Below are 72,089 nucleotides of genomic sequence, written 5' to 3'. Positions count from 1 at the left end.
TTCATCAAAGCCCACAAATTTCAAGGCCAATCTTATCTTGGGCATAATACTTCAATGTTGGCATGGGCCATATCCAATTGTAATAAAATAACAATTTAAAAATTAGTTAATAAAAATATCACAAAGAGTTAAATCACTAAAAATAATGAGAGAGGGTGTCTAAGAAAATTCTAAGACATAGGTCCCACCTCTTCCATCATTAAACTATTTTAGGAAATTTCTATAGGCCTCTTCCATTATTAGCCTATTGTATTCCAAAGAGAGAAAGAAAGAAAGAAAGAAAGAAAGATAGATAGATAGATATATATATATATATATATAGAGAGAGAGAGAGAGAGAGAGAGAGAGAAAGAAAGAATTTTACTCTCATCTAAAATTCCATTTTTTTTGTTTCATATTCAAATTTTAATTAATTGGTTAATTATTAGAAAATTGTAATTGGAAACCTAATAACTAGAATTAAAAAAATAATAAACTTAATAAAAATATTAAATTTTAGCAAGTTTTTATCTAGCAACTTTTAAAAATTAAGAAATTAATAAAAATTAGTATTCTATAAAATAAAACATAAATTGCATTTGAATTCTAATTAAAAATAACTAATATTAGTATGATAACTAAAATTAATAATAAAAAGTAAAAAATTATTAAAAGTAATAAAACAAACCATTTGCATTCCATATAAAAATTAATTAAAATAATAAAAATAAAAATAACCCAATTAGAAATGTCATAAAATTCCTTTTACTTGGGGATAATCATTTACAATTTAGGCCATGCTTGGGAATGCTTAAAAATAAGTGTTTATTTGGGCCAGGGCCACACCATTAAGCACTTATTGGTGTTTGAGAAATAAGTTTGAAATAAGTGCTTATTTTTTTAAGCCCAAATTTCTTTTTTAGGGAAAATTCTTGAATAATACCCTGATAAACTTTGGGGGTGTGTCGAGTCAGTATTTAAACTTCAAAATGTGTCTTTGTACCATGAACTTTCAAATTGTGTCAATGGTCCCTACCATTAGGTGACTGTCAATTAACATCGTTATGTGACATTATATGCACACTAAATAATTTCAAATGGCAAAATTACCTTTATGGTATTTTTTTGTTCATTTTACCCATTCATCTGAACAATTACAGTAGCGGGAAGTTCTTGAAAAATAAACCCAAGATCCATTCCCCATGTTGTAATGGCAATATTGTCAGCTCCAAAACTCAATCAGTTTGAAAGCCGAATGTGAAGCCTTCCTCTATGTTGCCCATGTACTCAAAGTTGGCAATATTTACTTTGAGCATGTACTCGAAGTTTTGTGGATCGCAAGTGATCACGTAGTCGAGCTTTGAAAAGTGGCCCTTCAGGGAGAAGGTTTTGGTGCCGAGAGAGAGAGAGAAAAACTTCAGTTAACTAGTCAGGGAGCCTTTGCATGTTCCGAAAACCATCGGGAGAGAGCCCAATAAAGGCCATTTTGGAATGACTTGGATCTTCATTTTCTGCTTGAAGAACAAGTACAATCTCAAGAAGAACACAGATATAACGGCTACCAAGAATTGGTACCCGGATATGGATGTAGCAAATTCATTAAACACCATTTTTTTCAGTACAGTGCTTTTGCAATCGGTAATCTAGCTAGTAATCTATAAGTAGAGACGACCACACCCTCCATGGATCGATGTGTCACCAGTATAAATTATATTGGATAAAGTGAGGTTAATGGCTCAGTTTTATATAGGATTTTGATGTGTATCCGCTGCACCACTCGAGATTTAATGTAGTAGTAATTAAAGAAATTAATGGCATAGTTTTATATAGGCTTTTTGGAAAAGAAAATTGTTGTAGTGATTAAAGGAGATGGAAGAGTCTAGATCTACTGCACTATCATTTTCTTGCACGTCTTGCACAAGTAATCAATTTGTGGTGTTTATGGCTAACCCCTATGTAAAAATATTAATCTTTATACATGTACCCAAGAATAACAAGCAACTAACTCATATCTAGGGCCTTTCATGGATACTTTTACTTATCATGCATGTAATGACAAACTTTTGTTTCATTTCTTTTATAAAAGAAAAACAAAAATTTGGTGGTGTGCATAAGTTCTAGATAGACTTGTTCATGGGTCGGGTAGTCTGATTGGTTGGCCTGGCTCGGACCGTTATAAGTCAAGCTTGGTCATAATTTTATGCTCGCAAGCTTGGGTTCGGGTTTAAAGCACCAGGCCTGACTATTTTTGGGTCAGGCTTAGGCTTTCTCAAAAAAGCTTGGCCCGAGCTCGAGTCCGACTTGATACTATAGCCAGGGAATGTGACCGTGCCTGGGGTTGCCAGGGCCTTCCCGGGGTTGTCAAGGAATCTGAGCGTGCCTAGGGTTGCCAGGTCCATCCTAGGGTTACCAGAGATCATGAGCACATCTGGGATTGCCAAGGCCTTCTTGGGGTAACAGGGAATTCCGAGGGTTGCTAGGGAATATGAACGTGCCTAAGGTTTCCAGGGCTATCCTAGGGTTGCTAGGGAATAAGAGTGCAACCTTGGGGTTTCCAGGAGATATGTGTATATGAGAGACATACCCAAGGGTTAGTACGTAGGTTGTATTGATCAAAACATTCATCGACAGAGAGTTATAAATTTGTTATATTTTCAAAACATATGGATACATCAAGGCTTTATCACTGAAATTGTAAAAGAAATTTTATCGCAAAATGTGAACTGTTAACATATGTATTAAGAATTCATCGCATTTTATTTATACGCAATGTATGATCAATATAATCACATAAGAATGCTCACTATTTTCAAAGAAAAGACTTGGACAGTATCTTTGATACATCCATCTTTAAAGAAAATACATGACACAGTAAAATCATATCTTGTACAGTGTTACTCAAAGTAAGGCTTCAACCAGTAGCCGTTCACTGTTTCATCTTGCTCCCCTGTATCTACAGTTTTTAATGCATAGTAGTCAGATGAATGAGCTTCTTTAATCAGGTATGAACCTTCCCACATTAGAGCAAATTTTCCAGCAGACTTGCCCTGTCTAACATGGAGTGTTGTCTTAAGCACCTTTTCTCCTTCTCTGAACTTCATAGGTTTCAATAGTTTGTTAGTGTTTGTGGCTAGGGCTTGTTTATATTTGGTTTGCCTTTGTAATGCCTTTTCCCTTCCTTTATTGGTACCCTCTAGTTTTTCTGTGAGGTGTTGATCCATGTCTTCTGGCTTGAACTTTTTTCCCATCGCAAGGGCTATGCGAGCGGAGACCGTCTGTATTTTTGCTAGTAACACTGCTTATTGGCCATATACCAGTGAATAAGGTGTTGTCTATGTGCTTTTTCTAATTGTGGTGCGATAATCCCTGAGGTTTTCCAACAACTTTTCTAACCAATCTTTTTGGTTATTAGCCACCGTCTTGCTCAACATCCTCAGTAAGATTTTACTGGTGGCTTCTACTTGGCCATTTCTTTGTGGGTAATACATCGTGGATGTCCCCGATCTTGCACCGTATTGTCCTAAAAGGTCATGGACTTCTTGATTCTTAATGGAAAGGCCATCATCAGTCAAAATCCTCATTGAGACCCCAGACCTATGAACTTCATGTTCCCTCAGGAAGTTTGCTATGCTTTATGCACAAATCCTTCGCAAAGGTACAACCTCTGCCCACTTGGTAAAGTAGCATGTGGTCACTATGATGAAATGGTATCCTCTGGAAGGGGGGTGAATTTTGCTTATGAGATCTATTCCCCATGTGAGGAAAGGCTAGGGCGTGATGATGGGATTGAGGTTGTTAGTAGATTTGTGAATCCTTTCAGCATGTATTTGGCATTTATGACATCTGCGCATGTGTTTTTGAGTGTCTTCCATCATGGTGGGCCAGTAGAAACTTAGGTGCAAGATGTGGTTGTACAGAGCCAATTGTCCTTGGTGTGGAGCAGGCTCTAAGCTATGGGTTGATTCTAGCACTTCCTCTATTTCTTCACTGGCCAAGCATCGCAAGGGCTTTTCAATGTGGGACTTCCTGTATAACATTCCTTCCTGAAGGTAGAACCTCTTGGCTTTGGATAGAAGCTTCCTTTTCTTTGCCATGTCTATTGGCAGTGTGTTATCTTCTAAGTAATTTAAATACGTGCTCCTCCAATTTGCCTCCCCTACCACGAGGCATTTTCTCCCATCGACCTCCAGGATACACTTATCACAACTGTGTTGTACTCTGGTAGCGTCTAACTTCATTGCATGCCAGTATTATCCCAACCTTTGTAGTTTTCTGTACAGGGTGTCGATGATGTTTCCACAATGAATCTTGTGGGTTTCATTCAAGATTGTCTCCGCCTCTCTCGTCCCTAAGCACCTCGTTCTGACCTCATCTGCCAATCGATGGTATAATACCCCATTCTCCAGTTGGAACCTCAAAACTATCTTGTTATCCTGCGTCCCTACTGTCGAGCTGCTTAGTTTCTTAATGATGTTGTGCTTCCAATCGTCTACCGTGATTTCATCTTCCCTTTCCACTCAATCTTTCAACATAATGGTTGATAGTTTACTAAGTGTCTAGATGGTAATTTCAATTGGGTCTTTGTTGGATTGTATTTTTTATCCCTAGGTAGCTAGTGCATTGGCAAACTTGTTTTTGGCTATGTTTTGGTGTTCAAAATCTACTTCCAGGTTGCAGATTAGTCTCTAAATCAAGGTCCTATATGGCAGGATCATCATTTTTTTGATCGTCATGCTTTTGTCGATTTTACCAATTACCAATTTAGAGTCACCAGTCACTCTGATCCTCTTAGCCCTAAAATCTTTTGTCTTGACCAAACCCAAAACCAAGGCTTTGTATTCGGCTATGTTGTGGGAATAGGGGAACTGCAGTTTGAACAAGTAAGCAGAGGTATGACATCAAGCGAAGTCAAGGTGATCCTGGCACCGGCTGAGGTACTGGTACTACTTCCATCAAAAGTCATAACCCATTATTTTCCTTCAGCTATTGCAATGATGGGTAGGTCTCCAAAGATTTCTTCCAATATGGGGAAGTCATCATTGGAGGGAAAAGGCGGCCAGGAGGTCTGCCACTACTTGACACTTGATGGTCCTGTGTTGAGTGCACTCAATCATGTACTCACTTAGTTGCATCATTGACGGGTTGTTGAAGCCCTCAAAATTAATACTAGTCCCACAATAAAATATTTGCAGTAAAAGTGGTTCTAGGTCGAATCCCACAGGGAGCAAATCAATAATCTCTTAGCCGAATGGGTAATGTAATTGAGTGAGATAATTTAAATACTGAAATTAAAAGAAAAGAAAATAAATAGCAACTTAAACAAACAAGAGAAAATCAGTCTTACCGAATTTTGGTTCAAAGGTTCGGGTTGAATCAATTGGCCATCGATCCTAGGTACACTTCAGCATTCTCGCAATTCAAGTATTTAACCTTAGATTTATTAGGATAGCCATAATAAACCTTGTGTTTTCCTAATTCAGTTTACCAAACCCAGCATTCGATCAACACTTATCAGCATTCAACTGGGTACGATAGTGTTCCATGTTAAATAGGGATAGCATTAAGATTTGTGAAAAATAGTTAAACCAAAATAACAATAATTGAGATAGCTGCAATTACTGAATCTTGTTCCACCGATTCTTTTTAGGTTGAACCATGTAAAAACATTGGTCAAAGGCTGTCACAAACAGTTGACCCAAAAATATTTCAACCTAATTGCTACTTGTACCATTATTCGCGACAATTACGGATCACTGAAATCATGGATAGCAGTAGGAAAATCAACATTAATTCAGTTTGTCAAACTAATTAACATTAACATCTACTAAAAATATGCTCAAGAATTAATGAATACTTAAACTAAAAAGCAAGAAAATAAATTAACTACAGAACCTCGCAATGACACAATCGAACCTCCCCCTTGAACCAAAAAAAGAAGCTTAGTTGCTCATGATCTGCACAATCTCCATGCTTTGCTTCTCCATGGTCAAACTGCTTTCTTGAGCTTTCTTTGTCTTCTTGACGATCTCTTAGATCTTGGAATGAGTGATGAGAGCTGGCCGCCCCCCTCTTTATATAGGCAAAGGAGAGGGTTGTTTTCCAACTCCTTGTAGGAGATCATTTTATCTTCAGGGAGTCATGATCTTCTTTGAACGAATCCTATCCTATCTCTTATCTAATGATCTAATCCCAATCTTCTTATCTCTCTAGGATTACATTCAAGACTTTAGATCTAATAAGACTCTCTTTTTGGAGATTATATTCGAGATTTGGACTCTTGACTCTTGAATTCAAATTGGGCTGCTTCAAGGTACTTCTGCGAGTTGGGCTTAAGTTGTGAAATGGGCCTAACTACGAACTTGCTCCGATTTTGGGCTCATTTTCGTACTCAATGTGGGCCGAATCTGTCAAAACCCAAAATATAAAAGTTGTGGGCCTTCCTATCTTCCTTCTAATGCTTCTTGAATTGTCCAATTCGGAGTCCAGAATTGAGAGTTAGGCCCAGATTACTGACTCTTTCTGAAACTATAAAAAATCACCCGATTTGCCCTGCTTTCTTCCAATTGCCTTCTTTATTGCCCTTAATTGAAATACAAGAGTAATGAGTTCATTTAACTACTAAAATAATGTAAAAAGATGAAAATTAGGGGACAAAAATAGGGTTCTTTTCAGTCTCATCAATCATCCACTTGACAAGTCTACCAGAAAGGGGAGGTCTATCCATAAATAACTTGATTGGGTCATTCCGTGTGATGAATCTCACCTTTTGACCTAGGATGTAATGTCTGAACTTTTGTACAACAAACACCAACACAAAACATTGTTATTCCATGTGAGAGTAGTTATTCTCGGCTGGTTTGAGGGTTCTACAAGCATACTATTTTGGACACTCAACTCCTTGAAAGACAGAGGAAGACTAGGGATGAGGAATCAACCGAGAGGCCAGGGCAAGGAGGGTGATGAAACGACTTTAGTAGGAAATCCAATGATGGGGTTGATCAGTGGTTGAATTAATGAATTTCGTTATGAGAGGGATCTATATTTTAGGGAAGATCTCGAGATCCTGAAAGGAAGGAGTCAAAAGTGTTTGTTTTTCTACTACGAAAGGGAATATTGGATTCGTTGTTGGTCATCAAGGAGCATTGTTAGGGTTTCGCAATGTGTTTTTATGGGATCTCTTCGAGGATTGACTTTCCTTTCACCGAAAGATCCTCATAACCCACGTGTGCTACTGCCTTTTGCACCTTACTTAACCGACATGGCATAAGTGTCATCAGTGCTTGGTCTGGTTTGTTTGTTTCAAGATGGGATCTCGCCTACCTTTTTGGTTTCAAATCTAGTCTGATTTGTTTTAAGATTGATCATTGAAAATGCAGTTTTCTAAAATAAGAAATGTGATTCCCACATGGGAGAAGATAATTTTTTTGAAAATTTGCCCAACCTTTCTACAAGGTTCAACCATCCATATGATGGATCTCTCATCCCTTCATTGGTATTATAGCTAGGCTCAAATCTTGAACCAAATTAAACCAGATCTGGATCTGCTCAAATGGGCAAAAGGTGTTCTACCCGATTTGCGTAGTTAACATTTTCAAAGAAATTTGTTCCCAATTTTTTGGGCGATTTATCTGAAATTAAATCTTTATAAATCTGATTTATATTTAGAATTGTTCTATATATTTTTCTTGATTTTTGGGTTGTTCGTATGGTGGAGATCGAATTCTTTAATGTCGCAAGAAATCTGTGCACCTGCTGTTTTATTCATTCTTGGTCTGTAATTAATTTTGTTTTTAATTTTTAGACGGAATGTATAGGAATTTAAATATGATATAATATTAATAGAAAAATAGGTTTTCTATTCTATTTCATTCGATGATGAAGCAAATTGCGTAGAGGAGAATTTTTCGCAAATATGGGTTCAGGCATTTGCAATTTGCAATTTTGGAAACTGCATATTGGGATCTAATCTTTGTTTTGTAGGGTAGTAGTCTTATGAACAACCCTCCTACTGATTATTAATTGTCTTGTATCAGTTATTTATTTTCATATCATCATTCTTGAATTGAATCTTGAATTAAAAATCAAACCCTAGACCCATTTGAACCAGATTGGACCAAATTGGTTGGACCGAATATGTGATTTGACGGGGGTTGTTCTCAGCCCTAAAATTTCATATATGGGTCCAAGAGTTGATAATTAATTGTAAGATGCAATTCAGTCCACATTTGTAAAACCCAGTTTTAATTTGTTAAAACTGCTTCAGCTCAATTCAGCATAAATGCTATGTGGGCCGAACTGCTCTTTGCAATTCAACCCATATACCTAGATAATATTATTTGATAATGTTATGGGTTTTAAATGGGCTTTACATATGAGTTTTATAGTTATTTAATTGATTGGATCAGTTATGGATTTCATGCATGTGATGTATGGATGTGTAATGTGCTACGTTCATCGACCATAAGTACTTGGCCCATGTTGATTCGACAGTGGCTCTTACGCACACCATGGCTGAATGTACATCATTGCCATAGTGTCTTTGAGATCAGTGGATGATGTCCCTTCATGGTGGACCCAACACCAGCCTCCTCCCCAAGAGGAAACGTGCAGAACCCTATCCGTTTAGGGCCCATCTAAATCTAGCTTTATGAAAGCCAATGGGAGCCACTTTGGTTTGACCTAAATTAAATTAGGGCGTAATTATTCATTCCCTCCTGCAAATATAAGTGCATGTGATAGGGAGATTCATATGATGAACTCTCTAAAGGCCTTCCATCATTAATATGAAGGTTGACTATATTGGTGGGTGGGGATGCACCATAAATTTGGGCTATCCATCTGTTAATGATGTTGGTTGGATTGTTTCATGAGATGATAGGGGCGTCATAGACCGATGTGGGAGGGGCTATCATAAAATGGATGACTCTATCACGGTACCTTGGCATTCACGAACATGATGGGTAAGCACTTACTGGACATAAAGGTTTAACCTAAAATGGCTATGAACATTGTCTAACAGAGGCCAAAGGGAAACTCATAAGATGAGTGGATAAGATCCTTTGTAGAAGTTAATGGGGTTATGCAGCTGAAACAGTTGGTTCCATGTACCCTATGTGATTTCCCATATTTCTAGAAACACAACTATCTCCGTTATCAAGATTGGAGGGAATCTCAGATATGTCCAAAATTGATGCCCAAAATGGAAATGGAACATATATTAAAATCCATATCCATGTGATAACATGAATCAATTAGGTTGTGATCTTACAAATCTGCCTTGCCTTTTATCAGAAATGGCAAATGGACAATTCGCCAGACGGTTGGACGACAACAAACTTAAGGACCCAAATTATGCTAACTGGTTCTAAAACCTTATGTTGGTCCTAACGTCCGAGAAATTGGACAAATTTGCTAAAAACCCTGCTCCAGATCGTCCGGGTGACAAGGCTTCTGAGGCCAGACGAAGAGAGTATCAAGAATGGAAGGAGAAAAATTTTGTTGCCCGGTGTTATATTATAGCATCTTTAGATAATTTGATACATTGACAATTCGATAATTTCGAAGTGTCCAAGGACATACTGGATAGTCTAAAGACTATGTATGAGGAGCATAACCGTTCTATTCGTCAGAAGGTCTTAAAATTGTTTATGACTGCACAGATGACCGAGAGCCAACAAGTTCATGACCATTGCCTAAAGATGATGGGTTATATTAATGAACTGGAGGCTCTCGGGTCAAGGCTAGACTATGACACTAAAATTGATGTTGTCCTCAATTCCCTGCCTCCCCCCTTCAATCAGTTTATCATGAACTATAACATGAATAAGTTAAACGTTAGTCTTCAGGAACTCAACAATATGTTGTAGAGGGCTGAATAACTGATCAAGAAGGATAAGCCAATAGCCATGCTTGTTGAAGGTGGCAAATCAGACAAAAGAAAGTAGAAGGCTAAAGGGAAGGCTTTGAAGAAAATTAGCAAGGAAGCAGAAGAAGGATAAGGCATTGGATGCCTGTCACTTCTGCAAACAGGCCACTAGAAGAGGAACTGTCCTCAATTTCCGGAGACTAAGAAGAAAGGTAATTTCGAATCTTTTATCATAGAGACCAATTTATTGGTCACTTCTGCTTCCTGGTGTATTGACTGTGGGGTTTCAACTCATGCTTGTAACTCACTGTAGGGGTTCAAGTTAAGTAGAAGACTTAGTGACGGAGAAGTGACACTCTATTTGGGGACTTCTACAACAGTTGTAGCTACAACCATAAGAACTATAGAATTAGTTTTCAGATAATGAACCATTGTACTAAAAGATTGTCTGTTCGTACCAAATTTAAGAAGAAATTTGATTTTTGTCTCAAAATTGTGCATGGATGGTTATTCTATTTTATTCAGTAATGTGATTACTATTAAACGGAATAACAAATTCCTCGCATATGGAGAACTTGAGAATGGTCTCTATGTTCTCCATCATTCTTTGGAAACAAACCTTACTAAAACTACGTCGGAAATAATCCCCAAGAAGAGGACTCATGATACAGATCCAGGGGTATACTGATGCCGATTTCCAGTCAGATCTAGATGTTAAAAATTCTACATCTGGTTATATCTTTACAATAGGATCGTGTGTTGTTTTGTTGGAAAAGTAGTAAACAGGGGTCCACTGCATATTCCACAATCGAAGCCGAATACGTTGCCGCAAGTGAAGTTGCCAAAGAAGTCGTTTGGATGAAGAAGTTCATTCAGGAATTAGGAAAAGTTCCATCTAGCACATCACCCATTCGATTATTGTGTGACAACACTGGAGCCATTGCTCAGGTTAAGGAGCCATGAGCCCACTCGAAGTCGAAGCACATCGAGAGGAAGTATCATGTACTACTGGAGATAATTGGAAGAGGGGACGTCTTGATTCAAAAGGTAGCATCAACGAAAAATGTAGCAAACCCATTAACTAAGCCAATGACACAGAAAGTGTTTGAGAAACACGTGAAAAGTATGGGACTCCGGCTTGTACCCGTTTGGATCTAAGTGCAAGTGGGAGCTATTAGACAGTTATGCCCTTTAGCTCCAATCAGATTGATGTACCTTATTGACATTTATTGTAAATGAATAAAGTAAATGTCATTGTGGTGTGTTTCTGTGTAATACCCTTAAACTAGACACTTAATGAGACTTGTGTTAGTTTAGAATCTTCATAGTCGTTGGATAGATCTGGGGAAATTTATCCTGCCAAGGCTGACACTAATGTACCGCCAAGTTGGTTGGGGTGGCTTGTCTCAGCTTATAGGGTGAGACCTGAGGTACATGCAGTGTGGGATTTCTTAAAACCCTGAACCAGACCAAAATTCTAGTATTTCCCTGAACCTTGGAGATAAATGGACAAAACTGAAATGTTACACCTAACCCTTAAACTCGATTATGATACTACACTAGGTGTCGGATTGGGCTGTATTTGATATGCCATTCAGTGAGATCTTTAGAGGGGGCCAAAACCTGGGTATGTTGGGACAGTCCGAGAATTCATCTGAGTGGGTGATCATAGTGACAGAATCAACCCATTTGTCGGGCAAAGTGAATGATCGGGGATGCACTCTCTCTGATGGAAACATAAACTGCTGGTAGTTGATTTCAACCGTTGAAATTTGTTTTGCAAAATGGACCCAATGACCATTTAGTGTAAAATTTTGGCTCATTAAGAGCACACGGCGATGGACTTAGGAGTTCACTGTTTCCTACAATGAATTCGGCCAGGCCTTATAACAAAGGCTAGGCTGAACCCATGTGGCTAATGTGTAGATCAATGTTTGGGTCCCACACCATACAAAGAGAGCCAAGCTAGCCAGCATTAAAGTGAAAGTGAGCCTGAGAGCTTAATGGGCCTAAAAGCCCATTTCGAACTGGGTTAATTAGATTAATTAAATAGGGGCGAATCTATTATTTGGATCAGCAGAGAAGATAAGGGATTATCCTTATCCACTTAAAGAGTACAGATCCAAATAAAGATATGCATCAAAGGAACTTCTAATTTGATTAGGAAGGCTGATATTTATCTGCAGATATAATAAGCGGTTATCATTATCACTTAAAGAATCCAGATCCAAATATAAGATTTGGATTAGGAAACACCTAATAGGATAATGAGAACCTCTCTTTAAGGCTATAAATAGGAGAGCAGGATGGACCTCCATAAACATCTCATAGTCTGCTGAATTAAGAAAGAAGACAATATACAGTTCGACTGCTCTTGTTTTCTACTCTTGTTCTTTCCTGCTCTTTCTGCCCTACCCATTTCGATGTCCACCAGTAGGAGTGATCAAGAACGGTTCTTGATATTGCCTTTTGCTGGAAGAGGCAATCTGAAGTCGTGCCCATTAGCCCTCCATCATATTCTTGTTGAAGAATTCGTTTTTTGTTGAAGAATCGTCCTACTGATTATGCTTCACCCCACACCGTGTCATATTCAGTGGAAGTAGTCTTTGGTTTTCTCATTGGGCGTGAACATCTTTATTGGGAGTTATTGTTACTTCGTATCAGGTATATCCATTTCCTACCTTTTTGATTTTAAATATGGTTTGGTTTGTTTCAGTATTGATTATTGAAAATGCAGTTTTTTAAAATAGGGAATGTGATTCCCAGATGGGAGAGAGAGATATTTTTTTTGAAAATTTGCCCAACCTTTCTACAGGGTTCGGCCATCCATATGATGGATCTCTCATCCCTTCAAGTTAATATACTTTTAGTTGATATAGAATGTTTTTTTCAAATTGCCAATTTATTCATCATTTTCTCTTTGATATGAGTAAATGTGTTATTTGTAACTCTTATTATGATAATGGGGGCCCCTAAATAAAATTAGATTTAGCCTCCAAAGGGATTTTGAGCATTTTAGAGAGCATCATTTGGAATCTATGAGGAGTATTCTTTGAAAAACAGATTGCAGATTTGTTAAAATTTGGACATTGGCCCGAGAGATTTGCATAATTTGTAATGATTTCCTTAATTTTCATGCATGCAGGAATATATTTAGCCTCCAAAATGATTTTGAGCATTTTAGAGCATCTTTTGTAATCTAATTCTTATTCTGGAATCTATGAGGAGTATTATTTGAGAAACAAACCACAAATTTGTTAAAATTTGGACATTGGCCGAAGACCTTTGCATAATTTGTAATGATTTTTTTTTTAATTTTTATGCATGAAAGAATAATAGTATTTGCAAAAATTAAGTAATCATCTGCAAATTGTAGGATGAGAATCTTTGAACCCCATCCCGAGATTTTGCAATCAATTTGCTTTTTATTATCCCCTTGCTTCTTTTTTTTTTCATTTCTTTGAGAGTGCTTAAACACATAAAACAAAAATGTAAGGATATAGAGGGTCTCATTGTCTAATAACTTTACAAAATTTAAATTCATCGGCCGGACAATAGTTATAAATGGATTAACATGTCGACTCTGTAAACTCTCAGCTGCAAGGTGACATCCGGTAAGTTCTCAGCTGGTCGTAGCGGATACTTGGCATCGAAGGGTATTTTTGTCTTTTTGGATTTGAAAGTCCCATGTGCGAGTAGCAATCCGTGCGAGCACTGTGGGGAGGGAGTCCCCCTCCGCGTCTGTTCTTCTTTCAAATATAGATCTGGTTGTATCTCTCTCTCGCTGGCTCGCTTGCTCGCTTGCTTTCTCTCGGACCAGCGGCACTACGATCTGCAAGGTACAGTTCTTATTCACTGTGTCTGATCGACATTTAATCGTTTGTTCTATCTCTCCATTTGATTCGAATGATGGATAGGTCAAGGGAGATTGAAAGGTGAAATCTTCGGGTGCTCTTCTTTCATTTCCAGTTGTAGGGTTCGGATCTTAGCCGTTAGTGTCCTAATTAGCCTTCGAGTTTGTTTCTGGACAAAGATCTGATCAATTTAGACATGCTTTTTTTCGGATCTACTGCCGGCATTTGAATTCGTCGGGTTTCAGATCTGGTTATGCCGCTTACGCTTTTCTTCTTAGTTTTCACTCTTGCCCAATTCCTTTTTGAATGCATTTATTTTATGGAATTCTTCTAGTTGATTCCTATTTCCTCAGAAAATTTCTGATTGTTAATTACTTTTGTTGATCTCTATAGACTGGATTTGGTCAGTTCAGAATTTCCTGCTGCGTTGTTACTTTTACGTTTAGAATCGTGCTTAGTTTATAAATCTTTTGACTGAATAGTCAAGTCTCAGTTTTAGGCTTTTATTTTCTTGATTTATTCAATTTCAAATTTATGGAATTGATAATTGGAATTATTCTATTATTGTCCTCTGTATGTCTGGTAATTTGAATGGATACTGAGTTTGTATTGCATTGTGAAATCACAAAAAGGATAGTTAAGGTTTAATTTTGAGATCCAAGTTTTTTTTTTTTTTGTATTTTCTAAGTCTAATGCATTTGGAGGAAATAGGTTTTAAATGAATCCTTGAGTTGAGTGATTAATTGATATAAGGCAAATGAGTTGATTCTTACATGAATCCATGGTCCATTGTTGTGAAGAAACTAAGATCATTGTATGTATTAGTTAGTTTCTTTCTTCTGGCACATGAGTTGGTGATACATGATGGCCTCTGTCACGTGGAACCTGAAATATTACTTGTCATCATAACTTTTGGTTGTCTACTAGTTTTACTTTTCAGTTGGTTATTATCTTTTGTTTTTAATTAATTAATAGTGTTTATTATTTTCTTGACTGGCTTGCTTTTTCCAGGCGTTCAATTGATTGATCACAAGTTTCCCTTACCCATTCAAGTGTGCTGCCTTTGTGTTGGTGATTGTTGGATTTAGAAAGTATCAAAATGGTAAAATCCTCATTCATTTCTGATATACAATTTTTTTCTCCTTCTATGATTCTTGAAGCATGAGTTACGAGGTACATGGTGGATGGATGGAAATGCTTTGCAATTAAAAATGTAGTTGCTCTATTTGAGCAAATAAAGCTGCTGCTTTTAGCATGCTTCAAAAAATGGTGTCTTTATGGTGTTGAATTGATGCACTTGAGTGATTTTTCTTTCTTACCCTTTATCTTCAAATCCCACTTCACGCCACTGTATAAATTAACTGGACTCAACTCCTGCATTCCATGAAACAATGCAGTTTTTTTGGAACCAAGCTCTACTTGTCACCCTAGAACTGTTATTCCTAGGGTTCCATGCAAGTAAAGAAGGAAGAAGAGTTTAGGAGATGTATTTAAATGAATACCCCCACCTCCAATGGGTAACTTTTATTAAGAGGGCAATAGCTATTTACAATTACAAAATTGCCCTTGGGCTTTTCATAACAAGCGAAGCTACAACAGTCCTATCATATTATAATAGGATAAGAGATAATACAACAAACAATAACTACATAGTTTAAAAATCTGTCCATCTTTCCCCTCAATTCGTTTTTTTTTTTTTTTTTTGGTTGACAACTGCAAAATTTTATTGATAGATCATTATATGATTGTACATAGCAAAGACATAAGAGTGTAAATGATAAGTCAATGAGAGACAAGATCAATTACATGCAAAAGAAATTAATGAAGAGAGCAGGTCATGGCTTTGGTGAAGATGTTAGCTAGTTGAAGATTAGAGGAGACATGAAGAAGAGTGATAGTGTCAAGAAACTTTAGATAAAATTACAATCAATCTCTATATGCTTGGAATAATCATGAAAGACTAGATTGGAAGCAATGCATGATGCTCATATTTATCCACATAAAGTGGTGTGGGTCAAAGAGAGTGGAATGTGAAATTCTTTAAGAGGACCCCTCAACCAAATAGTTTCACTACAAGCAGCAGCAATGGCACAATCTTAGCTTAAGTAAAGGATTTGGACATAGTAGGCTGTTTCTTGCATTTCCAGGTCATTAGGTTTAGAGAGAGTGGAATGCGAAGTTTTAAGAGGACCTCTTAGCCAAATAATCTCATTGCAAGTAGTGGACATGACACGATGCTCAGCTTCAGTAAAGGTTTGGAGTTTGGACATAGTGGGTTGTTTCTTGCATTTGCATGAGATTAGGGAGTCACTAAGAAAAACACATCTCTAGTCATAGAGATGTATCAGGATACCCAGTCTAGTGAGCATTAGATAGGCAAGATGAATTGTGGAGGACAAAGGAGAGAATAAAACCTTTTTCAACAGTGCTATGAAGGTAATGGATGATGATGAATCACAAATAAATGATAATGATGTGGACTTGAACTTAAGACAACTAACAATTTGGACAACATAAGCAATGTATAAATGAACCATCATAAGGTAGATAAGACTGCCAACAAGTTGGCAATACAAAAAAGGAATCTTACAATGGTTCTCCTTCATTTTGAGAATACTTCACATTTAATTACATAGTTCTTCTCTGTGATCTCCTTCTTTAATAAGAACAACCACAAACCACACCTCACCAGAATATTTTTTTTAAGCATGAGCTAGGTTCCTTCTGTAGTGTCTTTCCTGTAGGAGAAATGCCTGATGAAGGACAATTTGCTTAGAAGAGGTATGGTGTTGGATGGTCAGGGATGCACTTTCTATTCCTCTCATCAAGAATAAGTAAGCCATTATTTCTTCACTGTGAAGGAGTAAGGTATCCTTGGGCAAGTTGACTTAATATGTTTAGGGTGGAGTTGCGTTTTTCAATAACACATTACTGGAAATTTCTGGTGCTAAAGTAGAGCACACAATGGTGCTAACAGACCTACTGGTTGAGGAGTATATCAACTGTATTGCAATGGTTTAAAGGCCGCTAAAAGGGCAGGGAATCTTAAGTCCCTTTGCCCATACTCCATTAGATTAGAGATACACATGGAAAAACAGAACTGCTTCCTTTGTATTTACAAATTTCCAGCTCACCTGAATATTACATAAGTTTCATTTCTATATATTGATTTGAGTCTTTTATAGAGCATGATTTAAGCTACTGCTGCAGAGAAACTGGGAATCTTATTTGGGAAATACCTCCCTGTTAGCTCAAGTTACAGCTTCAGACCTTCACTCTATGAGCTGATTGTGATACCCACATTTTTAAATAGCTACAATGCCATGTAACAAAAGAAGAGGGCAATAGCTATTTACAATTACAAAAATAACGTTGCTCCATACAATATACATAAACTGCTAAGCTACAATTCTCCTATCCTTGGTGTAAAGTGCAAGGCACAAGGCTAGGTGGATGTGGATATTGAGGATGGAAGTGGAAAAGAAAAGGTTTTTACTGGAAGAAACAGGTGGAGGGTTGATGATCAAAACCAGAGAAAACAAAAGATCCTTGGTGGTTCTAAGCAGGGAGGTGTCAGGTTGGTTGAAAGGCTTTGTTGATGGCACAATCTTTGGAATTAGACTCAGGCTAGAAAGGAGAACTGGGTCTGCAAGGGAAGAAATTCACTGTGGAGAAGAGGTCTAACAGTAGGGTATCTTTGAAGCTAGTGGAGGAAGGCAATCTGGAGAACTGGCAGAAGAGGAAGGGTGGTCAGGTTGGTTAAGAAGGTTGAGGACTGGGATGGAGTAATGCAAGATATTATGGCAGCTTTCTGTTTGTTGAGAAGGCACTATTCATTCCGTTTGAAGAGAATGCAGCCATCCTTGACCTGGTGGATGACATTACTTGATTACTATAGTGAACACCCATGAGGGGAAGGCGTTAGTAGAAAATTGGAATCCATGCTGTAACGAGAAGGATGTTGAGGATGGAACGCTCCATGCTAAGATTTTTGGGTTTCCTTTCAACCTCTGGATGGAGGAGGTCTTCGATGAAGTAGCAGCCATTTGTGCTGGGTTTCTCATGAGTGTGAATATTTAAGACCTTCAGGCGGCGAGAATCAAGATTGGTGGTTCCAAACCAGAGAGTCTCCCTAGATCCATTGAGGTGTTCATCAATGGGAGGTGGAGGAAGGTCTGGCTCGCATCGGAAGCTGAATTGACACTAGTGCTGGTAGGAAGAAAGGAAAGAGAAAGTGCTGATGTGGTGGGGTGGACTCCATGTGGCAGGAGAGAAGAAGGCTTGCTCCCCCGCCAGCGGTGGCGTACCGGTCAAGGGAGGTGGACCGTCGAACAAGGCTCTATCTGGCTCCGATTTGTCATTTAAGGCTATTTTTTTTTTCAAAATTTTTGAATTTAAAAGAACAATTGAGATTGAGGTGCAGGTCCAGCTTCATCCCCTTCAACTTTGGTGAACTTGTATGGGGCAAAGTCTGATCAGTTGCAGTGGGTCATACACCCATCATCTTTCCAAGACAAACCCAATCTGTGGTATACTGGAACTGAAGTGGATTGGAGGGACGATATTGAGGACGTGAGCTGGAGTAGCTGCAACAATTCTGAAGAAGTTAGTTTGTTTGATGATGAGTCAAGTATTGGTAGTGTTGGAGAAGTGGTCCAGGTCTGTTTGGACAAAGAAGATGACCTTTTCTTGGCCTCTCTCTTCTCTTTGGAAAAAGGTCAGCTGTACATTGTTTGGTGATTGGGGAAGTGAATGGGGAAGTGGTGGAAGAGGAAGAGAGAATCAAAACCAGTATAGTTAACTTCTACAAAAAATCTTTACAAAGAAGACTGGAAATACAGGCCCTAGCTTGATGGGTTAAATTTTGATGGGCTGACAAGTGAGCAAGCAAGGGAGCTATAGAGAGAATTCCAGGAAGTGGAGGTGAGAGGCAATTATGAATATGGAAGGGGACAAAGCTCCAGGACCAGATGGTTTTACCATTGGCATTCTACAAAAAGGTGTTGGGATTTTCTGAAGGTAGATATTGTTGAAGTTTTAGAGGAATTCCATACATCAGCAACCTTGGAAAGGAGCCTAAACTCTACTTTTATCACTCTGGTTCCAAAGAAGAAAGGAGCTGAAGACATTAAAGATTACATGCCTATTAGGCTGATAAACAGCATGTATGCAAAAGTGCTAGCAAAAAGGATGAAGTTAGTTATGGGGTGCATTATATTGGAGTGCCAAGGAGCTTTTGCAGAAGGAAGGCTGACGGTGGATGGGTTCTAGTGGTAAATGAGCTGATTGACTCATGGTTGAGAAGTGGAAGGGGGGACTGATCTGCAAAGTAGATTTGGAGAAAGCATATGATCATGTGAACTGGAGCTTCCTGGACTACGTGCTTAGAAGAACGAACTTTGGCTCTAAATGGAGAAATTGGATGAAGGTTTGTGTTGGTACTCCATCATTTTCAGTTCTGGTCAATGGGAAAGCTTCTGGAAACTTAAAAAGTTTGAAGGGGATCAGGAAAGGGGACCCACTATCCCCTTTCTTGTTTTTGTGTGTGTGTGTGTATGTTGGAAGCTCTAAGCAGATTGTTGAGGAGGGCTGGTTCAGGGGTTTTCTAGAAGGTTTTTCGGTAGGTAACGAGAGGGTGGAGATTAGTTTACTGCAGTATGCTTATGACACTTTGATCTTCTGTGATGCATCGCAAGAGCAGCTTTATTTTGTGATGTCTGTGCTGAAATGGTTTGAAGTAGTGCCAGGCTTGAATGTTGACTTAAACAAAAGTGAATTAGTGGCTGTGGGAGAGGTGTAGGAGTTGACCAGTTGGGGCAGATTTGTGGGGATGTAAAGTGGCAAAGTTGCCTCTAAAATATTTGGGCATGCCCCTAGGTGCAAAATGTAATTCCAAGTCAATTTGGGAGCCAATTGTTGAAAGACTTGAAAAGAAGCTAGCCTCCTGGAAAACCAAGTATCTTTCTTATGGAGGCAAGGTTACCCTGGTGAAAAGTGTGCTATCCTCCCTCCCAATGTATCTGCTATCTTTGTACCCAATACCGGCAAGAATGGCTGCTATCATCGAAAAGAAGATGAGGGGTTTCCTTTGGAGAGGCTGGAAAGTGCAGAAGTATTACTTGGTAAACTGGAACAAGGTCTGTTAGCCCAAAAGCTGTAGGGGGTTTGGGGGGTTAGAAGGATGAAAAGTATCATTACTGCTTTGCTAGGGAAGTGGTTTTGGAGATTTGGAGAGAGTCAAGGAGGGCTGTGGAAAAGGGTGATGCAGGCCATGTATGGTGATAGAAATTTTGGATTGTATCCAGGAACTTCAAATCAGTCCTATTGGATGCTCAGTTTGGAAAGGTATCGAAAAGACTTATCATTGGTTTGTAAAAGGTGTGAAGTTCAAAGTAGGAAATGGGTAGAGCGTCAAATTTTGAAGGATGTTTGGTGTGGGAAGAGGCCTTTGAACGAGAGGTTCCCTGCTTTGTTTGAAGTTGCAGCAAACAAAGAATCTAAGATTGCTGAAAGCTTGCAAATTCAGGATGATAGCATAGTTTGGATCCTACAATTCAGGAGGAATCTAAATGATTGGGAAGTGGAGTGGATGGAACTAGTGCAATTTCTTTACAGTACACAGTTGGAGTCAGCAAGGGATGATAGTAGAATCTGGAAGTGGGAGAAGACTGGAAAGTTTACAGTTAAATCTTTTTATAAGGCCTTGGATAGTTCAGAAGGACATTCAGTTCCAACCCACATTGTTTGGTGTAAAAATGTGCCTTCAAAAATTTCTTTTTTTTTTTGTCTGGACGGCATACCCCAACAGAATACTTACAAGGGATAACCTCTCTCGGAAGGGTGCTGTACTGGATTCAACTAGCTGTGTCCTATGCGATGAACAGTTGGAAACAGTGAATATTTCACACTTATTTGAAGTGAAAAGTTGCTGCCCAGGTTCAGTAGAGGATTTTGTAAAAGGTTGGAGGGTGGAGGGCCTGAGTAAAAGAGGAAAATTATTTTGGAATTTAACCCCAACAGTGGTTTTTTGGTGTTTGGCAAGAAAGAGACAATTGGGTCTTCAAAAGCAAGACAAGTTTTGTAGATTCCATTTTTCAAAAAATTGTGGGGAAGATGTTTTCTTGGTTGTCAATGTCTGGTGACAGGCTGTTTAGGTGTGTAGGTTTTGAGTCCTTTTTTGAACATGATAAGCTTTTTGTAAAGCAAGGTGGGGATCAAGTTTAGAGGGAACAGTTTTTTCTTGTTCCCTTAGTACATCATCTTGATGTACATTTTGTTCATATTTAATACAATAATACTTTATTGTCTCTAAAAGAAGACCTTTGCGGATCAGTTTAGATCGATGTTTAGAAGGTCAATTAATGAGAGATGGCTAGTTGAAGGTCTTGATTGGGAGGTGTTGAGTGATAATCAAGTGGAGTTCTTGGAAAGAGGGTTTGAGGAGGAGGAAATTAGGGAAGCAATCTTCTTAATGGACAAACCCAATGCTCTAGGCCTGATGGTTTTACAATGGCTTTTTATCAAGATTGTTGGGATATAATCAAAGTTGACTTGGTCAGAATGTTCAAGGAGTTTCATTAAAGGGGAGTAATTAGTCCAGGAATGAACTCAACTTTCATAGCTTTGGTTCCAAAGAAAATTGGTGCTTGTCATCCTAGGGATTTTAGACCTATTAGTCTAGTATCTAGTATTTACAAGAAGATTGCTAAGGTACTATCCCTTGGGATCAAAAAGGTGCTCCACTTATTTCCCAGTTTCAAGGGGCCTTCATTCAGGATGGGCAAATTGTGGACCAGATTTTAATTACTAATGAGTGTGTGGAGGCCTAGAAAAGATTAAGGAAAAAAGGAATTGCAGTTAAGTTGGACTTTGAGAAAGCCTATAATTTAGTGGATTTGGAGTTCTTAATTTATGTCATGAGAAGTTGTGGATCAGAGGTTGTCTGCAATCTAGTCATTACTTAATACTTGTTAGTGGCTTAGTGTTGATTTCTTTGAGGGGATTTGAGGTCTTAGACAAGGAGATCCACTACCACCCTTTCTTTTTACCTTGGTAGTTGAGGTCCTTAGCAAGTTGATTTCAAGAGCCAATAGCATGCTGTTGATTAAATGTTGGTTTGTAGGGAGAGACATAATTCTCCTATTTGAAGAGTAACTAGACTAAAAGCTTAGTGGTTAGCATCAACATTCAGGGAGGTGATTTCAGGGATATGGCTCTTTGGGATGTGAGAAGGGGGAATGGTCTCTAAGATACTTAGGGTTACCTCTAGGTGACAACCCTAGATCACCTAGGTTTTAGACCCTAATGGTGGAAAGGTTTGAGAAGAGAATCAAGCGATTTTTTTTTTTTGATCAGTAAAAAGACTTTTATTAATAACAGAGAAGTATTGAATTACAATAGATATAGGTTGCAGTAATGCATGAACCCAATCTATAACCCAGTCTACAGACACATACAAAACAGTTATAGTTCAGCCCAGTACAAGGTAGGTCTATTTGCCCCCTGTTTTGCTAGGGTATCTGCCAATCCGTTTGCAGTCCTAACCCAACCAAATTGAGAGTTGAACCTTCTTGCAATTGTGTCAATTTCTTTGTAGATAAATTTGAGCTTCCAAGGTGTTGATGTGATGTTTTTAGCCCAAGAGATGATCGGTAGTGAGTCTCCTATTTCTAAGTCTGTTGTTCCAATCTGCTAAGCCATCTTTAAGCCTTGAAGAAGAGCCAGAGATTCAGCCTGTATTGAGTCACCAATACCTATTGGTCCTGAGAAGAGTGCCACAACTTCACCTAGATGATTTCTTATCACACCCCTTATGCCTGCCCTTCCCAGGTTACCAAGGGAACTCCCATCAAAGTTTAGTTTTAATTTGTTCATTGCAGGTGGCTTCCATTCGGCTCTCACATCTTCTTTGGGTACATCTGACTGTGCTACTTCAGTTCAGTTTCTTAGAATGTCATTCATGGAGAAGTTTTTGAATAGTTCCATGGTCATCACCCAATGTGCAGTTCTGATTTTTATGGTTTCAATGACTTCATCTTTTGTTTTACTTTTTTACGAAAAGAGTCTTTGGTTTCTTTCCTCCCATATAGTCCATACCGCAACAGCTCTTGCTGCCTTCCATAAGCACTTTCCTCTTTTCTTTTGCTGCCTCATGAAGGAGGGGCTGAGTAGACTTACCACATCTTGTGGGGGAGCCCATTTGCATCCAAAGAGAGAACAAACAATTTCCCAAATACAAGAAGCAAAAGAGCAGGATAACAGTAAATGGGGTAGGGTTTCACTACAATCTTTACAAGGACACACATGAGGGGAGAGGCATTTGTTAAGAGAATCAAGAGATTAGTTGGGTGGAAAAGGAATTATACCTCTTAAGGTGGGAGTATAACTTTGATCAAGTCCACCTTAGCTAACCTTCCTATATGCTATATGTTGGTTTTCAAGATGCCCCAAGTTGTTGCAGAAAAATTGAAAATATTATGAGACTTTCTGTAGGAACCCAGGGAAGGGAAGAAAGATCACTTGCTTAGATGGGAAAAGGTGGTAAAATTGAAAGTAGAAGGGGGCTGGGGATTGTTAAAGAATCTTTTACTCATAAAGAAAAGGTTGTGGAGGTTCCTGAAGGAAAGTGAGAGATTGTAGCACAAAGTGGTAAGTATTCATGGGCTGTCAAACAATGGATGGGATGCTAGTTGTCTGCATAGAGCTACTCTGGCTGATCTTTGGAAAGCTATCTGTGATTTTGTTCCCTTTTTTGGATCAATAACTGAATGAGGTTCATTAAATATAAATGAAGAAATTACAAAGAAGGGGAGATAAATTCTCTTAGCTCCACCCAAAAGGTCAAACAAAAAATACAACATAGCCCACAAAAATTGCTTCTTCCTACCCCTTGCTTGGCCAAAACATTAGCTAAACAATTAGCATCTCTCTTGGTCCAATGCAACTGAATTTCCATGCCTTGTTTCAGGTACCTGAACTTCCTTTTTTCATTTATGTAATCCCACCAATCCATCTCCTCCTTTTGAAGCCACCCACTAACAAGCTCGAGCTCCCTTCAATTATTAACTTAGAAATATTTAATTCCTTGGCCTTATGAATTCCTTCCCTCACAGCATAAATTTCAGCTCTCAACGAGTCACCCACTCCAATAGGGCCTGAGTAAAGAGTCCTAATGAAATCATCCTCGTCTCTGAAAACACCTCCAAAAGATATGATACATCAGGTATGTTTTCCTCAGTCACATCAGCTATGACTTGGTCTCAAGTCAGAAAATTAGGTTTTAGGGAGATATTTGGCTTGGGGAGTCACCTTTGAAGGAGGCCTTTCTCTCCTTTTTTTCTCTTTCCAATCTCAAAGGTAGACTAGTGTTTGAGTTTATTTGTCTCGATCTTCTTTTTCTGAGTTAAACCGGAACTTGGGCTTCACTAGAAATCTTAGAGAGTCTGAGTTTCCCCTTGTGTCTGCTTTGCTACCCTTGCTGAACTCTGTGGTCCTGGAGGAAGGTGGTTTGGATAGTAGGGTGTGGATCCTTTATCCAGCAGGAGTTTTCACTTTCAAGTCTTTGTTTATCTCTCTTGTAGCCTCCTCCCCTTCTCCTTATTTCCCAGTTAAAGAAATCTGGTGTTTCCCCATTCCTCAAAATTAAGTGCTTTTTGTTGGAAGTGCTTCATGGTTGTATAAATACTTGTGGTTTGCTTTAAAGGAAAAGACCAAACTGGCACTTGTCCTCGAACTGCTGCTGCTTATGCAAGTTAAATGGTGAGACTGCTTTCATCTCTTAATCTCCTGTCCCTTTGTTGGCTCTATGTGGGATTGGTTTGCTTTGCTTTTTGGTTGCAGTTGGTTCCCTCCTAATATCTTGGAAGGGTTGTTGAGCCGTTGTGTTTGTAGTTGCACTAAGAGGAGGGGCATGTTGAATTGTTGATGTGAAGATATACTAGGGCAGTAGTGTTTGGACAGTTTGAGAAGAAAGAAACTTGAGAAATTTTGGGGATAAGGGAGGAGCAAGGAAGCTTTGATAGAGTTCATAACCTTAAGAGTGGCACATTGGGTCAAGATTTTGAATCTCTTCTCAGACTTTTAAGGTTGAAGATTTCTTCAGGTCTTGGGGGGCTATAGCTGATATCCTCTAGAAGACAAAATGGGGCTGTGGACTGGTCACCTCCAACTAGTGGCTGGCCAAAGCTGAACTTTGATGGGAGTTGTGTGGGCAATCCGGGCTCCTCAGCAATGGGAGGGGTAATCAGGGATGAGGAAGGAAATATATGTGCCTTTTCTTCAGGCCCAATTGAGCAAGCTGATGTGGCCACAGATGAATTCTTGGCAGCAGTTTTTGGAGTTGAGAAAACCAAAGAATTGAGTTTGGAAAGTTAATTATTGAAGGTCAACTGAAAATAGTTGTGGTCTGGCTGAAGAAGGGGGAGGAATTGTCTTGGCACCTAAGGAATGTTCTTAGGTGCTTCAAATGACTCTCTAAGGACATGTTGATTCGAGTTAACTGGGTTAGAAGATCTGCAAACAGTTTGGCGGATGTTCTGGTGCTAAGCAAGTGGTTCAGGGACATTCTATTTTTTCAGCTTAGTTATAATACTTTGGGGTTTAGGGGTTTAGCTTTGAGTCATTGTTTTTTTTTGAAAAGGTACTTTGAGTCTGTTTCTTTCACAGCTTCTTGTTGTTTTGCTCTCTTATATTTTTAATGAAATTATTTTGTGTTGCTGATAAAAAAAATGTTATTGATTCAAATAAAATACATAAACATAACAAATAAAACATATTCAAAGTGAAAATGTAGAAATAAAATCAAACATGGCATAATTAATCTCTCAACAAGTGAAGCACGTGAAAACTTTAAATATCTTTGTTTCCCCAATTACTTAAAGTAGTTAATAAAATACATAAACATTTTGCATTCTTAATTCTAAGAGTTGTTCTATACCAAGCCCCTTGAGGCAAGGCCAAACAAATCCATGCCAACGCTCTAAGAACCCCCTTTTTGCTCGTGTTCCCTCATGTTTCCTAATACAAGATAATTTTCTAAAGATAAGAACTAATTAAAATTACAAAATAATCTTTTTGCATAGAAGAATTTAAGAACATAGATGTATTTGTTTGGGCTTGCCTCAAGGGGCTTGGTTTTGCCCTGACCCAGCCACTATGCTTGAAACAGCGCAAAACTGACTGAGGATGCCTGGGCTGAGGCACAAGGTGCACCAAGCACAAAGAATTAATATATTATTTTTTTTTTAAAAAAGTAGAACAAAGAATTACAATATTATCTGTCTACATCATTCAGTAAATATCCCTTTTCTGACATTCAAGTTTGATTTCAAAGCTTTTCCCCTTAATTTTTGTTTCCAACAGGTGGTTCTTGCAGCTTCCATTATAAGCAAGTCTGGCAAGGGTGAGTCTTTTTTTCTCCCTAAAGAAATCCTGTTGGTGTGATTTTCTGGATTTACTGTTTTTGAATGTTGACTTATCTATCTATTTGCATATTCAATTTGGTTAAATGTAATAACTTTTATATTTATTCTTAGTGTACAATTATAGTTGTTTGGTTTGCCCAACGCATGCTAACTGCTTCTATTTTGGTTTTTAGTTGAGTATTTTCTTTCTTTCAAAATACAATTATAGGAATATTTTTTTTCTATCCTTGGTCCTAATTAATTTATTGTTCAACATATTTTGACCTATTTCTTGGAATTTAATTTTTTCTAGTTGTAGTATGTTGATGTGATGTTTGTTATATTACTTTTACCATCTTTCAATTTGTTTTTGAGCTTAGTACTTAATATATAGGGGTGCAACTCAGGTACTCATGTAAAGGATTTTACACTGCATTGGGCTTGGGCCTTTGTGTTGGGCTCATTCAAAATTTAACAAAATCCCTGTTGATATATTCAGAAGCTTGAAATGGTATTTGTATGATTACCAAAGTGAATTATTCATGTCAATACACTTGTTGAATGATTGGGTTGCATTCTTCTCTGATGGTGGTGGGGATCAATTTCTTTCTATGTAACAGTTTGTACCTCCTGATTTGTGGTCTTGAAACTGGAAAAAGAGAATTATCCAAAATACATAAAAATTGTTTCATACTGTTTCTCTTTCTGTCTTATTTCTAGTTAATTTTAATATTTTATATTTTCTGGGACGATTATAATAAATTGCTCTTTATAGTTACTAATAAAAAGGAAGATTAATCATTGGTTTTATGCTTTCAGTCCTTTAGCCGGTAATTTTAAACATATAATGATTATACTTCTGAGTTTTTTTATAAATGAGAATCTTTATTGGAAAGTGGAGAAAAAAACAGATACAAGTATCCATGGAGAGGTATGAGCTACAACCTCTCCTAGCAATCAAAACCAAGTATGCATGGTAATTTCTGGTCGACTATTCCCTGTTCGCCCCTTGCTTGGATAAAATATCAGCCATAGCATTAGCTGTCTCCCCACCCATTGTTTTCTGACACATTTCTTGTTAGCCATTTGAATTTTTAAGATCATTTTTAAAGCACCAAATCACAGTCTCTGGGTTCTGTAGACACCCCACAACCACCTTGGAGTTGCCCTCTATTAATAGCTGTTCCACTCCTACTGCAAACTGTGCCCCTTGAAGGACAACTAGTAATTCTGCCTTGGTGGAGTCCCCCACACCTAAAGGGCCTGAGCATAAGAGAGTCGCATTACCACTTTCATTCTTTATAACCCCTCCCATCCCAGAGGGACCTGGGTTACCCTGACTACTGCCATCAAAATTTAGTTTCATGAAGCCTTCAGGAGGGGGTGCCCAACGCATTCAGACAGGAGCTGCTTGCCACTGCTGCCCAATGCCTCCATGGATCATTAAAAGAAAGCTGGTGAAATAAGTCCAAAGATTTCCCCTTATTCTTCTCCAGGGTTGATTTTTATGTAGAATAAATTTGTTTACACTAGGCTCTGCTATTGGGTTTGCTTATTATTTTTAACCCATTTGTTGCCTTTTCATTTTCTTATGCACCATAGTAAGATCATAACGGACTTGCGCTAGCAATTGAATAATGTAATGAGACCCCCATACTTGGTATTCATTTTCAATATCTGTTGTACTTGTTTGCAGCTCTTGTTTCAAGGCAGTTTGTGGACATGTCTCGAATAAGGATTGAAGGATTACTTGCAGCTTTTCCCAAATTGGTTGGCATAGGAAAACAACATACATATGTTGAAACTGAAAATGTGCGCTATGTCTACCAGCCAATTGAAGCTTTGTATTTGCTACTAGTGACAAACAAACAAAGCAACATTCTTGAAGATCTGGAGACACTGAGACTTCTCTCTAAGCTTGTATCCTTTTTATGTTTGTCTTTGATTATTTGTACTGTTATGCAGCTGAAGTTTTGCTTTGGTTGATTTCATTGAGATAAATTAAATGGGACAAGAGCACAGTTATAAAAATGTCGAAGGTGAAGCACCGTTTCAAATCAACAGAAAATAAGTCAAAGGTGAAGCTAGGCTATAGAAGAGTGTCTAGACACCTATGTGTTACCTAGGTGACGGATTTTGAAAACAAAAAACCAAAGTCCTATGTTAATTTTTTATTTTTGAATAGTAACCAGCAATCATCCACACTAGCAATTAACAATAATATTCATCAAATAACAACAAATTTTATATCACAATATAGAAATATCATCATATTCATGATAAGATAGACATTTGAATATGTTAGTCTCAATATCTCAAACTATTATTACAATATAATAATAGGAATTGAAAACGTCAACTATATTAAAAAAAACTAATAAAGAAGAAGAATAGACCCTTGTTTGTGTCCCAGAAAAGAAGCAGAAGAAGGGGATTTTGTTCCTATTTATGTCCTAGAATAAGAAGGGAATAAAATTAGGAAAGAAGATTGCGCCCCCATTTCAATCCAAGAAAAGGAAGTAGAAAAAGATGATATGGAACAGCTGCTTCAGTCCAAGAAAAAGAAGTGGAAAAAAATTCAAAAAATTAAGAGTGCAAATTGTTGCCTGTTTCTGCCCAAGAAACGCGAGAGAAAAGGGAGCAGAAGATACCTGCCTTTTCTGTTCAGTTGGTGTAGCAAGATCTATTCTAAGCAAGGTTTAGAACTGTTTTAATTGAAAGGGACTGCCAAGCTGTTATCTCTTGGCTCAATGCTGAAGAGGAACCACTGTGGGGGTTTAGATCTTTGGTTGGGGAAGCCAAATCCTTTGGATGTAGCCTGAACTGCTCGTTCAGGTGGATCCCTAACACACTAGCTGATAGATTAGCTAGAGCTGGATCGATGGCATGATTGTAAATTGTGCCTGGGCCTGGGGTGCAATTGTATAAGTAAATATGGTCAGCTTACGCTGTTTCTTTGTACTTCCCTACAGTTGATCCTGGACATGTTTAGGGGTTTATTTTAAGGCACTTAATATGATTCCATTGTTATTATCAAGAATAAATGGTTTAAAATGTTGGGCTCAGTGGAAATTTTGGTCATCCAAATATAGGAAACATGTCAAAATGTCATATGGAAATATTGTAAAAATTATATTCATTCTTGAAAGATGCATATGTACATCCTTTTAGACTGTTATCTTGGTCCAAACCATCAAATAAAGCTAGGAAACTAAGGTTAATGGATAAAATAATATGCTTTGAAATTGTCCTATGTACTTTAAGAATCAAAATTACATAATAGAGTAAATTCAAACAAAATTTGTAACGTGTATATGATTCTAATAGACCAACCAAATAATCTATTGCACAAACAAAAAAATAGGATTTAATTTCATGTCCAAAATGAATTTCAAGTTGGCTCAAAGTGGTAATCATTACTACTAGACAGGCAATAAAACTGCTATTCCAGACTGAAAAAATAATACCGCTATGATATAAAAAATATTGTTGCCAACTTATGCTATAATACCATCTTGTGTACTCCATATAGGGTTGGTAGTTTTCACTAGAGAATATATCAGTTTCTGTAATGTGTTGGTATCCATTGGAAATAGAAAAATGTCTTTGAAATTTTAGAAATATATTGATATTCTAAACCATGATTCTTATATTATAAGCATGCAAAATAAGAATACAAACAAATTATGAAATGCCAGCCCTGGCTTTAGGTGCCCAACTTGTTGCCTAGGCAAGGGCCTAATTTATTAATCTGTGCCTTATCCAATCCTCTTGGCATTTGAGTGGGTCAATCCCTCCTTGCTAAAATTAGAACTGATGGCTTCCATGGACTTTTATAGACCATTTTGTGATGGTTTGTGAAGTTACAAACAATAGATGGTAAAGATCACACCTTTGCTGTATTTTTTTCCCTTTGTCAAACAATTTGGTGATTTAGGCAATTGACCAGGAAATTAAGTGAAGTACTCCAGATACAAAGTATGGAAAGGTGTCTATAACTTCTCCACCAGGACCTACCCCCCAACCTAAAGTAGCGACATGAGCTTCTCTGGTATGAAATGAGCCACTTCAAATAGGTTCATTGCTCTGGCCCAAAATACAATTAGTCCGGCATGGGCGACGTGAGCCCTAAGTAGTTTACCGGACAAATTGATAAGTCGGGCATTCCCGGCCCACCAAGCGAAACTGGTCGTTTCTTGGTCATGACCAGCTAAAGCTAAAGTTCCATTAAAGAGAATTTCCACGTGGTAGAACTTCCTTAAGTAAAATGACCCAATTAATAAATGATTGCTTTTACTTAAATTTTCTATGTTTTTTCGAAAAAAGAAAGAAAAAGAATAAGGAAAACAGTTTTGTTTTTTGTCATTTCTTCAAACAAGTTCAATTTGATGCTAGTACTCTGGTGCTTCTTCAGGTTTTGAGTCTTAAATTTTATTTTTACCCTTTTCTTTTCAAAATATTTCAAAAGTCCATGAGACGTATTTCATACTTTTAATGTTCCTCCTCCTCATTGAAGCCTTGTCCCAACTATATGGGGACACTTACATGAATCCTGTGTTTTTCCATTCCATTCTGTTTAGTGCCATATCCATTGTTAAATATACCTTCAATGTTCCTATATTACCAAATTTCTCTACCAAAGCAATAATGCACAGATTCATCAAGTTTATTCCTTAAGTATACAAAGGTACCTGAATATTGCTCCAATCTAGATGAAGAGGGCATTTGCAAGACAGCTTTTGAGCTGATTTTTGCATTTGATGAAGTGATCTCCCTTGGACACAAAGAAAATGTGACAGTTGCACAGGTTAAGCAGTACTGTGAGATGGAAAGTCATGAAGAGAAACTGCATAAGCTTGTTTTGCAGAGCAAGATTAATGAAACTAAGGATGTCATGAAGCGTAAAGCAAGTGAGATTGATAAAAGCAAGGTAGTTTATATAAAATTGATGCTTCTATTATTTATATTTTGTTTTGCTTTCACCTTTTTTTTTTTTTCTTTTTTCAACTCTCAAACTATTTCTTATGTAACAATGTGTACACATTTTGCAGATAGAGAAGAACAGAGGAGAGAAAGGAGGGTTTATGTCTCTGACGAGTTCAGGAAGGATAGAGAGTAGCTTTAGTGAGATGAGTATATCTAGTGGTGGAGGTGGTTTTGGAAGTAGTTCTGGATTTGGACTGAGCACTGAAGTGGAATCCTTTTCTAGTAAAAATAAAGGTTTGTGTCAGTTCTGTGTCTTAATTTTTTTGATTAATAACTGCAGATTCATTAAATTAGAAAAATATGTGCACAGAATATAATACGAAGATAGAGATACACTCTCTTATCTCTCCCCAAGCATTATGTTTTTACAGTTGCGCCCAGAACAAATTTTCTCTTCCCACCCCTTGCTTTGCCAACATGTCTGCAAAGGAGTTTGCACTTCTCTTAACCCATTGTACTCTCACTTCCATATTCTTAGTCAACCTTTTGAACCTTTTATTCTCACTGTTGTAGTTCCACAGTTTCATTTATTTCACTTGTTAACCACTCCACTACCAGTTTTGAGTCTCCTTCAATAGTTGATTTCCTAATGTTCACAACTGTCTTGCCCTTTGTACTCTTTCTATTTTTTCCATGGCCTCTGCCCTGAGAGAATCACCCACACCATCCGGGCCTGAGAATAGAGCAACTATCTTCCCCTCCTCATCTCTGAATACCCCTCCAATTCCTGACAAACGAGGATTCCCTATACTGCTGCCATCAAAGTTAAGTTTAATGAACCCTATATCCAGTGGAGACTACAAGGGAATGGTGATGTTCTTTGTGTAGGATGATTCGGTCACTTCCTTCCAATTTCTAAGTAGATCATCCGTTGTGACAGACAAGAAAGTTTTCAAGGACTTCAACCAATGGGCTACTCTAATTGTAATGGACTCAATTAGAGCTTTCCTACGACAGACAAGAAAGTTTTCAAGGACTTCAACCAATGGGCTACTCTAATTGTAATGGACTCAATTAGAGCTTTCCTACTCTCCCTCTAAGAAAATTCTTGAATTTCATGTGCCTTAATCCTATAAAGGCTGTTTTTGTTCTGTTTTGACATGTTAGCGCTTCAAGTTACTGTTACTGATAGAAAATGGGAAAAATTAATTTGTATAAATCTTTGCATTGGAGAATGTGACAGCACCATTAGGAACTGAGCGGATGGTCTTCCACTGCCGAAACTGATGTTTGACAAGGTAGATTCAAACAGTGGTATGGTTATATTCTCTGGACACCAAAAAAGATCAAAGAAAGTTTCTTAATGTCAGGTCAATTGTTCTTTCTTCAATAGGCCGTCGGTAAATTGGAACATGATCTGGGTCTCCAACTGAATTGAATTCATACGTTAAATGGTAGATCCATTTGTTATCAAATTGAAATTATATTCTCTCTGACATATCTGTATGCATGTATATTGTGCATACTTTTCCAGACAAATAAATTCTACTTCTTAAATGCTTAATTTTGACTGATCGATGTAGGATTAATCATGCCACCGAAATTTCACTATGTAGAAAATGTGACCTGATTTTTTATATTTCAGCTGGTGAAAACTTCTTTAAATATTGTTTTTGCTTTTTCAGGTCGTCCATCTGCATCTGCTACTGCTCCTCCTAAAGGTCTTGGTATGAAGCTTGGGAAAACCCAAAGGACTAACCAATTCTTGGAATCTCTGAAAGCTGAAGGTGAAGTGATTGTTGAAGATGTGCCACCAACTACTACACAGTCCAAATCTGCTGTGCCTCCACCAACTGATCCGGTAACATTGACTGTTGAAGAGAAGATTAATGTGACACTCAAGCGAGATGGTGGGGTTAGTAACTTTGATGTGCAAGGCACTCTTTCACTTCAAATTCTTAACCAGGAGGATGGACTTATCCAAGTGCAGGTGCTCTCTCTCTCTCTCTTGTTTGTATAATGCTTTTCTGCTAGCATAATCTATGGCTCTGAAAAGAGGAATTGAGGAGCAAATTGAAGCTGGTGAAGCTAGTGAGAAATGATGAAAAAGGCATGCATATTTATAAAGGGTTTAACATTGGGTAATGGTGGAGAAAGAGTTGTGTACTGGCTCTATATAGTTGGGATAGTTGTTGATGATGATTATGATATCATAGTGATAACTTGGTCTGCAATGCACATTGTAAGTTGGAAATTGAATCAGGATTTGTCTTTCACAAAAAGAAAAGAGGTAATATCCAATTTGAAAGGATGAAAATCTGCCAAAAAATAATTCCATCATGTAGTGCTAGAAACTGGCATTGAGAACAAAATAAAGGTTCTAATTCTGTGTGTTGAATTCACAAGTTCAATTAAGCGCTCCTTTATAGCACAAAACTCAATGGTTATTTTCACATGGAATTTGTATAAGGCCCTTGATGGTATTTCTTGTTTTGCTTTTTTTCTTCACCCCTTGTAAACAATATATTAAAAGTTACAGTTTGAGCTGACCTTTGATAGTCATTCCCCCAAGGCCCCTAGACCCTCAACAGTAGTTTAATATCAATACTTTTTAAGGCAGACAAGAAATAACATCTCATTTTTTTTTCAGTCCTTAAGGTCTCATAGTATGAGCATTTTCTTACAGATTTTGAGAATTAAATGTGTTTATAAAATTTGGTTATACAGATTTAAGGGAACTATATTGGTGACAGATGAGTTTGATGGTTCATCATGAGAAAATTTGAATTATTTGGGGCAGATTTTTGCTCATCTGTGGCGTTGGATCAGAGGAGATAATATTTTTATTTTTGTTGCATTGTAATCTGGAAGTTTCTTATACTTTTGTATTGTGATCTCTCATCACCTCATTGTTTCATGGTTTAATGCCTTCCAGTTGCGCCTTCTTAAATGAAAAGTTTGGGTGCTTATGTCATTATTTGATTATTGTATTGTGTCTCTTTCTCAGATTGAATCTCGGGCAGATTCAGGCATCCTTTTCAAAACCCATCCTAACATCAACAAGGAACTGTTTTCAAATGAAAATATTCTAGGTCTTAAGGATCCTAACAGGCCTTTTCCAACTGGACAAAGTGGAGATGCAGCAGGTGTTGGTCTTTTGAAGTGGAGAATTCAAAATTTGGATGAGTCTCTTGTACCACTGACAAGTAGGTTTTTTATGATTTATTCTGCTACTCTAGTATGCCTTTTCCCTTGTCAATAATTTCTCACTATGTTCATCTATTTGCAGTCAACTGCTGGCCCTCTGTTTCTGGGAATGAAACTTATGTCAGCATTGAGTACGAAGCTTCTTCGATGTTTGACCTGCGGAACGTTGTAATATCAGTACCTCTTCCTGCATTGCGAGATGCACCAAACTTCAGGCAGATAGATGGGGAATGGAGGTGCACACACTAATTTGTCCTTTATTTGCAAACAATGTGGCAGTTAACTTCTATAAAAGTTACATTTCTTTTTTCCATGTATGCTTCCATTGAACTCAAATGGCATGTATATTTATGTCTTGGGGTAGCAAACTAACAATTATGATACTTGAGTTACTATTCTCTATGTTTATAATTTTTTGGTCTTAATTATGAATAATTTAGTCTTGGAGTCCCTGAATATGTTATATTTTATTTATTTATTTTTTGTTTCACATGTAAAAAAATCAATGGTATTATTTAGTTTTTTTTGTTACATTTATAGTTCCATGTGCTTTTTATCCATCTTTTTTTTTTTTTTGATTGGAAACAATAGCTTTATTAGAGATATTTTAAAGTACAACTTTCAAACCCTAGTATAGGGTGTTCATCCAAAATACAATCAAAGTACAGCACTGCCCAAAGTATATTGTTCCTGATAGTCCCTTGTTTGGCTAAGGTATCTGCTAATCCATTAACTGATCTTCTTGTCTACTTGAGGCAAGCACCAACCTCCCTTGTTAAGCTAAAAATTTCCCTCAACAATTGTCTGTCCAGATGCCCAAACAACCTGTCTGCATCCAACCAATTATCAATTTAAAGCCCCTTCTATTTCGATTTGGTATAGCCCCAACTGTTTGGCATATATAACACCTTGAAGCAAAAGCCATGACCTCTGCTCTCAATGAGTCTCCCTCTCCTATTGTTCCAGAATACATAGCAATTGTTCTCTCTATCCATCTAATGCATTTGATTTGTGCAAATTACTTGTCATAGCTGCACTTGTCTTTATTGGATGTAACAAGGTTTTAGAAACCAACCCAGAAACAGAACAGCTTTTTCCTCTGGTTCCTGGGTCAGTGGTTTGACCGTCTAGTCAAATGGGTCAAAATGGTTGAGTTCAATTTACATTGTATATTGCATCCTGACCATTAGATTGGAATATTAGGTTAGGTTAGGAAGATATATAGGTCATATACATATATTATAGAAGAGAGGGTGAGAAGGGAGGCTTAGAAAGAAAGAAGAAAGAAAGAAAGAAAGAAAGAAAGCAAGCAAGAACGAATGAAGAAGAAGAAGGCGGTTGCCTCCTCCCTCAGATCTCTCTCTCTCTCTCTCTCTCCCACAGCCAGTCAATTTCTTTCTCTCTTTTTTTGTTATTTTAATTTTTAAAAAGTAATTTCAGTTTTTGATTATTTAACTGTGAACCTTTGGCCATATCGAATGGTTCAGCAATTAGACCATCCGGGTCAGTGGTTTGTTGACCGATTCAATATTTCTTTACAAAATAATAGGCCAGGTGGTAAACAGAACCAAAATGGCAGCCGGTTGCCGAGACCCAAGTTCTACTCTGGGTTACCAGGTGATTAACTCAAGTCTTTTCTATAAGCATCTTGTTGTGTCACCAACATCGGCCAAATACCAGAGTTGCTGCAACTCTTCCATGAATCTTCAATATGAGGGCATCCAGGAATCCTCTGGACCTATAGAAGGCTTTCTACACACTACTACTGGTTGGGAATGAAAAAGCGAGTGAAGGGTTATGTTGCTGCTTGCAATCTATGTGAACAACATAAATACATTAGCCAGTCTCCAGTAGGTTTGTTACAACTCCTATCTGTTCCCTCTCAGGTATGGGAAGAGATTACCATGTGTTTCATAACCAGACTTCCAACTTCAGGAGGTAAGTTGGTTATTGTAGTTGTGGTGGACAGCTTCACTAATTTCACGCACTTTTCAGTGCTATCTCTTATTTACATGCTTAGGTGGCCAGATATTTGTAAACGACAGCCATGCTTCATGGAACACCCCTGGTCATCATCACTGATAAGGACCCCACATTTGAGCTTACTGGAATAAGTATTTCAAGGCCATGGGGACAGAGCTACACTACTCAACCAGTTACCGTCCTCAGATTGATGGTTAGACCAAGTTGGTAAACCAGTCCTAGGAAACCTACCTAAGGTGTTTCACTATGATCAACCCAATATTGGGCCAAGTGGTTACCCTGGGCCAAATTATGGTACAGTACACCCAACCATGCATTTGCTGGCATCTCCTCCTTCCAAGCTCTATATGGATGTCCGTCGTCTGCAATCTTACCATATGAGAGAGGATCTTCAGCAGTAGCAGAAGTAGATGCCCATTTGATTGAAAGGGATGAAATCCTCAAGGCCTTGAAGGTCCATTTGCATTCAGGCCTAGGAGCAGATGAAGCAGCAATATGACAAGAACCACATGGTGTGAGTATGGTGGTAAGGCTACGTGTGGGGGTCTCCTTGAAGGACAAAGGAAATCCGAGGGCAGGGGGTAGGCTGAAGGCTAGGGTGAACATAGTGATAGGATGATGATCTCGTTATGAGTTGGACCTCTATTTATAGGGAGAGATCCCGAAAGGAAGTAGCACACGTGTATTATAAGAATTCTCAGACGAAAGGAAACCTCGTCCTTGAGATATCTCATAAGACATATGGCGAAGCCCTAGCGGTGTTCCCTGACAACTGACACCGAATCGAAGATTCCCTTTCCTAGTGGGAATCAAACACTTTTAGCTCCTTCCTTTTGGGACCTCGGGATCTCTCCCTATAAATAGAGGTCCAACTCATAACGAGATCATCATCCTATCACTATTCAGTCTAGGTGCAAGAGGCATACGCCTCATACACTTTTTTCATGAGGCGTACGCCTCATGCGCTTCATGCACATCTTAGATAAAAAGACAAAAAAAAAAGAAAAAAACAAAAAAGAAAGGAAAGGAAAGGAAAAGAGAGGGAAGTGAAAGAAAAAGAAAGAGAAAAAAATAGAGAAAAAGGAAAGAAAAGAAAAGAAAAGGAAAGGGAAGGGAAGGGAAGGGAAGGGAAGGGAAGAAAAGATTAGGGGAAAGAAAATGGTTTGCCCCCTTCCCCTTCGCCCCCTAGACCCCCCACCCCCTTTTCAATGCAGTCCAATTTGTTTTTTTTTGAGCTAGGGGGGTCTTGCTCCGCTTCGACAAAACTCCCCCTTTCAACTAATGTTATGCATCTTTATTCTTCTTAATATAAAACATTTTTTATTAAAAATAAAGAAAAAGTGAGATCCTCTTTCCTCCTCCTAACGCCCCCCTAAGGAGGCTTACGCCTCCTTGTGTTCGGGAGGCTTATGCCTCTTGCGTTTTGAACTATGCCTCTAGGTAGTGGAATGCCTCGCGTCACGCCTCCGTGTTTTAAAACATTGCCTGCAGCTACTCCTCCAACGGTCATCTGGGACAGAATGATCCCCTTTCACTCCAGCTGGCCCCTCCACATCCATCCCCACCAGTCACCAATTTGCTAACCCAAATCCTGCCAACCCTGAACAACCTCCTAGAACCAACCCCACCAACTCTATCACTCTATTCACCCTAGCCTTTAGCCTTTGCTAAAAGACCTATCTGAAGCTAGCTCCCTGGTATTATGGATTGTTTAATGTGCTACAACTAGTTAGTGGGATGGCCTATCGTCTTGATCTTCCACCTACATCTAAACTTCACCTGGTGTTTCATGTTTCTATGCTCAAAACATGCTCCGATCTCACAGCTCAAAGAAGTATAGATTTGCCTGAATTCTCTAAAGATGATGAGTTACAAACTAGGCCCATCAGGATGCTTGACTATTGATGGGTCAGGCAAGGCAAGAAGATCACCAGAGAGGTTTTAGTAGCATGGCCTGGGCTGCCAATAGAGGATTCTTCATAGGAAAACTGTAAGAAGCTTAAACAGAAGCACCCCAACTTCAACCTTGAGGACATGGTCCATGATGAAGCCAGACCGAGCAACTGTGTCAGCCTGCAGTCACCCTAGTTCCCCTCATGAGCCATCTGTTACTTCTATACCAGAAAGACACGTCAGCACAATTAGTTAGGGGAGAGATATTTGTCATAAAGTTATACAAGGGGGTGAGGTCGAGTGAAGGGAAGCATGCAAATTGCTTGAAATCTATTATCTTCTCCTCTCTGTCCTTCTCTCCTTCCTGTCCTCTTCAGTTCTGTAGGAGGTGAAAATCCACACATTAATTGGCTCTAAGGCATTGATCTATAATTTGTCTACCCTATATAAACACGCCTTGATAGTGTGTGAGTAAATAGAGGGTAACCTCTTTGAGTCATAGTGACAGTACTTTAACTATTGTAGAGAGACTGGGCCGAATGGGCCCTAGTATCTATCCTTTTATTCTTTGTAATGTGTTATCTATTTGTTTTGTTAATGGGCCTGTTACTTCTTTTTGTAAGCTTACTTTAAGTTCTTGCTTAGCTGGCCGCCCACTTAAGGGCATACTTGTAATTAACCTAGTTAATGAAGATTAACAAAAGGATTAGAGAGGGGAGAGAGGAGATTATCAAACTCTTCTTCTTCCTCTTCTTTTCTCCTTCCTCTTCCCTTGTACTGTTGTCTTCTACCTTTCTTCTACTTTCTCTGTTTTTAACCAAGTTTATATCAGTTTTAGAGGACTGACTTACTTCTACTATAATCATATAGAGGCTCCCCACCAAGCTTATGGGCCTTAAATCTTTTGGGTGGTCCCCACTAGCTTTCTTGGGTATAACAGCTATGAATGTGGCATTCCCTGCATTTATTATTCCACTGTCATGAAGTTACTGAAACACATCCATCAAGATTTGTCTTCAGAGAAATAGACCAATTTGCAAGGAGGTTTAATACTAGCTTTGGTTTGGTAAAGAGGGAAGCAAATGGACTTGCAGATGTCCTAGCCAAACAAGGAGCAGACAGACCTACTTTATTTTGGGCTATATTGTAATCTGGTGTAATCTGGGTCACTACATTGCTGTAACTTAAAACCTGTGATTAATGATTTAATAAAATTTTATTTGCTGATCAAAGAAAAAAGAGATTGGTATGCTGCAGCTTTCTTGATAAAAAAGCACAGGGATCAGGGCTAAGTACTTTGAATGTATCCATGGATCATGCTGATATTCTAAATTTCTAATTTCCTTCAATTTGCAAGGAAGGTTTTGGCAATGTTTGATAGGATACTTTAGGGGAGGTTTATCAAGATAATTCAAGAAAATTGAAAGGTGACTTATCCAGGAGCAGTTCAGTTCTTTGTTTGATGTTGAACGTGCACGGTGGAATTTTCTTTTGGGTCTTAGATGATTGTTAGTTTCTGAACTGAGAAATTTTTAAGAGAAAACAGGAGAAAAGACTTGCTATAAGAAAGGAGAAAAGAGAGAAAATAAAACCCATGAATCATTTGTAGTGTTCCTTAAATTACTCTTGCACTCACCAGACAATACATATAGCAGAAATAATCTCTAAAATTCCTTAACCACGTTTTTTTTCCAACTTTGTGCATATATACTGCCTAGGGTCAGCCAATCTCCTTTCTAAACTAAAAACTCAAAATTATAAATTCTTTAGACCACTTAACCAGAAACTGGTATTTTAAAATCAAGAGCAGTGGCAATGGAAACATCAACATCTATGTTGAGGGAGATTAGATGTTTGACAAGGGTAATAAATACCACCTTTTCTTAGGCCTAGAGAGACAGCAAATTGTATGGATGACACTCTAGCCAAGCATGGCGACTCTTGGCGTATTTATTCTGGATTGCTTGGCGTATTTATACATATTCATTCCTTCATTGTATTTAAAAAATGGTTACCAAGAAAAACATAACTAACTACAACTAAACAAATCAAACTAGTAGGCTGGACCCACATTCAAAGATGAAACTGACCAAAGTATAAAAATACAAAAAATAAATAAAAATTCAGAAAACTATATATATCTGACAACTCCATTACTTTCTCTTTGATGAAAGTTGCAAGTTGCACCATCTCTGAAGGGAAATAATTTTTTTATTATTCGAAGAATTAGAATTGTCTATGACTTTATCCCACAACTGTAGTAATTTCACAGGGATGCAAGTGCTAAATGCAAGTTTGTGGTGACATCTAAGAAACAAGGCTGTGTTTCCACTTTCCTCTAGAAAAACTACAAGCTTGTTCTAGTGCTCCCAACTTAGAAAGTATGGAAGTGAACAATAGCTTGTCCGGTTTCCATAGCATCACAGTAAACATTAACCATTCCACAACTTTACTGATTTCAAGCTCATTTCCTTCCTCACCCCACTTTTTCAAAGTAAGGGGTTGGGTATAATAATTTTTATCAGGCATGTATTTACTTTTTTTTTTATTAATTTGATTTGCAGGTATGATCCAAGAGCTTCCACCTTGGAGTGGTCCATACTTCTCATTGATAGTTCCAACCGCAGGTCAGAGTGCAACTTCGATTTAGTTTCTAATCTTTATGCATACGCAATTTGTTCTTTAAATTCTTCCCCTTGTATTGTATCATATATCTGATTTTCCACTTTTTCATCCTTGGCAGTGGATCAATGGAGTTTGTTGTTCCTCCAGCAGATTCATCAGTTTTCTTTCCCATTTCCGTCAGGTTTACTGCGGCTAAGACATTTAGTGACCTAAAGGTTTGTGAAGTCTGAATTCTTGTTAGGCCCCCTCCTGAATTTATAAGTAGCAGTAGAGTTTCGTTTTGTATCTTTTGAGAATAAAGGGTTAGGTTTTACCTCGGTCTCATCTTTTACTGATAAAAAAAAGAATAAAGGGTTAGGTTACAAGAAAAGGAAAACCTGCATAAATAATGGAGGTTGATGTGTTCTTAACCAGCACTTCCGTGACTTCTATTTGGGTCTCTATATCACTATTCTAAAAGGTGTTCCTAGGCACATAGATATTGTGTTAATGTTTTCTTATGAAATATGGTTATCATATTATGCCATTATGGAGGTTTAGGTGCATTTTATTTGATATAGAACCAAGATTTTTATATTCCTTCATGTCAAATTTTTATTTTATATGTTTTAGGAATGTTGTGCCTCACTAGTTCAAGCGTGCACCTTGTGTTGTGCCTTGCTTCTCAGGTGTATGGAAGCCCTTGCACTTTTGTTGTTCCTCTTTCTTTTAAAACACCGCTCTAGATGTATCCTTATAGTCCAGTCCAAGTTCATTATCACAGCATCTATCACAAGCCCATGCTTACAACAGAATCAAAAGCTCATGACTATTTTCCCAGGAATCATAAAACCACCATTAAATGCGGATGGTTTTTAAAGGAACTTTGAGCATAAAAATTTATTAGGAGTCAGTGAAGTATAAAAGTTTTATAGGTGGTTTGCAGCAAGAGCAAATAATTAGTGTGCAGGGAAGTAAAGGGGTACCTGGGTTTAAAATGGTCTTTCTTTTTGTATTGGAGATAGTTAGGTTGGTTTTCCTAGAATTTAACTGCTTGTTATGATTATTAAGATGCATTAGCTTGTATTATGTACCATGGTAGCTTGTTTTGAGCTTTGAACCTCTAGCACACATTTTTGGCAGTGTGATACTCCAAACCACTTTTAGAGGTAGAACAACTCTATGATTAGTGTTATTCCATTCTTGAGTTTATTGATAAAAAAAATTCCATTCTTGACTTTTTATTTATTTATTTATTTATTTTATTCTATCGATCATCTGTCTTCTGTATAATGACGAAAGGAAAACCCCCCATTGACAACCCCATAGGACATGTTGAAGAGGCATTCAATAGAGAGATAAGTCCAAGAAGTGGTTATACACTTTGGCTGCTATCTAGAAATCTCGAATAATGTGGTTCACTGCCATTTGATCTTTTCTCATAGAATGCATTCATTTGGGGATAGAATCTATTGGTCTTCATTTTAATTATAAAAAAGTCTATTGAATCCTTGTTGATTTTTTTTTTATAAAATCATTTATTTTAATTATCTAAAAAATGTATTCATCTTTCCACATGCTTTGAATTATATTTCATGTATTTCTTTTATTATGAGGCATTTCATGTATGGTTTTGGAGGAGTCATAGATTTCCATATGTAATTTCCTTGTATGGAAAGTAACTTGTGGTAATTAGGTACATCTTTGATTTCATATGAATTGTCAATTTTTTTCCTTTAAATAATTAGTGCACTAAATGCACCTCATTAACTTGTAGCAATTCCCCCATTTCTCTTTTCAGAAACAGAAAACAACTTTTATATCAAATAACTGTCATTTAGTGTATAAATCTTTTAAAAATATAAATATGCACACTTGGGTTTGTTGCTCTAGAGGAGTTAAATGAAGCATACATGAATTCAAGAAAGATATTTGTGGATTGAAGCAGTCTCCCTATGAATGGTTTTGTCCATTCAATGTAGTGGTGAAACTTTTGAATTACAGTGGCATCAAATTTGTTACTTGATGTTCAGATGTCATACAAAGATGGGTATAATTCTGTTGGTCATTTATGTAGATATATTGTGGTTACAAGTCATGGTCTTAAAGAGATAAATATGCTGAATTTATCTCTTCAACATCCTTTGTGCACCAAAAGACCTAGGGAAATTAAAATAGTTTCCTAGATTTTGAAGTTGCCAAGTCAAGGACTGAAATTAATTTGTGAAAAAGGGACTGTGCTATTATGCTGGATCTACTTAATGAAAAGGGTCTATTAGAATCAAAGCCAGCTAGTACTCCAATGAACACCAATGTTAAATTGAATGAAACTAAGTTGTTCTCCAACTTTGGCTGTTTGGCAGATACAAAAAGATTAGTCAGAAAAAAAAAGATGAATTACTTCACTGTTACCAGACTTTGATGTTTCATATGCAGTGGAGAGGTTCATATGGAGTCTTATGTGATAGGAGAATACCAGTGAGGCTAAAATGAAAATTTTATTCAACTGTTTTAAGGCCAGCAATATTATATGGAGAAGAGCATTGGGCGGCCAAGAAATTTCATGTCCAAAAAATGAATGCACAGGAGAAATGCGAATAGTGGGATGGAATAATGGGAAATGATCTCATTCGAAGCAACCTTGGAATAGCTCCAATAGGTGATAAGAATGAGGGCAAGTAGACCAAGATGATTTTGACATGTATAGAGAATACCATCTATTAGTAATGGTAAGAAATGATCTCAATATTGAGGGTGGGGTGACCAAAATGGACATGGGTTGAAGTAGCGAGAAACGGTTTAAGGGGCCATATTTAACAATGGCTTTGGCATTAAATAGAATGAAGTAGCTGACCCCATATAGCTGGAGTAGGCTTGGATGATATTGATGATGATGATGATGTTAGAATTACAAAAACAGCATACTGATGAGATAGACTCTAAGAAATACAATCTGTGATTAACTGGTCAGCCAGCTTTTCCTTCTCTTTTCCTGGCTAAATGGTCAGTAAAGTATTAGCTGATTAGGAAGTCTACCTGAGTGATTTTTTTGAAGTGGCAGACAGAGTCTAAAGCTTCTCTAGTGGTAATTACAATATTATAACCAATTTTACTGATACATAAATATTGATTTTATATTAGATACAAGGTTTACAAGCATGTTTGTTTATCATTGGATCAAATCACATTGTGGTTATATTCACTCCAATTGCTTAATTGGATCAAGATTTTGTACAAGTAGATTATGTTAGCTGCCCAAATTTGTTGGTGGAGATTCAACAAGGACAGAATTCGTATCTTATGACTAAAATTAGAGCATCTCTAAGACCTGTAAGACACTGTAGTAGGTGAGCCTTCCAGATTGAATGGTTCATACAGATTGGTTCTAGGTTCAGTCTGGCAGATAGCTTTGGTACAGTGTGGTAGGGAGCTCCTAATCCTGATTTTTTCATTATTGTATAAGCTGATTAGCATGTTGTTTGATAGTGTTTTCCATTGAACCCTCACGTGAGCTTTGGTACAGTGTAGTAGGGAGCTCCTAATCCTGTTTTTTTTTTTTTATTATTGTATAAGCTGATTAGCATGTTGTTTGATAGTGTTTTCCATTGAACCCTCGCATGAGCTTTTTTCGATAGTGTTGGTAATTAATCTTTTTTTCCTCCTTTTAGAAAATATCTTCTGATCATGTTTCTGATAAAAGAAAATGAATGAAAAAAGGGAAAAAGTAAAGATTGGTTTCATGGTTTGTCTGCAGATAGCTCTATTTTGCAAGGTTTTTAAAAACGAACCGGAAATAGAACTGGTCAGGGGACTGGTTTCTGATTAAGCGGTTCAACAGTCCGGGTCGAATGGTTTGACCAGTGATGTCATAAATAAATTAAAATAAAAAATATATTTATAAATAATAAAAATAGCATAAAATTAAATAAAAAACATAAAAATATAGAAAATACAGAAAAAAACAAAAAAATAAAACTATCTAAATACAAAAATGACAAAATACATAACAAATAGAAAATACAAAAAGGACAGAAACATTGTCCTCTCTGTTTCCTTCTTCACTGTGATAAAGAGTAAAGCTGACAATCTCTGTTCTCTGTAACAAGGATGGAGAAAGTTAAAAAAACAATAAAATGAATAAATTAATAAAATAAAAGCAAGAGTATGAGGGAGAATGAGAATGAGAACAAGAATCAGGTAAAACAAATGGAGAGATGGAAAAGGGGAGGAGCAGCGACACTGTTCTCGCTGCTTGCGAAGCAGAGTAGATGTGCTCATTCGAAAACAAAAGCAATAGATTTTTTGAGAGTTATCTTATGTAAAATCGCCGGCCGCCGCCGCAAAATCGCTGACTGCTGCTGCTCCTTATTGCTCCTTGTTGCTGCTGATTACAAGAGGAAAGAAATCTGCCATTGCAAAATCGCCGGTTGCCGCTGCTCTTGTTGCTCCTTGTTGCTGCTGATTACAATAAAGAAATCTGCCTCTGCTCCTTGTTGCTTACCGCAGTAAGCCCTTCTGAGGAAGGAAATCCGGATGACAGTCGCCGGTCATCGTGATTCACTGTTGGTCGATGTCAGTCATGGATGTTGCAGGTTGTTGGTCGTGGCTTTCACAGGTCGTCGGTCATGCCGTCGGGGTATGAGAATGAAGGCTGGGCCTTGGAAGGGTTAGAACGAAAATGACCTTTGGTTCTAACCCTAACTCGTAAAGGGGAACCGTGGGATATGAATGGATTTTTTTTTTTAAATCGGATGAAAATGAATTTTGCCTACCCACGAACCGCTGCCCAGGTCGAACAGTTTAGCGGTTCGACCGCCCGGGTCAGTGGTTTTTTGACTTTTTCAACGGTTATTTATTGAATAACGGTTTACAGTATAACCGGACCTGGGGGATGAACGGTTACCGGTTTTCTGGTCCGACCGTCCGGTCTGGTTTGGTTTTGAAAACCATGCTATTTAGTTCATTTTCTTTTACAGTGAGTTTCTTTTATGTTTGCAGGAAGGTTGTGATCAATATTTGCTACATTAATTTTGTGAAAATATGTTAATATTTTTAATTATTGAAAAATGTTAAATGCATAACGCTCCAATTTAAATTCCCTTGCAGGTTTTGAATGTATTGCCACTGAGAGGTGGGTCACCTCCAAAATTTTCACAGAGGACACAATTGATTACTGAGAACTACAGAGTGGAGTGATTGCGATAGCTATAATAACAGATGGATGAATGTATGAGATTTGCGTAATGATGTTCTCATTGGAACAACAGCACTAGTTCTTGTTTTCTTTACTCTTCTTATTTTAATATAAATTTTGAGATTGAACATCTAGGATATTTTTATTTACAAAGAAATAAGTTGGTTTTTGTTTCCTCCAAATCATCTTTTATGTGGCATAGATGATTTTACTTGATATTTTCTAGCAAGGAAAATTTTCTGTTTAATGCATATTCAAGCGCATTTTCAACATGGGCCGTGTTGCCATATTGCCATCAACATTGTGGTAGTGTCAACTATCATGCTTGTTACTTGGTCAATAGTTGTCAATTTCGTGTATTTGGCCATCAGTCAAAGATCTAAAATATTGATAGATACGTTTTTAGGGGTGCGGGTCTTCGGTTCCAAGGTCCTGGAACTTTTCTTGTCTAGATCGGTTCCAGGGTTTACCCGTGGAACCTGTTCCAACAATAGTTCAAAATTTATATTTGATTAAATTGAATAATATAATAATTAAATTATCATAATATATTCATATATAGTTCCAAATTAATCATTATAATTTAAAATTTTTTAATATTACCTTTTATGTTATTTATTACACATTCAAATATTAAACTGAGAAAAATGATCAAATCAATTGATTCAATGGTCTTTGTAACAATGAATGTTTGGATTCAAAATTTCACATCCATTTTTTTTGGGATTTATTTCAAAGGAAAGTTTGGTTTCAAGGCCGTTTCCCAAGTTGAGTAAACCCCTAGACCTTGGAATCTGCTTGGATGGGGTGGGTTCCAAGAATTTGGAACTAGATCTTACCCTGAAATAGATCAGCTTGGATTTTTTACCCACGAGAGCTCTATCCACACTTATCCATAAGACATCACAGCTATACATAGGAACATTGTCTGTTTTTGTAAGCTATTATGCATGGGGAGATGTTCTAGGTGCACGGTTGTAGTATATAGTGGGTAGATGCATTAGAGTTCTTGTGGGAGGAGATCTAAAGTTGTAATAGATTTTGTAGGTCAACTCAAGGCCAGTTCAAAGTTGGGTCCACTTGATGCAAGTCTGGTTCCTGGTTGATTCTCCAAATTGGTTTGGAACTTTGGATAGGATAAATTCCTATATCATGGAACCAGCCTAGGTGAGGGTGGGTTTCAAATTACCAGGCTCTACCTAGTAATAGATTGGATAGGGTTGGTTCAAAGCCAATTCAATTCAAAGTCGGTTTCATTTTATTCCAAGTGGGACCTACCCATTTTCTAACCTCTACTATGTTGATAGAGAGCCCCATAATTCATATAATAATTGGTTAGGACTTGTGAGATGCATATGCTTTGTTGAGAGCAATTGAGGAAGGATCTCTATGAAATTTCCAATTATGCAATGGTCATATAAGTCCAATTCAAGTATTATTTTTGGGTTATATTCAAGGTTCTAAGTATCGATACAGGGCGTATCGACCTGTATCAGTGTTTTTTTTTTGTGTTTTATTTATTTATTTTTTCAAAACCGGTTCAGAGGGATCAGTTTAAGTCATGGCTACCCTCTGAACCATGGCCTGACCTGATACACCCCCTATTGGGGCATATTGGGAAGGCCCCAATACAATACGTATCCGCCAATATGGGCCAATATGTAACAATATTTTGAACCTGGTCTAATTTATCCAATCACAATCCAAGTTGTGCTTTAGTGAGAGTGGCCAATTTCCTATGCTCTACCTTGTATTTTGGTACTAACAAAAACATCTATAATTTGAAAAATGTGCAAATTTCTCCTTTCTATTAGCTTTTCAATAATAAAGATGCTGAAATTAACAAAATATCCTTATTGTTGTTACACATTATCATACACAATTTAAATACTCAACTTCACCCTCCACTAATTTATTTTCACTGTCAACTCTAAAAGAGTAATTCTCTCTACACCTCTTGGACGAAGGTTAAAAGGCAAAGTGAAGTAAAAAGCGAGTAAATCTTTTTTTAAGGTATTTCAGTAAATTTACATCTAAATGATGAAGTTCGTTAAGATAAATTTGATAGTTTTAAAAAGTCAATGCATTACATCGGCATTTGATGGAGAGAAATAATTGTGATGGAGTTCTTGTTTCAATTTCTGAAATGGACTCATGACATGGATAAGGGTTGGGGGCTATCTGTTGTTCCCATTTGGACTTCTTTGCCACAGCTCTAGCTTAACCATTATAATCGCAGATAGTGGGACGTGTTCTAAAGGTGGATTAGGCTACTACTATAGTGAAGTTAATGAGAACTATGGCTGCAAGAGTTTGCGTAGAAATCTTATCAAACAAAACCTTTCTAGGATTTGGGTTGGTCTAGGGAAGGAAGGATTTTGGCAGAGAGTCTACCAGAACATTCCCCTATATTGCTCTTTTTGTTATAAACATGGTCATTTTGAGTCCGATTGTAAATAAGAGGGAAGAGAAAAGTGGTTATTGAGGAAAAATAAGAGAAAAAAACCATAATTTCCAAAGAGAAAATCTCCTAGTTGTCAAGCAAGTCTTTTAGACTACAAGTAGGATGGTTAACTTAAAAACCAAAGACGAAGAACATAATGGCATTCCCAGGAGTGAACATGAAAAACCAAAAAACTGAATCAAACCGACAGACCAAACAAAAAATTCCGGTTATCTATATATTATAAATGATCATGTATATGCATTATATATATATATATATATAATATTATTTATTATTTATAATATAATATTATATATTTCTAGTTATTTATTATATCTTTATACATTTATTTGTAATTTATATCATAAAAAAAATTGCTGAACCAAATTGGTGGTTAAACGAATTGATCAACTGATTAACCAATTTACTTCAGTTTAGTTTCAGTTACCGGTTTTCTAAAAATCATTACTTTGAAAAATAGGCCCATGGTAACCAAACCGTGAGCACCCCTAACTCCCAAGCCAGTATTTAAGGGCATGAATCACGAGGTATAACTCTCTTCTTTTCGACTCTTCAAACACATTGGGCCTCTTGCTTTTGCTTTATTTCTATTCAACAATGTCTGGCTAAGACCAACTCGTCCCAAGTAGCTCAGCCTAGCCAACCCCTTTACCTCTTACTAACTTGAGCGTCAGAGTGCCTCTCCTCAGGATCCTCCTTAGGGCCTCTAACCTTGCTTCTTCACAGGTTGCTCGTTATCCATTAGTTTGTCTTGCTCTCCTTTAGCTTGACACACCTCCTCTAGCTTGGCTAATCCAACTCAGCAAGATTAATTTATTGCTCATCCACATCAGTCCTGATAGCATTAGATTGGCATCGTTTGTGGGAACCAGAATAAAAAGCCTTCAATTTCTCCCTCTCTCTCACACACTAATGACCATGCCTCCTAAGAACACTCCTGACTGCTATGGCATTCACTCCCTAACTAGGGTATCTCACTCTAGACAGATCTCACTCTCTTGCACTTCCTATAGTAGTTCTCCGGAACAGGGTGCTCCCTCAAGATGTTCCTCTTGCCAAGGACCCCAAAGGGCACCTAGAAGACCTTGTAGGAGTGCGAGCGATGCCCTTTGCCTCAGAAGTCTGGCTCCAATACTTGGAACTGAGCCTAGAACACTCACTCTAGAACCCACAATCTGGTTAAGGAGCATCTAGGACCCCATGTACAACAATGGCAACTGCATCAACAATGCTCACATGCTGACACAAGCTTGGTGAGAGATTGGAATGCCTCATAGAAGCTAGTTAAGTGGGTTGATATCAACAACCAGATCTAAGACATGTGTGAGTAGTTGAATGAGCTCAAAAGGAGCCACTTTGACCGTCACATATAGTGACAACCTAAATTGATTCATGTTTACTACATAGATATGGCTTTTAATCTATGTTCCATTTTCATTTGTTAATCTTTGAGATTTCCCTCCTATCTTAGTGACAGAGACTGTGAAGTATGTCTCTAGAAATGTGGAAAATCACATAAAGTGCATGGAGCCAACTATTTTAGCTGCATAACCCCACCACCTTCTATGAATGATCATATCCACTCATCTTATAAACTTTCCCTTTGGCCTCTACCAGACAATGTTCATTGCCATTTTAGGTTAAAACTTTTTATCCAGTAAGTGTTTACCCATCATATTCGTGAACGCTAAGGTGCTGTGAGAGAGTCTTCCATTTTACGATAGGCCCCTCCCACATCGGTTTATGACGCCCCTATCATCTTATGAAACAATCCAACAGATCCAACAACAAATGGATAACCCAATTTTATTGTGCATCTCCTCAATATTGAAGGACCCATCTTCATGCTAATGATGGAAGGCCTTTAGAGAGTTCATTATATGAATCTCCCTATCACATGCACTTATATTTTACTGAAGCGAATGAAATATTATGCCCTAGTTCTGATTTAGGTCAAACCAAAGTGGCATCCACTGACTTTTTCAAAGTCAAATTTAGATGGGCCCTAAACGGGTTAGGGTTTCGCACGGTTCCTCTTGGGGAGGAAGCTAATGTGGGGCCCATCAAGCAAGGAGATCATCCAATGATCTTATGGACACCAAGGCAATGATGTGCAATTAGCCATGGTGTGCAAAAGAGCCACTATCGAATTAACATGGGCCAAGTGCTTATGGCCCATGTACATAGCACATCACACATCACACATCATACATCATATGCAAGTAATAAAATCACAATTGATCCAATCAATTTAATCATCTATAAAACCCTAAAATAGTTAGGTTAAATTAGTATCAGCCCATTAGAGCCCATAACATTACCATATAACATTACCTAGGTACATGGGCTGAACTGCAAAAAGCAGTTCGACCCATACAACTGAATCAGGGCTGATGCAGTTTTAACTTAAAATACTGGATTTTACAAGTTGGGCCGAAGTAAAACTAGAAGTGGACCATCAACCCTCTGGCCAAAATCGAATTGGGTCAGAAAAACCAACCCCATCGAACCAATAATTCGGTCCAACCTGTTTGGACCAAATCTGGTACAAATAAGCCCAAGTATTGGTGTCTAGTTCAAGATTTAATTCAATAATAATGATCTAAAAAATAAATTAAATCAAGATAATCATAATCATCAAGAAAATGAAATTAGAGGGCTGCACTGTGATAATCTTAAATATCCTACAAACCTGCAAAGGAAAAATTAATCGTAGATCATAGAATCAAAATATGCCAAATCACAAAAATTTACAAATTATTAACTAATATTTTAATTTACATTAATAAATAATAACAACATATTTATTATTTACAAAGTATTGAAGAATATAATATTAAATTGAATCAATCAAATCCGCTAATCTACTTTTATTTCAAAAAAATGTTTTATCATTTCATAAAAATTATAGAAATAGAATATTAATAATGGAATAATTATTTCAGTAGTTAAGTTAATATTATATTTTTGCAAATTATTAATTCATATTTTAATTTGTACTTGAGAATTTAATATTTTGTTAATGTTAAAAAATTAAAATAGTAAAATAAAAAATATTTGATATAATAATTAAAATATAATAGGTTCACATGTTTAATGTCTTGGACTCTTTATTTCTTTATATATATCATTAAAAAATACATTTTCTATGCATTATATACTATTTGTGACTATTTTGATTTTAAATTTTGTGTCATTAATGTGTTTATTGAACTTGTATGTATTTCCCTAACGTGTCTATGCATTTCCATATTTTTGGACTGCATCCATGTGTTTCCAAAGTATATCCGTATCTGTATCTGTATCCAAATTGTTCGATACAATACTCAATACTGATACTGTAATCCTTGCCTTGATCTCAACGTATCACATGGTGATCAAGTTCTCCACCAACCATAGTACCAACGTAGCCCAAGGAGATAAGAGCATTGCTTGGTAGTGCTATGTTGCAACCCTAAAAGGAAAAGTCGTCTCCTGATAAACTCTTGTTGTTGATGGCTAAGACCGTTTAGCACGACCTCTACACCAAGTGTAGTTAGCCCGTTTAGGGTTTAACTTAGTGAACATGTTAGGAATCAACCCCTAGGTCATAACCCACCAACTTAGCACCGACTCACGCTTTCAACCTGTGTGGTAGAAGAAGAGAAGCTTCACACTGGTGCGGTGGCAAATAATAAATGAGGTCAACAAACTCCTTACCATGGACTTTATCATAGAAGTAGCCTACCCAAATTGGTTAGTGAATGTGGTGATGGTGAAGAAGGCTAACAAGAAGTGGGGAAATCTTCATTGACTTTAACAGCCTCAACAAGGTTTGCCCTAACCATAGCTTCCCTCTTCCAAGGACAGATTAATTTGTTGATGCCACTGTAGTCAATAAACTACTCACCTTCATGAATGCCTTTTCGAGCTAGTACTAGATCCAGATACATCCCAATGACCATGAGAAGACTACCTTAAATCAATGACATGTGGGTGAAAAGTTTGATGGCTAAGCAGCACCTAGCTATCCTTGAGGAGGTTTTTAGTCTTCTCCAATAGTACTGGATGAAACTAAATCTGACCAAGTATGCATCTAACGTTAGCTCAGGTAAATTCTTGGTGTTCATGGTGAAGAGTGATTGAGGCTGACCTAGAAAAATCTGAGTTGTCCTGAATGTGCCTTCACCTTGGATTCATAAGGATGTACAACACCTCATAGGTTGGATTGCCACACTCAACAACTTTATGTTCAAATCTGCGATTAGTGCCTTCCATTTTTTAAGGCATTCAAGAAAGTGAAAGATTTCAAATGGATAGAAGAGTGCATGCAAGCTTTTCGACAATTAAAGCAATACCTAAGCTCATCACCCCTGTTAACAAAGTTGAGTCTTGGAGATTAGTTGTTATTATACCTCTCACCTGGTGATAAAGTGGTCAGTTTGGTCCTTGTAAATGAAGAAGACGATACACAAAGGTTGATTTACAACACCATCAAAGTGCTTATTGATGCATAGACCTGATATCTGAACTTGGAGAAAGTTTTCATGGCCTTAGTGATTGATACCCACGTCCTCCCTAAATCATCTCTTCAAGCAAGTGTTGTAGAAGCCAGAGAAACTTTGGGGTGCTTAATAAGGTGGAGCATTGAGCTCAGCGAATTTGACCTCGAATGTGCACCTTAGCCCACCACAGAGGCTTAGATTTTGGCTGACTTCATTGCGGAGTGTACTTTCTTCGTCTCAAATCCAACTAAGGAATCATCGACTTAGACTCTGCCTAGCTCAAGAAATTGGTGCAAAGCACATAAGATCCTTCAATGACTCCCAACTCGTGGTGAACCAAGTTAGTGGTAAATTTGAAGCTTGAAATCCCACTATGCATAGTTATCTAAAGAAGGTCCAAGAGGTCACTACCCTATTTGAGCACTTCTCTATACAGTAGATACCCTGGACCAAGAACATTCAAGCCAATGCCTTGTCCAATCTAGCCAGCTTGTTGTGAGCCGACCTTGGAGGGATAGTCTAGGTTGACACTCTAGCTCATACAAGCATTGTCGAGGTGACCCTGATGACCTTCCCAAATCAGTCCCAACCATCATGGAAGGATCCCATGTTCTACTACCTCCAAAATGACACTCTTCCAGAAGATCGAGCTGAAGCCAAAAATGTGATACATCAAGCAATTCAGCATTGCTATCATTAGAGGGAATCTATATCAGAGTTCACACATTATTGTACTTGAGTGCCTTGCCCTCGATGAAGCTGATTATGTGCATTGGGAAATACACGAAGGAATATGCGGTAAACACCCCAGAGCCTAGACTCTTGCCTATAAAGCTCTTCAACAAGGATACTTCTGGCTGATGATGAAGAAAGATGTTGCAAATCTAGCAAAAAAATGTAACCGCTATCAACAATACTCCAACTTGCTCCATCTGGTTGCGGTCCCCTTGGCGCTGATTAGTAGTCCTTGGACTTTTGCCTAGTAGGGAATGGACATCCTCAATGCCTTTTCCCTTGTAGTTGGTTAAAAGAAATTTCTCCTCATTGTTATTGGCTGCTTTAAGAAGTGGGTTGAGGTCAAGCCCTTTGCATGAATAACAACCCATAATGCCCAAGGTTTCTTATAAAGATGCATCATCTACCACCATGACATCCCTCAGGTACTGATTATAGATAATGATACCCAATTCACCAATAGAAAGTTCAAAGAGTATTGTACCAAGCTCAACATTGACCATACCACTACAATTCACTATCCATAGAGTAATGGCTAGACCGAGGTTACTAACCACCACAATTTGCTACACGACCTAAAGACACGCTTGGACCAAGCCAAGGGCTGAATTTTAGAGCTATCTAGTATTCTATGGGCATATTGAACCACTCCGAGGACAACAACCGGGGATTATCCTTTCAGCTCAATCTTTAGAGCCAAAGAAATTATTCTAGTAGAGATTGGATCTACCAAGGTCTAGAGAGAGTTCTATAATGAGGCCACCAACAATGAAGACCTTCAAGCCAAACTCGATCTTCTAGAAGAAGCTAGGGACCGAGCCCAAGTTAGAATGGCCACTTGCCACCAAAGGATGGCCAAGTATTATGATGCTTGGGTCCATCGTAAATAATTCAAGAAAGAAACCTCGTCCATTGGAAAGTTATCATACTTGAACTTGGTATCGGCAAGCTCGGATTGAGTTGTGAAGTATCACACACAATCAACAAAGTGTTCAGGTTGAACTCCTACTAATTAGAAGATCTAGATAGCAAGCCTATACCTCAAAGTTGAAACATTGCTTACCTAAGAATGTATTATCAATGAATAATGTTAAGCAAAACGATGACTAAAGCTCAACTAACCTGGTGCAATGGAGAATTGAGCTGGCTGAAAACCATGGCCCACCCATCAAGGAACCTCCCACATGCTCATGTATGACCAAGCTCAATTGAGCTCCCTCATTTGAGACTAAATCTGTGATTAGAGTTTAGAAGTTCTATGGCCATATTAATTTGAATGACATCCAGGCAATAATAGAGACCTTGGCACAATGCCTTAGCTATGTATTAAGTAAAAGGCCTCAGTTTCGTAAAACTCGAGGCCACGCCATGCATAAGTAAATACAATAAGAAATTCAAAGTTATAGATTTATATGAAAAAATTATTTTCATTGTAATGAGTCTTTTACATCGATTTCTACTTGACTGAGTTGAGCTCAACAACTTCAAAAAAAGGGGGAAGAAAAAAACAGAGAACAAGAAGAAGAAAAATGAGATGCGATCTATGGTTCGCTGAAGGATTGTTAGTGTCTGCCCTCTTTCCCTCCCTAGCCTGCCTAGTAATTTCTCCCTCCTTGACCTTACTGTGATTGGTTAAGGGGTAGAAAGTTCATAACCACCTCGGCCACGTCTAGGAACATCTTGTTCACCTTCTTCTAGCAACGCTTGAGGCCGAATATGTAAGAGTCGATGGGAAAATCATCCACTCCTACTAATACTATTTTGAGGTGTGGAACTCCTCCACAACATGGACCATCACCTCTACACCTGCATAGATTTTCACCTCGGATGCTGCAAAAACCTCTGAAGGGATGAGAGATCCATCATATGGATGGCCGAACCCTACAGGAAGGTAGGGCGAAATTTCAAAAATTTCTCTCTCTCCCATGTGGGAATCGCATTCTTTGTTTTAGAAAGACTGCATTTTTCAATGATCAATCTTGAACCAAGAACCGAACTAGATCTGAACCAAAATAGTAGGGGAGGGATATACCTGATACGAAGATGCAATATCTCCCAACGAAGTTGTTCACGCCCAAAGAAAGACTCCAAAGACTGCTCCCACTGAAGATGATACAGCGAATGGTGGAGCAGAATCAGCAGGGTCCATCCAACAAACTGAATTCTTCAGCAAGACTTCGATGAAGGCAATGAGCACGACTCCTGATCAGCCTTTCTCCAAAGACTGATATCAAGACACATCTTGATCGCTCCTACAAAGGAAGGAGATCGAACTGGCAGTATGGTGGCAACTAGAGGAAACACAGGGAGAAGATGGCACAGTCACACTGTTGCTGTCTACTCTCTGGGTTCTCTGAGATCTGATCTCTAAGAAGCTTGGGATGCTCAGGATGAACTGAATGGTTCGCCCCCTCCTCCTTTTATATCCTTAAAGAGAGCTCCTAATCTCATTAGGAGTTTCCTAATCCAAATCTGTATTTGGATTAGGAGTTCTCTTTAAGAGATAAGGATAAGCCCTTATCTTATCTACGGAATAGATCAACTCTCTCCTAATCTCATTAGGAGGTTTCCAGATATGAATTCAGATCTGGACTCTCTGAGTGGATAGGGTAATGTTAGACAGTTTTGTATGCCCTTAGCTTCAATCAAGATGATGTACTTTATGAGTTTATTGTAAATGAATAAAAGTGCATATTTGATTCATGTTCCCTTGGTATGTTTCTGTGTAATAATCTTAAATTGGACACTTAATGAGACTCGTGTTAGTTTAGAATGATCACAGCCAGTGGGTCGGTCTGGGGAGACCTATCTTGACAAGGCTGACACTGTGGTGCTACCAACTCAGTTGGGGTGGCTTGTCTCAGCTTCCGGGGTGAGACCCTAGGCACATATAGTGTAGTATTAATTGAATCTTTGAACTGGACCAGATTTCCAGTATTGCCCTGGACCTTGGAGATTGATGGGCAAAATTGAAAAGTTACACTCTGTCCATAACAGAGTATTCGGCTAGGCCTTATAACAAAGGCTGGGCTGAACCCATGTGGCTGATGTGTAGATCAATGTTAGGGTCCCACGCCATACAAGGAAGCCCAACTGGGTAGTAGTTTGGAAGGCTAAGTGAATACATAACCTTAAAGCCCATTTCGAACTGTGCTGATTTGATTAGTCATTTAAAGAGGCAAATTCTGAGATGGATTAGCTAATAGGATTGGGCCCAGACCCTATCCACTTAGAGAGTCCAAGATCTAAGATTTAGATCTAGAAGCCTCCTAATTAAATCAGGAGATGGCTGATCTAATCTGCAGATAAGATAGAGGTTATCCCTTATCACTTAAAGGGACTTCTAATCCAAATTTGATTTGGATCAGAAACTCCTAATGGGATTAGGAGCTGATCCCTTTAAGTCTAAAAAAGGATGAGGGGGCGGAAGCCTTTAAACATGCAACACACAATTCCTATCTTCAGAGCTGAAATTACAAGAAGAGAGAATTTTGCACCCTGCAAATACTCTCTTGCCACCTCCCTCCTGTAGCCGCCGCCTCTAGTAGTTCGATCTCCTCCTCTCTACAAGAGTGGTCAAGATTGGATCTTGATATCAATCTTTTGGGGAAAAGATCGATTGGAGCTGTATTCACAAGCCATCCAGTTGATGAAGGGTTGAGAGATCCATCACATGGACGCCCAAAGATTGCGGAATAAGGGGCGAATTTCAAAAAATTTTCTCTCCCTTCAACTGGGAATCACATTCCCTATTTAGAAAATCATATTTTCAAGGATAAATCATGAACCTTAAACAGAACCAGATCTGAACCAAAAGGAATGGGAGAGAATGTTACCTGATACGGAGAAGCAATATCTACCAACGAAGGTGTTCACGCCCAAGGAAGGATCCAAAGACTGCTCCCACTGAGGATGGCGCAGTGCAGGATGGAGCAGAATCAACAGTGTTCTTCCCCAAGAACTCTGTCCTTCGCAAGAAACAACAGGATGGAACGTGAGCACAACTTCCTTTTCAATCCTTTCTCAAAGAATTGATGTCAAGATCCAATCTTGACTTCTCCCACAGTTGGAGATCGAATTGGGAAATAGGGCGGCAAGAGCAGGGAGGCAGCAAGAGAGTATTCGCAGGGTGTAGAATTCTCTCTTCTTGATTTCAGCACTAAAGAGGATCTGATGTGTTTCTTGGTCTCTCTCTCTAGGTTGCCGCCCCCTCCTTCCTTTTGTTAACTTGAAAAGATCAGCTCCTAATCCCATTAGGAGGTGCTTATCCAAATCATATTTGGATCAGCCATCTCTTCTAATGATAAGGATAAACCCTTATCTTATCTGCAGATTAGATTAGCTTTATCCTAATTTTATTAGGAGGTTTATAGAACTGAATCACATTCAGATCTGGACTCTCTGAGTGGATAGGATTAAGACCCTATCCTAACTGCTAATCCATCTCAGAATTCGCCCCTTTAATTAACTAAATTAATAGCCCAGTTCGAAATGGGCTTTAGGCCCATTAAGCTATTGTGCTCACTTAACCTTCCTAACTGCTGCCCAGTTGGGCTTCCTTGTATGGCGTGGGACCCTAGCATTGATCTACACATCAGCCACATGGGTTCGGCCCAGCCTTTGTTACAAGGCCTGGTCGAATACACTGTTAAAGACAGTGCACCCCCTGAAACCCATCAAATGGGCTCTATGGGCCCAACACTTACCCTAAGTGGTCCCTGGGCCAAGCCACCTTGTAACACCCAGGGACTGTGGGCAGATGCAAGATTAGCCCATCAGGTATTATCCTCAATGGTCTTACACTTAACCTCTCAGCCCATAATGATCATACACTACCCGACAAGAGAGGACCTCTCCCTCGGCTGCAAGGAACAGTGTTGCACTCTCCACTTATATGGATCCCGGGAATTAAAACCCTTTTGCAAACATTTTAGAAACCATAATATATATACTTTTATATCTCATATAAAATATATTTTGCAAAACAAATTTCAATGGTTGAAATCGGCTGCCGGCAGTCTTGGTTTCCAACAGTGAGAGTGCATCCCCGATCATTACCTTTGTCCGACAAAGGGGCTGATCCTGTCACTATGATCACCCACTCACATGAATTCTCGGATTGTCCCAACATACCTAGGTTTTGACCCCCGCTAAGGATCTCACTGATTAGTACATCAAAGACAGCCCGATCCAATACCTAGTGCAGTATCATAATCGAGTCTAGGGGTCGGGTGTAACTTTCCAGTTTTGCCCATCAATCTCCAAGGTCCAGGGCAATACTGGAAATCTGGTCCAGTTCAAAGATTCAATTAATCCCACACTGTATGTGCCTAGGGTCTCACCCCGGTAGCTGAGACAAGCCACCCCAACCGACTTGGTGGCACCACAGTGTCAGCCTTGTCAGGATAGGTCTCCTTAGACCGACCCACTGGCTGTGAACATTCAGAACTAACACGAGTCTCAATAAGTGTCCAGTTTAAGGGTAATACACAGAAACATACCAAGGGAACATGAATCAAATATGTACTTTTATTCATTTACAATAAACTCATAAAGTACATCAATTTTGATTGAAGCTAAGGGCATACAAAACTGTCTAACAGTTGATTCTTGCGAAGGGTCAAGTTCTTTTGGAAGAACACCGCTGATTCTACTCCACCCTGCACTGCGCCATCTTTAGTGGGAGCTGATTTTGGATCCTTCCTTGGGCGTGAACACCTCCATTGGGAGATACTGTTTCTCCGTATCAGGTATAATCCCTCCCTACTCCTTTTGGTTCAGATCTGGTTCAGTTTATGGTTCAAGAATGATCATTGAAAATATGATTTTCTAAAAGGGGAATGCGATTCCCAGTTGAAGGGAGAAAAAAAGATTTTTGAAATTCGCCCTCTTATTCCGCAATCTTTGGGAGTCCATGTGATGGATATCCTATCCTTTCAGGTAAGACTCTATCTATCTACTGATTTAGTCCCAGATCCCCCCCTTTATTTAACTAGTCAAACTAGGCCAGTTCGAAATGGGCTTTAGGACCAATAAGTCTAAGTGCTCAAACTGCTTCTGACCTGCTGCCTAGTTGGGATTCTTTGTATGGCATGGGACCCAAACATTGATCTACACATCAACCACATGGGTTCAGCCTAGCCTTTGATACAAGGTCTGGCCGAATACACTGAAAAGACATTGAACCCCTTGAAGCCCATCACATGGACTCCTAATGGTCCCAATACTTACACTAAGTGCTCCTTGGGCCAAGCCACCTTATAGAAACCTAGGGACTGTGGGCAGATGCAAGATTAGCCCATGATGATCAAACACTGCTTGACAAGAGGGGACCTCTCCCTTAACTACAAGAAACAGTGTTGCACTCTCTGCTCACATGGATCCCGGGAATTAAAACCTTTTGCAAACATTTTGAAACCATAATATATATATATATATATATATATATATATATATATATATATATATATATATATATATATTTATATCCAAACATAAAATATATTTTTCAAAATAAATTTCAACGATTGAAATTGGCTACCAACAGTCTTGGTTTCCATCAGAGAGAGTGCATCCCTGATCATTACCTTTGTCCGACAAAGGGGCTGATCCTGTCACTATGATCACCCACTCAGATGAATTCTCAAGCTGTCCCAACATACCCAGGTTTTGACCCCCAAGGATCTCACTGATTGGCATATCAAAGATATCCCAATCCGACACCTAGTGCAGTATCATAATCGAGTCTAGGGGTTAGGTGTAACTTTGTAGTTTTTCCCATCAATCTCCATGGCCCAGGGCAATACTGGAGTTCTGGTCCGGTTCTGGGTTTCAAGTTAACCTACACTGCATCTACCTCGGGTCTCACCCTGGCAACTGAGACAGGCCACCCCAACGCTTGGCGGCACACTAGAGTCAGGCTTAGCAGGATAAATCTCCCCAGACTTATCCAACGGCTGTGAACATTCTAAACTAACACATGTCTCAGTATGTGTCCAGTTTAAGGGTATCTCACTGAAACACACCACAATAACATGAATCAGATATGTACTTTATTCATTTACAATAAATGTCATAATGTACATCAATCTGATTGGAGCTAAGGGCATACACTGTCTAACAACGACAACCAATTACTTCTTCAGCTCGTTGATGTGGTTACATGCCTTCTTCCCCTCAAACCTCACCCTAGATGTCTCCACCTCTAGGTGGCCCTTGACAGCCTTTACCTTGCCTTCTTGTGAGTTGAAGTAATGAGACATCCCCCACATCCGGTTCACTAGGTGGACGACCAAGCAAGTATTCTATAGAATAAACTCATAAGTAAACAATGTTAGACAATGTATGCCCTTAGCTCCAATTAGATTGATATACATAAACATTTAGGAATAATATAAGTACATATTTGTTCCATGGTCATACTTGGTAACTTTTTTTGAATTACTTCTTAAACTAGACACTTATGAGAATTGTGTTAGTTTAGAATATTCTCTACCATTGGATAGAGTAGAGGAGTTTATCCTAACAAGGCTGACACTAGTGTGCTGCCAAATTGATGGAGTAACTTATCTCAACTGCTAGGGTTAGACCCCAAGCATAGCCAATGATGTTTGGAAGAAACATTGAACCCAAACAAAATTCCAATTATGCCCCGGACCTTGTAGATAAACGAGAAAAACAGGAAAGTTGCAGTTATCCCTAGACTTGATTATGATATTGCACTAGGTTTTGGATTGAACTATCTTTGATATGCCAATAGTGAAATCCATTAAGGCTATGTTTGGTTTGAAGGAAAAGGTAAGGAAAGGAATGGAAAGATAAGGAATCGTATACAAGATTTGTAAAGGTTTCCTTACCTTTCCCTTCCTTTCCCTCCTTTTTCCTTCAAACCAAACATAGCCTAAGGGTTAAATATCTGGGCGTGTTGAGGAAATTTAGGAAATTACCTAAGTCGGTGATCATAGTGATAGGACCGACCTCTTCATTAGATAAAGTGAATATCAAAGTTTACACACTCTTTCTAACAAAAACTTAAATAATCGACAATCGATTGTTAGACAGTTACGCCCTTAGCTCCAATCAAATTGATGTATTTATTGATATTTATTGTAAATGAATAAAGTGCATAATCGATTCATGTTATTTTGGTGTGTTTCTATGTAATACCCTTAAACTAGACACTTATGAGTCTTATGTTAGTTTAGAATCATCACAACTGTTGAATAGATCTGGGGAGATTTATCCTGCCAAGGTTGACACTACTGTGCCACCAAGTGGGCTAGGGTGGCTTGTCATAGCTATGTTTGATAGTCTTGTATGCCCTTAGCTTCAATCGGTTTTGATGTACTTTTGATATTTAGTGTAAATAAATAAAGTACATGCTTGATTCATGTTGTGTGGTATATTTTTGTGTCTGACCCTTAAACTGGACACTTAATGAGACTCGTGTTAGTTTAGAACATTCACAGCCGTTGGATAAGTCTGGGGAGATTTATCCTGTCAAGGCTGGCACTAGTGTGCTGCTAAGTGTTGGGGTGGCTTGTCTCAGCTGCCAGGGTGAAACCCAAGGCACATGCAGTGTAGGATTACTTGAATCCTTGAACCAGACCAGATTTCCAGCATTGCCCTGGACCTTGGAGATTGATGGGCAAAACTAGAATGTTACACCTGACCCCTAGACCCGATTATGGTACTGCACTGGGTGTAGGATTGGGCTATCTTTGATATGCCAATTAGTTAGATCCTTAGCGGGGGTCAAAACCTGGGTATGTTGGGGCAGTCTGAGAATTCATCTGAGTGGGTGATCATAGTGACGGGATCAGCCCCTTTGTTGGACAAAGGTAATGATCAGGGATGCAATCTCTCTGATGGAAACCAAACTGCCAGCAGTTGATTTCAATCATTGGAATTTAGTTTTGAAAAATTTATATATATGATATATACTTATATATGATTTCATAATGTTTGCAAATGGTTTTAATTCTTGGGATCTATGTGAGTAGAGAGTGCAGCACTGTTCCTTGCAGCTGAGGGAGAGGTCTTTTCTTGTCGGGTAGTGATTGATCATTATGGGCTGAAAGGTTAAGTGTAAAGCCATTTAGGATAATACCTGATGGGCTAATCTTGCATCTGCCCATAGTCCCTGGGTTTTATAAGATGGCTTGGCCCAGGGACCACTTAGTGTAAGTGTTGGGCCCATAGGGTCCATGTGATGGGCTCAGGGGGTTCATTGGGCTTTCCAGTGAATTCGGCTAGGCTTTGTAACAGAGGCTGGGCCAAACCCATGTGGCTGATGTGTAGATCTATGCTTGGGTCCCACGCCATACAAAGAAGCCCAATTGGGCAGCAGTTTGGAAGACTATTGAGCACTTAATACATATTGGGCCTAAAGCCCATTTCGATATGGGCTGATTTGATCAGTCACTTAAAGGGGCGGATCTGAAATTAGGTTAAGCCCAAAAGCTGATCTAATCTGCAGATAAGATTAAGAGGAGTCCTAATCCAAATACAGATTTGGATAATGGCAACTCCTAATATGATTAGGAGGTTTTTTAATCACCAAGAAAGAGGAGGAAAACCCTAATTTGAATTACTTGAATTCGAACCCTAGGTGTTTTAGCAGAACTCTCTGCATTCTTGAAATAAGATCTTAGATAACCCTAGAGAAGAAAATAGCAGTTTGCCACCTTCTTCTCTAGCATTCTCCTCCAGCAGCTGCCACCACCTTTTCTGCCTGTTCGAGTTCTCAGTGAGAGAAGATCAAGAAAGGTTCTTTATTGTTCGTGTGGTGCTCACAGTCTTCCATCGAGTTCTTCAGAAGAACTTGGTTCGTGGGACGAACACTGTTGGTTCGGCTCCATCATCACTTTGTCATCTTCAGTGAGAGCTGATCTTGGGATTTTCTTTGGGTGTGAACACCAACGTTGGGAGATACTGCTTCTCTGGATTAGGTAAAATCCCTTTCCTTCTCTTTTGGTTCAAATCTTGTTTGGTTTGGTTCAAGTAGGATCATTGAATTTTGATTCTAAAATCAGGGAATACAATTCCCAGTTGGAAGAAAGGTAGGAAATTTTTGAAATTTGCCCACCCATTCCGCAACCTCTTTGGCATCCATAAAATGGATCTTACCATTCTTTCAGTGGTATCAGAGCCAGGTTCGAATCTTGAACCAAAAGATCAGATCTGAACCTGTGCAATTCTGTAGAAGCTGTTCTATCCAGGTATTGAGCAGATTGTAGTTTTGTTTCAAGAAATTGTTTCTTGGTGTGGGCGGTTGACCTGAAATTAATTTTTGTTAAATCTAAAATTTATTTATAACTGTTCCTAATTTATTTCTTGATTTAATGGACTGTTCATACCTGGAGATCGAAGTGTAGAATTGGCGCAGATTGTCTGCGCAATCTTTATCAGCAGTGCAGTTATAGATACTTCATGCCCGATTTTGACCTCGATGCAGTCAGTATATATCAAAACTCAAACATAAAAGTTGTAGAGATTTTCCTTATTGTTCCAAGTCATCTTGAATCATCTCAATCGGAGCTTGGATGAGAGAGTTATGCCCAGATTATGAAGCAATGCCGAAACTATCCAGAATTGTCCAATTAGCTCAATTTTCACTTAACGCCTCAAATTGTTCCCTAATTCAAAATTTGAGAATAATGAGTCCATTTAGTCACTAAATAAGTATAAAAGACTAAACATTATAGGAGAAAAATATGATATTTTGCATTCTCATCAAATCCCCCCACACTTAGCTTTTGCTTGTGCTCGGGCAAAACTCGAATTCACTTTCCCGAAAAACACCAAGGTTACAATACCATTAGTAAAGAACAACTAATCTCTTCAATACCCATAACACATCATGAACAAGCATTCTTAACAACTTTCAATTACTTAGTAAGTATTTTCACTCAAAGATGGAACAAACTAAATACGTAGGCCCTTATAGAAATAAACACTCAACTCTCATGTTTTGAAGGGTATGTGTTTCGCTCAAATTCATTTCAATGGAAATGATCTACCATAGGTTTGCATATGTTCTCATTATCCACCACAGGGATCACATGCATGACACGAATCAAAAGGGCTTTTCAAGGGTTGTAACGGGGCTTAGGATCAAGGTAGGAAATATTTGGGAATGTAGCGCAAAAGCCATCAAAACTAGTGGAGCAAAACTGAATCATCTAAAGCTCAAATGTACAAAACATGTCAAACCAATCACTCCATTCAACAACTTCTTCAATTTTACTTTAATGCATTTAAACCATGTAAAACTCCTGGATTGGAAAAGAGATTGTTTAAAGGAGCACTTTTTGTTTGCAACAGGGATCAATCCTATGCAATAACTTCCACCTTTGCATGTATAAGCAGACCCCATTTCTTGGAATTTTAGGAAGAACAGGGATATTTCCTCCATTACTTCCTTTCTTCTTTACTTTTTTTTTTTATTTTTCAAAGAACATCAATCATTGGAACTCACGAACTGAGAATGAAAACATGTTTCATTTCACCATTCATAACCATACGACGAATCCAGACACCCCCACACTCAAAACTTTCACATACAATGCTCCACTAGTTCTACGGCTTGGGTAAGGGTATTATCTTTTTCTTGGGTTTAAAGCTTGTAACATGGGTTCACAATGAATGACAAAGGTCAATAAAGCTCAAAGGGGTCCAACAAAGGGAATAATTTATCACAAGGTAGGCTATTTGGCTTATGTAGCTTATAACAAAAAGGGCCTTAATCATGTTCATGCATGCATGTGTCAATATGATCTTGAAGAGAATCAAGGCAAGTTCTAGAGAAACAAATTCATGGAAGAATATCTCACATGAAAGAAAATAGTGAGATCGATATTGATGTGTCATCTAAAGGCTCAAAACATCACCAACTTTTGTCTACTAAATCTAGCTACTACCATTCTCGAGGAAAATAAGTAGAATAATTAATTATAAGTTGGAAGATTGCTTATCCAATCATGTTATGAGCTTTTCAAGATTAATTGAATATTGCTCATGGCATATACAACCTAAAAAAAATCATTGAAAACCACAAAAACACAAAAGCAAAGAGCAAAGCTATTTATTTTTATTTATTTTTGTTTTTTTTTCAAAAAAATTCAGAATTAAAACACAACCTAAATCCCCTCACCCACACTTAAAACTTACATTGTCCCCAATGTAAATTGAAATGCAAAGAAAAGGCAAAAACAACCAAAATATAAATTCAAAAATAAGAAGAGAGAAAAAAAGAACATCCATTTTTTTTAATCAGCATAAATCAGATCCTCAAGGTCTAATTGTTCCACATTCTCTACTTGGAAGCCTTCATAGAAATGCCTGAGTCTATGGCCATTCACCTTGAATGCTTAGGAGGTTGCTAAACTTTGAATTTCAATTGCACCATGAGGAAAAACATTTATAACAACAAAGGGTCCAATCCAACGAGAATGCAACTTACCTGGAAATAAACAAAGTCGTGAGTGGTAAAGGACTTTTTGACCAACTTTAAACTTCTTCCTAGAGATCATCTTGTCATGAAAAGCCTTCGTCTTTTCCTTGTAAATTCTTGCACTCTCATTAGCATCATTGCGAATTTCCTCTAACTCTTGTAGTTGCAACTTCTTGTGTTTTACCCTTTCATCCATTATGGGTGGGTTCAAATCTGGAATAGGGGCCTGCAAAACAGAGGGTAAAGGTCTCATCCTATCAGAAATTGGTAATGTAATACAAGGAACGTTACCTGACTGTTGTAACTCTGGAGAATCATTCAATGCTGCAACAGTTTCCTGCAAATCAGAACTTAAGATTAACTTCTCTTTCTTAGGATGCTTACTAATGGAAACTTCCAATCCATCTTTCCCATCAAGTTCAAAAACTTCTTGTACTAAAGAATCAATCACATCAACAGAATAAATAAGATTGTCATCAGCAGGATATTTCAGGGCATCATAAATATTAAACTTAACAATTTCACCATCAAATTCCAGGGCGAGTGTGCTACTATGAACATATATCTTAATCTTGGATGTTTTTAAGAATGGTCTTCCTAACAAAATAGGAGTGGTTTTATTACCATTATCCATATCAAGCACGTAGAAATCAACAGAGAAAACCAAATCATTAACTTGCACAAGAACATCCTCAACTACACCCTTAGGATAGGCATTAGATCTATCAGCCAATTGAATCACACGACCCGTTTTATTCAAAAGTCAAAGTTTCAAAGAAGCATATATAGAATATGACATGACATTGATAGAAGCTCCTAAATCTTACATGGCCTTCTCAATTCTAGTGTTACCTATCATGCAAGGAATAGTAAACGTACCTAGATCTTTGCACTTTGTAGGGAATTTTTTTTGAATGACTGCGGAAACATTCTTCCCTACTCTCACATTCTCACATCCTTTCAGTTTCTGTTTCCTCTTATGTGTACACAGTTCTTTCAGAAATTTAGAATAATGAGGTACTTGTTTAGTAGCATTTAAAAGTGGAATATTTACCTCGCATCTACAAAAAGTCTCATAAAAATCTTTAAATCGCTCATCTTTTCTAGATTCTTCTAAAGCCTAAGGAAAAGGAGGTACTGGTTTATAATTAGAAAGAGGTGGAAACTTACGCTTGGGTATGTCATCAACATTGGGAATGGCATTTTTCTCCTTTGATTGCTTTGACGATGTAGGGGCTGCCTTTGCTGGAATCTCAACCTCTTTACTACTTATCAAAATGATTGCACTTACATTTTCTCTTGGATTCACTATCATTTGAGAGGGTAATTTCCTCGAACTTTGCGCCTCTAACTGACTAAATGCGGTTGCCATTTGGCCCATCTGATTATCCAAACGTTGGATACTGGCCATCACCTCTTGCTGAAATTGTTTTGTCTCCTGTTGAAAATGCAAAGTATTAGTGGCAAGAGATTTAACAATATCTTCTAAAGACATACCAGAATTAAAAGTTTGGGCTGGCTGTTGTCTAGGGGGGTATGGCTGCTGATATTGCGGGAAACTTGGGCAGTTTTGTGGGTTTTCATAGCTGAGATTGGGATGATCCCCCCATCCCAGATTATATGTGCTCAAATAGGGATCATACTTCCTTTGCGGTTGCCCCAGAAAACCACCTGTTGCATTCACCTGCTCAATGGGCTCCTCTTGAAGAGTTGGGCACATCTCGGTTGAATGTCCTATTACTGAACAAATCCCACAAGCCTTCACCATTTGCATATTACCTACAACCATTTGATGAACAAGAGAACTTAGACTCGCAATTTGTTGTTCAAGGGAAGAGATATTTACCTCATTAACATCCTTTGATAAAGGGTCAAGCCTAGTGCCAAATTGTTGAGAATTGGCTGCCATATTTGCAATCATGTTTCTCGTGGCCTCGGGAGTTTTATCCACTAAAGCTCCTCCACTAGTAGCATCAATCATGCTCCTATTAGTGGGTTGAAGACCCTCGTAGAAATACTGGATGAGTAGTTGCTCGCTGATTTGAGGATGGGGGCAACTTGCACATAATTTCTTCAAACGTTCCCAATATTCATGTAGGGACTCTTCGTTGTACTGCCTTACACCACAAATTTCTTTTCTAATGTTGGCTGCCCTTGAAACTTGGAAATATTTCTCCAAAAACAACATCTTCATAATACTCCCGGAGCATAGATAATAGAGCCAATCCTTAGCTGAATCTTTCAAAGAAAATGAAAAGGCTCTTAATTAAATTTGCTCTTCAGTTACCCTCGTGAGTTTCATACTCATGCATACCACATGAAGCTCCTTTAGATGCTTGTGAGGATCTTCACCTACAAGACCATGAAAAGTGGGCAAGAGATGTATCAGTCAAGATTTTAATTTGAAAGAAGCAGTAACATCTAATGCAGGAAATGTTATACATAAGGGTTGTTGATTCAAATCAGGGGCAACAAGCTCTTTCAAAGGTCGATTTCCAGCCATGGTTTCCTCATCTCTCAAATCAGAACCACTAACAGATAGGGAATTAAGAGCTGGATCATTCTCTTTAGGATTACTTCGATCTTCCCTCCTTAACTTGCACAAAGTTCCCTCTATTTCTGGATCGTACTGCAAATCACCTTGCTTAGAAAATCGAGTTACAGGCATAAATCACAAAAACCCTAATAAACTATGAAAAACATATCAAGAGAAAATCTAGAGTGATGGAAATAAATAAACAAATAAAATAGTAAAATTCTATGCTAAAACAAAAACAATCAAAGTAATCTCTCTCTTTTTTTTTTCAAAAATTTTAAGAACAAAATAAGGATCACAAGAAGCACAAAAATCAACTAGAAAAACTCCCCGACAATGGTGCCGAAATTTGGCGTGCTGTCGTAAGCACCCAAAAATAAAACCTATACTCCTAAAAACACATGCAGTAGTGTGAGTAGGACCGCTCCCACAAAGAGTATCTAGCCCAGTTTTTGTGCTGCATAAACAAAGATGGAGGGGGGGGGGTTTGAGTATAATGAAAACCAGATTTAAAAAAGAAAGAAAATAAAATGAAGAGCAATGCAAATTAAAGTACCAAAATTAATCAAAAGAACAAATCTTGGTCTAAGTCAACATCCACCATCAGAATTTCACTATTGATCATTGATGCAAAAATATATCAATTCACACTTTGAATATTCACCGTAGGAATTATTTTCCTATTTCTCCTTAATTGCAGTTAATTAGAAAACAAGCGATCTACTTAACCCTTACTACTAAATAAGTCGAAACAAGAGTTCAAGATTTAATCTAGTAGCAGCCTTAAGAATTGGAGATTGATGAAGCTAAACAACACAAGCACAAGCAGTTGCATTTTATTTAGTCGATTGTTCTTCCTAAGATCTAACAATTTCTGATGCAACAAATCATTAAACCCTAATTGCTTCTCAGATTAGAGGGATCAAACAATTACGGATATGATATATAACCCAATAGTAGATTGCAATGAATAATAAACTAACAGGCCTCCTAGTGATTAGACGAAAGAATCATGAACATAAGCGTAGAAGAACATTCGATATTCAAAGCATAAATCAAACAGTAAAAATTAAATTAGATTTCACAGTTTTGCTGATTCTGAGGCTTCTGTTTCCTTCGACCAAGTATCAGAATTTAGCCACGCATGGTCATGGTGAAAACTCAAGGAAGAATTGGAGAAGAAGAAAAGAGGTGCGGCAGCTCTAGTCTGATTATCCTCTTTCTTGTTTTTCTTCTCTTCATTTCTTTTCTCTCCACTCCCCCAAGAGAAGCCTACAAAATCTCCTAAAATTTCTCTCTAGATAATAGTCTCCAAGTTTGACTTATCAAGAAAGATATTAAAAATAAGATAAAACAAAGTTGTAATGCAAGTGGGAGAGTGGTGATTTCCGCATATGAATACTTGAAGGCTAAGGAACGTTTCCAGCATGTCAGCAGTATGGTTGTAGCTATTTCGCGTCCGATTTCGACCTTGATTCATCATGTATATATCAAAACTCAAAACATGAAAGTTGTAGATATATTTCCTATCGTTCCAAAACATCTTGCATCATCTCAATCGGAGCTCGGATGAGAGAGTTATGCCCAGATTATGAAGCGACGCCGAAACTGTCTAGAATTGTCCAATTAGCTCCGTTTTTCACTTAACGCCTCCAATTGTGCTCTAATTGAAAATATGAGAATAATGAGTCCATTTAGGCACTAAATAAGTGTAAAAGACTAAACATTAAAGGATAAAAGTATGATATTTTTTATTTTCATCAAGATTTCACAACTGAGGTCAAGTACATTGCCGCACGTGAAACTGCCAAGGAAACCAAATGGATGAAGAAGTTCATTAAGGAATTAGGAGTAATTTCTTCCATCACATCACTCATTCCACTGTTGTGTGACAACACTGGAGCCACTGCTCAGGCTAAGAGCCACGAGCCTACTCGAAGTCAAAGCACATCGAGAGGAAATAGTATGTACTACGGGAAATAGTTGGAAGAAGGGACATACTGATTCTGAAGGTAGCATCAACAGAAAATGTAGCAGACCCATTGACTAAGCCACTAACACAGAAAGTGTTTGAGAAACATGTGGAATGTATGGGACTCCAGCTTGTACCCGATTAGACCTAAGTGCTAGTGGAAGCTATTAGATAGTGTATGCCCTTAGCTCTAATAAGCATGATGTACATTATGACATTTATTGTAAATGAATAAAGTATATATTTGATTCATGTTATTATAGTATGTTTCTGTGTAATACCCTTAAGCTGGACACATATGACACTCGTTTTAGTTTAGAATATTCACAATCATTGTATAGATTTGTGGAGATTTATCCTGCCAAGGCTAACATTGATGTACCACCAAGTTGGTTGGGGTGGCTTGTCTCAGCTGTCAGTGTGAGACCTGAAGTACATGCAGTGTAGGTTTTCTTGCAACCCTAAACCAGACCAAAATTCTAGAATTGCCCTAGACCTTGGATATAGATGGAAAAAACTAGAATGTTGCACTTGACCCCTAGACTCGATTATGATACTGCACTAGGTGTTGGATTGGACTGTCTTTGATGTGCCAATCAGTGAGATCCTTAGATGGGGTCAAAACCTGGGTATGTTGGGACTGTCCGAGAATTTATTTGAGTGGGTGGATCATAGTGACAGGATCAGCCCTTTTGTTGGACAAAGTGAATGATCGGGAAAATACACTCTCCCTGATGGAAACCTAAACTGTCAGCAGTGGATCTCAAATGTGTTTGAAATTTGGTTTTGCATCTATCATGTTTCGGCCACCCATATGATGGAACTTAACCTTCCTTTAGTGGTATCAGAGCCAAAGGTTCAATCTTAAACTGAAATAGATCAGATTTGAAGCAAGATTAGAATTGGCAAAAACTAGTCAAACCGATTTGAGTAGTTAGCAATTTTTCTGAAAAACCAGTTCTTAGTTTTGGGCGAATTGATATGAAATTTTTATGATTATATTCTGATATAATTTAGAACTATTCTATTATGATTTATTTATTTCTTGGGCTGATTGTGTGATGGAGATTGAAATCTTTTGTTGCTCCAAGATTTGTGCACTCGAAAATTATTATTTGATTATTTGTCCTATAATAATTTTTTTTTCTTTTTAGAAAGAGTGTATTAGGATTTTTCTGATGTAAGTAATAGAATTTAGGGTTTTTCTATTTTTTTTTACATCATAAGAATTGCTGGAACGCGTGGAGAAGACAACTTTTGCAGATAGAGAGCACTCTATGATTTATAGTTTTTTGTAGTGTTGCAGTTTGTCCGGATTAGAATCGAACCATCACACTTTCAGCATTAGCTTATTGATAGACATTGTATGTCCTTATCTCCAATTAGATTGATGTATAGATACATGAATAAAATTACATAATTTTTTCATGTTATGATTGGTGTATTTCTGTGTAATTACCCCTGAAACTGGACATTTATGAGATTCATGTTAGTTTATAATGTTCTCTACCATTGGACAGACTTGGGGAGTTTAT

At 38.0% G+C, this 72,089-nt stretch overlaps 1 protein-coding gene and 1 non-coding gene across 2 annotated transcripts; both read left to right on the top strand.

Annotated features, from left to right (window-relative positions):
• The first annotated feature begins 13,308 nt into the window (after positions 1-13,308).
• LOC148852711 (clathrin adaptor complexes medium subunit family protein) lies at positions 13,309-46,088 on the top strand. The gene is made up of 12 exons (XM_088946408.1): positions 13,309-13,683; positions 14,710-14,800; positions 26,059-26,098; positions 27,796-28,019; positions 30,787-31,029; positions 31,151-31,319; positions 32,711-33,015; positions 34,033-34,231; positions 34,315-34,468; positions 40,673-40,735; positions 40,852-40,948; positions 45,819-46,088. The coding sequence occupies exons 2-12, from the start codon at positions 14,798-14,800 to the stop codon at positions 45,906-45,908; spliced, it is 1,587 nt and encodes a 528-aa protein (XP_088802534.1). The 5' UTR covers positions 13,309-13,683; positions 14,710-14,797; the 3' UTR covers positions 45,909-46,088.
• A 21,997-nt stretch (positions 46,089-68,085) lies between these two features.
• LOC148852710 (small nucleolar RNA R71) lies at positions 68,086-68,192 on the top strand. Its single transcript, XR_016100099.1, has one exon. It is a non-coding gene; the product is annotated as a small nucleolar RNA R71 (small nucleolar RNA).
• Positions 68,193-72,089: the final 3,897 nt, after the last annotated feature.

This window comes from Nelumbo lutea, chromosome 5 (assembly GCF_056320005.1).
Source record: "Nelumbo lutea isolate HS-2025 chromosome 5, American lotus-T2T, whole genome shotgun sequence".
NCBI lineage: Eukaryota > Viridiplantae > Streptophyta > Magnoliopsida > Proteales > Nelumbonaceae > Nelumbo > Nelumbo lutea.
The sequence above is the reverse complement of the archived record's forward strand: the minus strand, read 5'-3'. Positions and strand labels throughout refer to the sequence as shown.

What these genes read in the sequence shown, in the direction of transcription:
- LOC148852711 (XM_088946408.1), top strand. An exon ending in ATGGACTTATCCAAGTGCAG is followed by an intron (nt 33,016 to 34,032) that starts GTGCTCTCTCTC and finishes TCTCTTTCTCAG; the next exon opens with ATTGAATCTCGGGCAGATTC. An exon ending in CAGATAGATGGGGAATGGAG is followed by an intron (nt 34,469 to 40,672) that starts GTGCACACACTA and finishes TTTGATTTGCAG; the next exon opens with GTATGATCCAAGAGCTTCCA.